This window comes from Bombus vosnesenskii, unplaced genomic scaffold (genome assembly GCF_011952255.1).
Source record: "Bombus vosnesenskii isolate JDL3184/JDL3185 unplaced genomic scaffold, Bvos_JDL3184-5_v1.1 scf7180000016275, whole genome shotgun sequence".
Lineage (NCBI taxonomy): Eukaryota > Metazoa > Arthropoda > Insecta > Hymenoptera > Apidae > Bombus > Bombus vosnesenskii.
Window position 1 is genome coordinate 9,693 of NW_022884344.1, and position 72,089 is coordinate 81,781.

The window sequence follows — 72,089 nt, forward strand, 5'->3', positions numbered from 1 at the left end:
CGTTGCCACGTCGCCGAGTGCCGCCACATCTTTATCTCCATCGTCAGTCCATCGGATTTGAAGTATGCCGGTCGTGACAAGATCACCGGTGATGTATCATTTTCGTGATTTCTTGTGTCTCTACGTCACACTAGCGGTTATTCGAAATCTGTTTGTAGTCGATCAGGAAATTGGACTCTCCTACCCGAGCGTATGACGTATTTGTTTGTTATGTTTTCGTTACTCGCTTCGTTCGATTTGAACTCCAAGCGGTATTATTATGTCGCGATTTTCGCCGCTTTGCTGTTCAATGTTTTGTGGTCGAGTGCCGCCACATATTGAAAGATAAACGTTAGTTTTCTGAGAAGTTTCTAAAACATTCCTCTGTCTCCCTTAGTTCCCTCGATTCAATATTTTCTTTTTCCTATAGCGTTCCGTTACTTTTCTTTTCCTTCTGATATTCCACTATTTCGTTTGTCTTTATTGTTGTCGAAGCCTAAGAACTATTTCTATGAGGCGCGATAAGCTGCAATCGACGGCGATCGCGGCTGAAAAATCGATTTCCTTCGCCGCGTTACAAGATGCGCACGGTGAAACGCAACCTGTGGCCAAGGAGTTTCGTCTTATCTGATCCCAGATGGACGTATCGTCGGCGATTGTGAGACGTAGCGCGATTGCCCGAGGACGTGCGCGTTCCGTGGCGTTCAAGAAGCGTAGTACCCGGTTTATATAGACAGGCTCGCTGAAAGGACAAGGCAATTAATCTTAACGACACTGGCGTTGCGCATGGCTGCCACCCGGCTATGTGACGCTAATTAATCTAATATGCTATTGATATTATAATTAGGTGCACGGTCCTTTCTTCCTCATTCACAAGTCCTTTCGTTCCCGCGTCTCCCTTTCTCATTTCTGAAATCGCTTTGCGGCTACTAGCCGCTGGCTGATTTATTAGCGGACCGCTTGCGCTGCTATGCTCGAGAGCCAACAGGAAAACGAGGAACGAACCGTGGGTCGTTGACAGTTTTCGAAGGACCTCGCTGTATTTTATCGGATCGATTGTCGTTACCGTCTGAATGAATTACGAGCGCACGGCATTCAAGAAACTACTCGATGAAATTAAGCTTCTCGAGGAATTCAAGGGCCTCCGATGTAAATTCAGACTACAGGAATAAATAAATATTTCAACTAATGAATCCTTATTATTTAGTCAACTTGCATTTGTAATATTCGTGTGTACGATGATGTGCAGGTAAATAAAATTCGTTACAAGGATTTGATTGAAATTCTAAAATTTTTACAATTGAGTCATATCGAATCTTTATTAGTTAATCGACTTATTACTCGTGTAATATTTATGCGTATCAGTGATTCAGTTTGAGAGTAAATAAAATTGGTTGCAGGAACTTGGTTGGAATTCTAAAATTTAAAAGATTCTAGTCGCGTTTAATTTTTGTTATTTAAATAGTTTGCATTTTAAGTATCTGTATATACCATGACGTGATTGAGATTGAAGATAAATGAAATTGCTTACAGAATCTTGATTAAAATAATGGAAGACGCAGATCTTATCCACGAAAGATTTAAATCTTAACGTTTACGTGTGTGCATTTTAATAAAAATAACTTGAATATATGACAACACGACATACATATAAGACAAAATTCTCTCTGAAATGGAAATATAATAATAACAACAACAACAACACAGGGAAGCTTCAACTGGTTTAAAACAAATTTATGCTTCAATAATAAAGTTTGTTTATTGCACGATATATCACGATAAATCATTCTCATCAAATCTATACGTTCCTTTTTATGAAATTTTTTTTTAATACAAATCCAATTCTATAAACAATTCGCGTTCGATCATTTTTTGCTAATGATTAAATATTTTCGTCGTGTTTCTCCAATTTCCAATATCTTTTACGCTAAATTCTTCTATTTTCGTCTGAAACCTATGAAAGCGTACATTGAGCAAACAATTGAAATTATATTCGAATGTTTCTCATACTGTGTTTATTACTTCTGCTTGTTAAGTTTGTTAACTTCGATTAAATTTAATTGCAATATTTGTCGCAGTATTTGTAAATTAAAATGTAAATATTAAACAGCTCGCAAAAACAAGATACTGTACATATCTCGATTGTCACGGTAGAGCTGCAAGGAATCTATTGTTGTAACTCGAGAGGAAAGTTGTTATAACTTTGAGAGAATGTGCTTCTTTCGCCGAACCAAAGGGAAATGTCTTGAAATTCACAACAGAAGGTAATTACGTAAATTTGTACGATAATTGTTTTCACTTGGTAAATTTCAATCCACTGCACCGATGCAAGAAACAGGAAGAAAATACGATATCAACAGAATTCTACTTTGTTATCTGATAAACAGTGTTGTTCAAAAGACACAGTTTTCAAAATGTTCTCTTATTTTCGATGGATGGCATATTGTTTCGTGTTTACGAAGATTATTTTATATATAAAACGCAAAAATTTCTTGTTTTTTTAATATGATGACGATGATATATGACATATGATGGAAACATAGCATAACATTGATACAATTATTCACATATATGACATATAATTGAAATATTATATGCATTGAGCCAGACAACAGTGCTTATTATTTTTTAAAGACAAACCCGTGTAAATGAAATATCGAATTTCACGCTCATTTCTTTCTACTTTTCTATAACTTCGCTTGAATAATTCCTAGTATCGTAAAAAATGCCTAAGACCACACTATACATAAATAACGCTATCACGGTCGTAATTTGTAAAATCGTTCCTGCATATTAATATCGTTATATAATCGTATAACTTGTTATCGTAAAAATTTGCAAAGGTATCGAAGTAGTTACACGTTACGAAAGAAATTCCGTAACAATTTATTCCACCGGTATGCGGATAAGATAGTTTGATTATAGTGCAGGCGGGGTTGCCGATCATAGTGTTATTAAGAGTGGAGGCCATTGATTTATTATCATAATTTCTCAACCGAAATTCAAAGTATTTCATTTTCGTGCAGTCATCGCGGTTGTTATCCTGCAACTGTACTCACGTACTTGAATCTAAGTGGTTGATTTATGTGCCCTCCGCATTCTGCACTTCGGATCGTGAATCAGAAAGAACCAGTGATTTAGTCTCGTCGATTTATCTGTTTATTTATGTACCTTTATCAATGATCTATGGAAAACGCGTATATACCTATTATCCGCCGTCTACTACTTGCTACACGTATCAATCTGTTAACTATTAAAATCGCGTATATTCTATGTACGTACATGTGTCTTGAAAAATAATAATCATTTCTACTGCGATCAAATTATTTTTACGATATCCTTTTATGTATTTTTTTCGTTCTTGTCGTTATTGATTCTGCACGAACAATATGTATTACGATAACAAGTAGATTTGTAGTGATTTTTCACATTCATTATTGCGCTAAGTATCATGGAAAATAATATATTCGACCGATAGAAAATTTCCATTTTACATAAATTTGATTCCAATGGTTCTACTAGACATTTTTGTACTAGACAATATCTTTATTGCTTTGTTCGTGAATTACGAGAGGTTCCGCTTGTTTGATACATTTTGTCAGTATCTCTATCCTAAACCTAATAATTACCATATTACTTATCCGCTTTCTATTTGCGATTTATACAAAATAGCCATCTTCTGTTAGCTACATTGCAGCATAATATTTTTGTATATTATTGAAATTGAATTCAGACATTTTATACATCGATATTCTAACACGAGTATAACATGATTAGATAATTTACGTTTATGTCGCAACGAAGTAGCGTAGTAGCATCGGTCTCGAATTGAAAAGTAAATGTATTCGATTTAGAATTCGTAGTAATAATAGAAATTTGAAGAGCAATTAATAATTCCTTTTAAAACGTTGATATTGTATGATAATATTATAAAGAAAAGAAATTCGCATTTTAAAAAACGCACGAGGTGAGACATTAATATGAAACGTTTTTAAATTCTCTATTTCCAATGTAGTGTGTTCAAGTAAATATCATTTAAGTATTTTAAACAATACCTAAAATTGCAAAATATTGATAAAATATGATGGCACGAATTTTACTTCCAAACTATTTAGTACTCTTATTTCTGTACGAACCATCTCGTTAGCAATTTACATAAAGTCAAACATTTATATCGAGCAAATGGAGAAGTAATTATATCCAAGTACCAAAATATGAAATGTCGAACCTAATATTTTTGAAACAAATCGTAAATTAACAAGAGAACGGGAGAGAGAGAGAAAGATATATAGTTTAATTTGAAACTTTATAATCTAACAATATAACTTCTACTATATATAATTTCTAATAATTCGTTTAATTCATTGATAGCAATTGCCTGTCTACTTCATGACGACGTATTTAATATCGTGCACAAATCTATTTAAAATCTGGTAGAAATATACGCGCTAATTTATATAAAGGAATTTTAAATGTAAAAAAGTCTTGAAAATTTGAATTTGGGATGGACTTTCCATTTTTATTGCGATTCCTATAAATTTCAATGACGGAAGTATTGATCAATGTGCTTACCCGCATCCGCTGTAAAGTTCTCGACGTTGCTTGTCGCAAGTGAAAGAGAAAAAGTAGAGGCCAGGATAATTATAAATTCTGAATGCGGCTGTCAGATAATTAATACGCAGTGAGTAACGAGTACCTTAGGTATGGCGACAACCCGTTCAGATGCTCCCGTATAATTTACTGTCTTACGTATTCGCTCGGGGGAACGGATGTCAGGCGCACACCTATACAACCGCAGCAGACATGATAAAAGCAAATGTGACAACTTAAAGTGCATAACCATCGAGACCATAAACTGATAGTGCTTGGAAATTGAATTAATCTCCGAGGAGCAATTAAATTCCTCGTCAAATTATGCCGCGAAGATTAAAAAATGGAGAAATCGTTTTAAAGACCTTAGAAGAATAATAATAAGAAAATGAGATTAATAATAAGAAAATGCTACACATACGTCTTATTAATATAACTGTCGTCTGAAGCAAAACCGACGCAACTGGAAATATGTACGTCATCTCACATAATAAGAATAGAAACATAAAGTAGTTCTCGTGTTCGATGAAAGCAAGTTTGTAATCTTCCGAGCGATGCCGAGTAGCGTATGTCGAAACAAGAGCAAATTACGTTCAAGTTTGGGAGAATGAGAGCGTGTCTTCACTTTCGATTCACCAAAAATCATTCGGCAAAATTTAGCCTGCAATGTTGTGTTAGAGACGTGGTACGTCGATCGGGCCAAACATAAACACGTGTCAGAGACGTAGTACGTGGATCGGGCCAAACATAAACAATACGTGCGAGAGACATGCTACGTCGATGTTATTCATTTACTATTTACTTCAAGATAATAAATCTTTCCGATTCAATGATCAATTGGTAGTAATTATTTATCAAACATGTCACAAAATAAAATTAGTTGTACCTTACACGTGTATTTATATATCAAAAGACATGTGCGATTTGCACAACTTGGAGCGCTCAGCCAAACCGTGAAACGGCTCGACGCGTGACCGACCATGTTGTTACTTGTGGCACGCGCTATTGGAACCTAAATCGTAAGGCAAGGGATTAGGTACGTTGTTGCCGTAGAAACGAGTCCTTTTCTTGGCAACACCGCCGAAATAAAGATTCTATACCTGCGAGCAAGAACCAATGCTTTCTAAATATTTACACTTTGACGCGTGTCATGTTCTTTCGTAGAGTACAACGATCTGCCGTATCTATTTTTTCATTTATTACCAAGTTTAAAAACAAAACGTATTATTTTCAGCAGAAGAACCATAAAACCTCGTTAGACATTAATTAACCTATTTCGCGTGCACGAGAAGCTATTAATAACGGCTACAAATCGAAATAACCGTAACGAATCTGAGGTTTACGAGGAAATAATGGTACTTTCGTGTAAAAGTGTAAACGATTAGCAAGAATCTATCTTCAAAATTTCAGTCGAATCGGAGGAAGTTTTCGGTAAATCTTCCGATAATTTCCTAATAATTTGTCAGGTTTACCCAAGCTTCAGCAAGCAAACCATAATACCAGCGAACGGGTGTGTATGCTCGGCAATGTATGTCAACAATAAATCAATGGATCGGTCGGAGCGCGTCGATTCTGAAAAGAGCGATCGTCAGATTTAAGGACACACTTTATTTTCCGCAAATAAGCAAACGGCACATCCATTTCTCCTCCAAACAGAAGCGTCGCGCGAGTAATTTGCCCGTGCAAACAGGAAGGTCCATCTGGATAGGTAGAACGCACACTCGGCCGAGGGAAAATGACAAGTGGAACTCTCGTGAATGCCGCGTAACGGCCACGTTTGGCGGCGAAAGCGCACCCTTGCACGCTTTCCGAAACGTCATTGTGGCCGGGTACACGGCTACGTTCGAGTCTGGCGCGTTCATACTGGCAAGAGCGTTTTACGGCGCTTGCTGGCTGTTCGAAAACCGGGGCCAGTTGCTCGACGAGCACGCCAACCGCAGGCCACGTTATTAGTAAATAAAGACGCGAGGAAATTCTATTTGCGGACAAAACATCACGGCAGCGATGTGTACAGAACCCTCGACCATCGGGCTTTGCGCGCTCTTCCTAATGCACTCGAGGAAACGTCGCAACTCTCGGCGAACTTTCCTGGCTCCTTTAAACGGCAGCCTCAAACAGAACTTAGTAACCGTTCGTCTTAGCTGTTTCTGGAATAGCTTGACGTGTCTATCACGCCACGTGAGACCTTTGTACCACCTGCTGCGATCTAAACAGACCCTACGTCCGAGTTTTCTTTTCTCTTTGTCTCTCTCAATGGCTAATTACCCATTGAAGGGAACCCTACTTTTGTTCGTCGACGGAATGTCGAAATAGAAGAGGATCGTGACCCTTCCGTTGCTTTTAAGTTGCTTTAACAGGTATTCAACGAGCCTGTCAGACGACAAACTGATTTACTGTATTTTTTGTCACTTTTTCAGTAGAAATCTCATTACGTAAGTACATCTCGTGTTCGATTTTTGGGGAAAAGTAATTAACTCTATGTGTTTATTTGTTGTAGGAAGATGACATAAATAATAGTAACTTTTAATCGCATTTTCTTCTGCTTTCCAATTTATACAGTTGACACGTAACGATTCACAGCTGTGACAACAGCAAAACAGAATTTAAGGAACGAGCTAAATAGATTTCAGCACACAAATAGTTATTTCCATAAGTTTGTTTATTACAAGTGGACGATATAAAAAGTAGCAAATCCTAATAACAAATTCTAATAGCAAATTCCAATAGCATTTTCAATAACACATTTTTCTGATTTCTAATGTATACAGTCGATCAGTATGATTTCTGGGCGAACCAAACGTACTATACTTTACAGCTGTGACAGCAGCAAAACAAAATTCATGAAACAAATTAAATGTATGTAGATGAGCCTGTGTTGTATTTTAAAAATTTGTATTTCGACTTATTTTAAAGAGTTATATAAAATATCATAAATCTATTGAAAAAATATGCTTCAATTGTAATAATGTACGTGAGAAACCTAAGACTAATATAAATGAATCAACGTTTATTTAGCTGCAAATATCATGCTTATATAAAATGCAAATTCAAATAAGTTTACCGTAGGCGAAGTTAATATAGAGGTGGTATCAAGCATAGAGTTATGGAAACAAAGTTGTGCGGAATTAACTTACGATATGCTACAGTACGTCATGTAATTACAGCATAGAATAAGCAACACCTCGCGAACTGTACACATTCAATCAATATAATGGTGGAAACTAAAGTTAAACAGCAGTTATGTGTATAATTGAAATTACTCAGGATATTAACCTTGACAACGTATACATATATATTAAAGTCATTGAAATTTGTGAGGCGTATTATGTTCTATGTAATTATCGATAATTGTTGAAGATAACTTGAATAAAAGAACAATAAAATGAAAAACTTTAATAACACTTTGACACAAAAGTGGAAATATCGTGAGAAATTGATTTTCAATAATTAAGTCAAAGAATCATATCTTTCTATCGGGCTCGTATCAATATCGCGTTATAAATGTTATTCAGCTATTTTGATAAGTTGCACGCTAATCACAGTATAAATACTTTTGAATATCTTTCGAAGCATATTTCCGCATAGGTATCCTAACCTACCCATTTCTGGGTAATTATTATTTTATTCGCACCATAATTGTACTCCTTCGGTGAACTTTGAACAATTAGAGAAAGGAATGCTGAGTTTTATGTCATGGAAAAAGTTCTCTGATAGAACTAAGTCCTGTACCCCCATAGTTATTAGATGTCTGAGGTTTCTGGGATTTTCTTTTATCAAACTTATCGCCTTTTCTACGTCTACTCCAGCTAAACATGCTTTCTTATATACAGCTTGGCACGCCATAAAGACGTCCATGCTGGCACCAGCTGACGCGAGCAAACAACCTAGAGATCTACTTATGCAATACTCCCATTCATCAACGAGGTACTGCGGGAACAACATCGCGGCAATCAGTTCCTCGGCATTTTTATACGGTGTTCCGTAATAGTTAAAGTATCCTAGAAAATAAACATTTATAGGATTTGAAGTCCAGTATGTCTTCTTCGAATTAATCTTCATACCAAAGAAATGTTGTACGGCCTTCGCATAATTAGTTAGGTCCATTAGTACCGACCCACGGAAACACGCTATTCCGTCATCTCCGAAAAACATGTCCATAACCGGGTACTCCCCCATGACGATTTTTGAAGTGTACCACGTTACCACCATGTTAACGAGACATCCAATAATGTTGGCAAACATTGATCCAGACGGGATTCCATGGTCTTTCTTAAATCGTCTACCGTCGGAATTCTGGATTGGAGTATTTATAAAATACTTTATGCACTTTTTCAGGCATATCCGATCTCTTTTCGTTAAGTTAAATTTCTCCATTATTACGTAAAAAACGTCACGTATCAACCACGCCGGTACAGTTGCGTCAAAGGATGTATAATCGATCATTAATATCTTAGTCTGACCGTATTTACAGTTGAGCTGGGCTATCTGGCCGTTGAGCCACATCATTCCACATCCGTAACCGGTATTCCTGCAACACTTCTGATCAATGAATTGTTGAGTCAGTGGAACGGCAAATCTAGCCTCTTGTAATATGATGCATAGTGGTATGGCCCAAACAGGCCTAACTTTATTATCGCCCAGTTTTCCAATATAGCTTTTAGCGAAGAGGTACACTATGAGGGAAGAGTACAAATTTCCCATTGCCGACCCGTCTCCACACGTCAGAGAGGTATCCTAGCTCGCGTTCTATAACGTCCCTCTTCTTCCAACCTGGTCTTGTTTTAATGTATGGTAGTGCAGCTGACGTATGCTGGGGCACCGCATTGGCGGCTTCAGACATTGAAAGAGGGTCTATCTTGTCGTCAACTATTAACACAGTCCGATCTTGTCCAACGCTTTATAGTAGATCGGAGTGGAAAGTCTCCGAACTGTCTTACCGGCGAAGTTACCCACATTGCGCCAAATATAATTTGGCGTGATCAACGACCTGCGCTTCGACTTAAGCACCTGGTCAGCAAGCATGCCACATCCTCCTTTCACCATGGCTTTATAGATCTTAAACGACAATCGAGGCGGCTCGTATCTGGAAGGAAATCCAGATCCCGCGGCAGTGTGACTCCACTCTTGGGTTTCCAGGAAGCATCAACGTCACTTATGTACTGGTAGTCGAACCTTGTTATGCTATGCAATGTCATTCTTACTATTTCGAATAACTTTTTTAAATTAATTCGAAGGTCAACGTGTCACATATGGTCCAACTTCTCTTTTCGTCAGCTTTAAGGTATTGTAAAGAAAATACATAATTCTGTCTAAGACACGACAGTGACCTAAAAGAAATATGATTTTAAGGCATTTTCCCTCTTCGAATGAAACAACCTCTCTCTCTCTCTCTCTCTCTGAAATTTTTTATTACGTCAAAATAAACGAAAGTATTGAAGATTCTAAATGGTCGAGTTAGAAGAAACATCGCGCTTAAGGGGATTATTCAATTTCCGAAGAGCGATGAAATATATTACATGAAATTAAATTCTCATTAAGCGTGTTAAATAGCCAATTTTCTCGTTGCCGGTTAAATAAGTCTTGAAGGTAGAAATGAAGGGCGTTCTGAAACAAAATGAATTTCCCGTTATGCCAGTTGTCGGCTGGCAGGATCTCGATTTCCCACCTCGTTTTTCATCGTCATCGGGCACCGAAACTTAAGCAAAAATCTCCACCGTTGCAATCCTCGTATAACGAGAAGAATGAAGAGCTCGTTAATACGCGTCTTCGGCAGTTAGTTATCTTAAACGGTGTCAGACGCGTTCAGGTCGGCAGTTGGCGATAAATTCTCGGTGGTTTTAATTTGCCAGTGAATTCTCGCTAGAAAACGAGGTGTGCACGGACAGGGAAGAAGGAAAAGAGGGTGAAACGAAGGCAGGTGTAAGGAGGGGAGGGAGATGGAAGGGAAGCTGGAACACCGACGTATTAAAACGGCCAGGTATAGACCCAGTAAATTATATCTTTCTCGAGAGTAGAGGCTCGCGTCGTTTAAAAAAAAGGCCGGGAAAAAGTTTCGGGTAGAAATGTATAGCCACTTGAGATTACTTTTCTTTCCTTGGCGAAGTTCCGCTGACAGGAACGAGAGTCGTTATGTTTCCAAGCGAAGAATGTCTTTATGAATTTGTATGGTCTGCAGAGAATTCGATTCTCTCATTGCACTTGTTTCGATCAAATATTTCAATATACCAATAACCATGTTTACAATGGTTTTTTAAGTCAATTTTATTATCATCTATCTTATTTAACCCCGTACTTTGGCGAGTCAGACTTACGATGAAGATTTTGGCACAAACATAAATATCGCCAGTCTGACTCGCGACCAGATTCTTGGGCCAAACGTAAACATAACAAGCCGAGCTCGCGGACTGTTTTTTTGCCCGTTACGATCGTCACTGAATGCTAGTTTTTACATTTCGGTTCGTATTGCGACTGTTTACAAGCATCAGTCTGGTCTGTTTAGCGCGCGTCGATGTCTATCGATTGGGCCCGAGTTTTGTCGAACTAAATGGCACGGGAAGGGGTTTAACTCTTCATTTGTCTTCAAAAGATACAAGCTAGGAGTTAATTTGCGCAGCAAGAAAAAGCTATTTTGCTTTAACCGGAGAAGACGAGGTACGCGTTCAGACGACGAATATTATTGTCAATATTTAAGTTATTCAACATTATATTGACAATATATATATATATATATTGATCGTCTAGACGACTTCTTACGTACGATAATGTTGAAAACCTTAAATATTGACAATAATATTGATCGTCTGAGCGCTCCTTTATCGTCTCATTTGCACAATGGCATTCTTATTTGGAAATTGGATATTCTTTTAAATGTCGTTTTATTTGTTACAAACGAATTATATTCGTCGGAATGGAAAAGAACTTGGTTGAAATTTATCTGCTTTTATTAATTGTCAATTTCTGTGGACATTTTGTGTAGGCACAAAGGGACGAAAATATGATCCTTCGCTATCGTTCGTTGTTTGTGAAGACGAATATAAAACACTACGATGAAAATTACCTGTTGGCGCTTATAAACCTACTTAAATCTATTTAACTTGTAGATAAAGTAATCCATATACGGGCACCTCGTTTACGTTTAATTTCAAGAGCAACAAACCTAAATGTAGAAGTTAACAAGGCGAAGAAGCGTGGAAGAAAACTGAATTGTCAAAAAATTCGACACATATTGCACGTAATATTTAAGTATGATCTACAACATAAACACGATAAGATATGCAAGCGAATTTTTAATAGCGAATTAAACATTAATATTTTCCGAAACGCTTCCTTTACGAAGTCTAGAAAACATAACGAGTAGCACAAGTAACATGCTACGTCGCGAACACATCGTCATTTGAGTCGCACTAATTCCAGTACACGAATCACGATTCTATTATCATACGTCTTTTTGTTGCCTTGGGTTGTGTAACAACTCGCCACGCAATTAGTGTCAAAGCTTGAGGCATTTATTATCGGTGAAACAGCAGTGTGCACATACGTGTGCGGTTAGTACACGTGCAACATTCATGCGCTGTTGGTGCGCACATACATCAACGAAAGGCGTAAATAGATGAATCTCGGACCTGCAGTTAACTTAGTCTCACGACTTTTCTTGGGACTTCCGTGTCGTCGAATCGGATTTATAGCTTTCATAATGGCCACTAAACGCTTATGCTGTTTCGTAATGCACTAGAGCGTGCCACTGGTACATTCTTCGTTACTAATGTCGTAATGACGACTGATTTCAAGGTAGGCACGAGTTCGTGCGATTCTGTCTGAGGATTGCCTGCTGGCTCGTCAGCCACTAATCGCAAAAAATGACTGGAACAATCGGAATGTGATCTACCAACGTGCTTGCGTTCGCACCGCCCAATGCCATTATATTATCTTTCCATTTATTTTTGCTCCTCACGAAGCAACAAAGTCAGTGGTTTGTAAAGTGGTAGAATAACGAAGGCAATAGATATAAAAAAGAACGATCAGTTGTGCGTGAAAGATTTTAGTTAGTGTTTCAATTGGAAACGTGTATCTTTTATTATGTTTATTTTGGTTTACCGCTATTTCATTGCTTACTTATTGCACATTTTATTGTTGTAGATGACATTTATGTCTCTGATATATCAACTTACACATATGTACTTGAAATATTTTAGTAATGATATTAAATAAGAATAACAGCAATAGAATTATATGGTAACGATGTAAGAGGGAGCTACCTTTTTTTATTGAGCAAGCAATAATTGTAAATTTTGTTCAGCAGAAGCTTCCTTTCTATATTTTGTTGGCAGCATCCGTATAGCCCAAGGAATGCTTTTAAGTTCTATCTTTTCAAAGAAAAATAATTAGACGGAAATACGTGCAGACTGAAATATTAAAGAGCCGTTTTCACAAAATACGACGCTGTGATAAAAAATTAGTGCAATTATTTTTCCATCACCATCCATCAGGACAAACGAAAGTCTGCAAAATCAGAAGCTTAGAGAGATAACGTAATTTTACAAAATGAATTTATACTGACTGAGAGCAACGACTAAATATAACACAGAACACTGTTGCCAACATGGTAAAACATTTTTAGTATAAAGCTTACTAAAATTCACAGTGTATCAATTTTAAATTGTCATTTATCCACCACTATATCCACATTATTCACAACATGGCCATATGTTTTAATTGTTGCCTTTTATCAGCTCGAACTTCGTACACGGTGTATGCGGTGTACACACCAAAAAATCACCGATGAACGCGACGAACGAAAAACATTGGATCTTGAAATATTAAAAGCAAACATGTTTTCGGTCTATCTGTCTGAATTACACGGTCAACTTCATCCCCCTCAGTGTTACTAAACGCATTCATGTTTGCTTGTCGCGATACGATAAACAAATTTCTCGCCGGTGGTTGCACAACGTTGTCCGATCTTCTATGTTGCATCCGCGTAACCAGCTTAAAAAAAGCGGATTCATAGCACGGTCGAGTGCGCTAGAAAAATGCCATGCAAATTTTCAATTTTGCGCCTGATCAGCCTGGCACAAAAGAAAAGTCAATGGTTCTACGATATTGCGGCAAACTGGGCTTTGTGAGGGACAAATTCGGCTGATGGCTCGTAGCTCGCGGCAAACTAACCACCAGGGTCTCCAAGAATAAATTACAAATATTGGGCTCGAACGAAGGTTCCTGGTGTTTTCAAGATGTTGCATGATATTCGTTTACATATTTGGACATAGACTTATTCAACAATTTATTCATATGCCATGTGATACGTCGTGTGACGTAGATTATTTTTTATTTTTCCTTATTCTAATATAAACAATGAGATTTACAATTTGTCTATGAAAACATTTCATAAATCTTTTTAGCGGATAATATTTTCAATTCGCGTTAGGAATTAGCATTAGGATCATCGTTAACGAATGTACTCTATAAGCTGTACACTGTTCATGTACGTATCATATTTGCTGTTTGCACAGCGTTACTACGTCTGCGCGATTAAAAAAGCAAACATGGAAAATGTAGCTAATGTTCTCCTGTCTTTACTCATAAACACACGTAAAAATTCACGCAATCACAAACCGCGGAGAAGGACGCGTTGAAATGTCACCTTTCAGGATGCTTATGTAACGTCAATTCACATCAGAGACCAGGCCACACACCGCGGACAGGATGACACCTAGATGTCTGCACATCCTTGGCGCGTATCCTCAATAGTCTTAAGTACCCACCAGGGGTCTTGGAATTTTCATAGTTAAGGTCCTTCGGACCAAGCGAATATCTCTTGTCTTAGATTTCCTTTTACCGTTTATTGTTTACTACGGGTTAACACGGAAAGTTGGTTTTCCTCACGTCTGGTATGTTCCGTCAGCAACTTTCTCGCTAGGGCGGCTAAAACCCTTCTTGGTCCACCAACCGTCTTGTTATCCAATCGCAGACGGTGTTTACTGCTCTCACTTCCTTAACCAAAATTGTCATCAACAAATCCGATAGTCCCGTGTCCTTAGACACACTCACCCCTAGCTTTCCTCAGACACAGTATTGTCAGTAAAGCTTCACTTATTCCGCATCCTTAGAATAGTCAACATATCTTTACCGGTCTCTACCCTTATAACAGTCGCGTACTTAACGTATCAGTGTAACTAAGTTTTACATAACGTGGTTGGAATGAATTGTGATTTATGTTAATTCAGTGTGTATTTCGTTGTGATTGCTGAATTCGTAATAAAGTTTAACTAAAACAAAATTAATAGTTATGTTACGACTCAGCTATTTTATTTCATTATCCAACCCTCAAGTTTACGTGACACTTACGTCGTACGTTTTATTTTCAACCGTTGGAGGTCAAGAGGTACGAACTGTTGTTTCGAAATATATTATATATATTCCAGTAATGTTCGGACACTCTTTAAAAAGGAATTTAAATCTCTTTTAAAATCGAACCAAACGACTCGAGCTTTTTTGAGAAGTTAGAAGTTTATCAGGTGAAAATTATAAAATAATTTTTGACAAAATTGCGATTAGTCGGAATCGCGGAGGAAAGAGTAAAGATCGTTTTCTACAACTCTTCCTATCTGGGCCTGTAATGAAAATTTGTACGACACATTTTGAAGATTTATGTTACTAGTGTGCATGCTAAAAATTTGATGGAATTCGGTTAAAAATGGCAAAAGTCGCAGTTTTTCACGATTTTCTGAAATTGAATCTAAAATTTAAAGATTCTTGAACCTTCGAATGCCCGTTGCTTGCTTCCGCATCAATCGATTTCGATAAAATTTGAAGTTCAATTTAATAAATTATTTATTTTCGCGTACAGTCTCTTTCCGACGTATTTCCTCACCAATCACACGATAAGATATAATAGCACTTGCAATGATATTTGTAAAAAAAATCACCGACGTTGGTGTTCCTACTTAATGGTGGCTAATTATAATGATCACACTTTAATTGTATATCTGATGGAATGTTTGGAATTTAACAAAATAACGCCAGATCTACGTGGCTGCGCTTCATCTGATAGATTCGACGCGGCCCATAAATATTAACACTACATTTATACTTATCGTCGAAACGTCGATAATCCATCGATAGTGATTAACAGTACATACGTCCAGTCTGGAAGCGGATACGGTGTAATGAACCATAACGCTTCGGTGAAGATAGGGGAGAGCGATTGAGGGGTTTCATCGAAAAAATATCGCCGTGAAAATGCGGCTTGACCTATTGGAGACGAAGGGTCGAAGATCATCATAATCGTATATTTATAAGTATCGTAACCAACGGAAATTTTTTATTCGCCCCGTGTCTTGGATAGTCATACAACTCGATTATAACGCACTAGGATCTTTGCATATTTAGAATCGCCACTGATTCATAAATTGTACATGGCCTACTTTTATATTCGATCTACGAATTTTAAATAATTTCTTGCTGCTAGATTCCATCTATATTAATAAACGCAAAAATGGCAACAAATAGCTATTTCTTTGGAGATTTTATTTTCCAAGAAAGTCCTGCAAATTTATTGGTTAGGCCAATACTATCGTAAATCTAAGAATCTGGAAGACTAACGTCACTGTAAAACGCCTATCAATTAAGTGGCGAAAATTTCAAAACGAAAGGAAACATCACAATATTCCAGGCAAGCTCAGAACGATTCTAAATAAAAAGGACGAAATAGAATGTCTCTTATAGTTTCTGAAAGACACAAACCTTTCCCAAATAATCTAACCGTAGAAAATATTCACTACAACTTATACGTGCTATAGGTATATTAATATCTTTGTAATATATAATTATATATATACACACACACTAATACCATGTAGATATTGTACATATATATGACCAAACAGCGAAAGTATTATAAACAGCATATTAGCCTAATATAATATTTCATTTGCTTATTTATGAGTTTATTTTGAGGTTTATTATCCGTTAACATAATATATAAATAACATAATAATAAAGTTACTAGCGACCAGCAAAATCGATTCATATTTCGTGGTTACATGTTTCCAAGATTAGATGATATTCAGTTACATGGAACCTAGTAGGCTTATCCGTTTAATAAAAAGTGTATCGCGTTATGAACGTTTTCAGAGACGTTCAGGATAGACTTCATGTCGGCTTTAATGTTGCGGCTATGTATTCCTTTCAAATGAAAATTTACTACAGTCCAGTAAAATGTATTACATGGTTGTTGGTGATGCACAAGATTCAGTATTCTGCAAGCGGTTGTTTTCTTAATGAGTGATCATGCATTAGTCTAGAATGGTCGGTATGAATGCGGGTTCTAACATTGTGTAAGCCTATGAGATACGATTTTAAACAACTATAGTCGCTAATAATTCTCAAAGGTAGATTTATAAATAAATTAATTGAATTTTTAAAAAGCGTTGTCAATATATATATATTTTATACATCGTATGTATTATACTTACGGAGAAGGTTGGTACAATTACAAGATTTGTATAAGGTAGTTCATGGTATATACACCATCGTTAAAAAATATGCAAACATTTGCACATAGTGAAATAACGCTACACGAACAAATATTAGGTCAAGCTATAGTGAAATATTCTATGAATTATATGCGCGAATATCCCTTTCACGAATGATTAATCTTTAAAACCCGCTATGTACTTGTTTCTGACAAGGCACATTTCAATTAAAGAATAAGTCGAACTACCATGATTTTATTCTTTACAAGTATCATAGGTACGTATTATTAAAACGCAGCGCGTATAAGCTAGATTTTAGCTGGAAGCGATATAGCGAGGTCGTAAATCAAAATGTTAAACGGTGACATCGATTGATCCAGCCGCAGTCATGGCCGTACGCATCCGTGAACAGAGTTGCCAGGAAATTCTTTGCCATCGACCTACTTCAAAGAATAAAATAGTTCCGATTGTGAGCTGACGTCGTACGATCCTGAACAAGGCTCGAGCTCGGCTTCTCTATTTCTCCTGAAGTGTTTCGACTTACACGTTTTGATTATCACACACGTAAACTTTAATACCTGACCGATTTTACGATCTCGTATCGCTTTCAGCTAACTATACGTACATAGTGACGCGACTAAATGAATTTTTCAAGGCTAACATGCAATATTTAAAAGTAGTATTTTGTAATTGTCAAAGCTCGCGAAATTATTTCGTCGTTTGACAGGCACCTTCGGATATTTCAATTTTTAAATACGTAATACGTTAAGGTATGTGTGAATTTTCTAAACTCGCAGCAATGCTTCAAACATTAATGCAATTATTGGTATTTCAATAGTAGATATGTATGAGTATATACATTGTTGATAGTAAAATGCATTATTACTGTTTTCACTTTAGTAAATATTTATATTTATAGTCTAGCGATCTTATAAAATGAGAGTAGCTGCTGCTCCGATTTAATTAATTCATCATTAATCTGCATATATTGTCAAGGTCAAGGTATTAATACACAGGAAAATAATAGATTGATTCAGAAATGGTGACACGGAAATTCTAATTCTAATTCATATTTGTTACATTGTAATAAAGGTCGATCAACTTAAAATATATTAACGTTCTAAATTTTACTTTTCTTTAAATAACATTACAATTTTCCGTTAAGTATATCTACTGTAGTTTCATTCAGTGGTAGGATTCAGCCGGTTTGCACCGGTTCTGTAGATCCGTTTCCTAAAAGTTTCGTACTTTCGCCGAACCGGTTGTTAAAATGATACTTGTAATCGTATTTACCTGGCTGTTTCATAAAATTTTCATTATAAGTTTGTTGTTTTCATTTCTGTAGTTGCCGCTGAGGTTGCGACTTGGTGATACCACTACACTTTGGCGTCTAACTACATATATGAAATAATAAACTATTTTTTCGTCGGTAGCGCGTCGAACCGGTTGTTAAAGTATTTAAATCCCGCCACTGGTTTTATTCGCTGTTGCCTATGCAAAGATAGAGTCAGAAGCTAATACGATGTCAATTAGACGTTACGAGGGAGGTAGTCGTTCCCTTATTTAGAAGTACAGTTAGTATTTGCAATTCCTTCCTCCTTTTCCTCCGCATTTCATACGGCAATTCCACGTTTTTATATCGTTAAACGCAGACGTGGTCTATATTTGACACTTCAGAGGTGTAATTTCTCTTTTCCTTATATATATACGATTAATTAATTGGAAATGTAACTTGGAGTGTTTTCTGAAGAAGGAACTGTTTCCAATTTTTTCGGACTTCATCGTCACGCGGCAAGATTCGCCATTAGAGTGTTCTAACGGTTTTTGTAGTGAGTCATGCTTTATGACTATAATACGCCAGAGATTCGATTCTATACGCGCTACATAATTTAGCTCTTCCTTGCAGCAGTGGCGGAAAAACTTCGATTTAGTTACACTGATCGAAAGTTGCTTCTTTATTGACAGCGATAAATTTATAATCGACACTCGATGACTACACGTTTATTTCGAAGATTATTTAATTACGACATAAGAGTATATTAAAAGTATAAAGGCATAAAAGCATATCTTGTAGGAAATCTAGGACTAGTTAATATTGTTCTTATAAATTATAGGCTTGCTATATATAAATAACAATTGAAATTCTCGGTAATATATTTGACGATACAATACCCATAATGGAAACAGGCTCGTAAATAGCACAAGCATTGACAAAGAGCGTTCTTCAAACCAAGCAAAGTTTAAGGAAGAAGCGAGTAGAAGTTTGCGGAATTTACAAAGTTCTCAAGGATTTGCAGTTTACTTTGAATTGAAATACATACAACTTTCGTCCTACTTCCCTCCTTTTAAATTCTAAAGAATCGTAGTTAATATATCATACTTACGTTATCGTCTTCGGCAAATTTGAGATAACGTAATTTGTAAACATAACTTGTGGCGCAATTTGCAGAGAAATTGCGGATTCAAAATTACGATTACGACCATACGTATATTACATTTATTGAAATATCTTACATTTAATATTTCGAAATATATTATCACAATTCCACGTACTGAGAATCATTTCGCTCGAAGATTAATGAAACTGAGAACCACAGAAACTATAGAACTGGCCAAGGAAATTGTGCAGTGAAGTAGAATCGAGTGTAATTATTTTTCTATAATTTACATTTATTTAAATATCTTACATTTAGTATTGCGAAATGAATTTTCGCGATTCCACACACTGAATTATTTCGCCCGTAGAATGATCAAATTAAGAAATATACAAACTCTACTGTTGCCCAAGGAAACTGTGCAGTGAAGTATAATCGAGTGTAATTATTTTTCTATAATTTACATTTACCTAAATATACTACATTTAATATCTCGATACATGTTTTCGCAATTCCGCGTATTGAGAGTTATTTCACACGAAGATTAATGAAAGTAAGAAACACACAAACTGTAGACCTGTCTAGGCGAATGGACTACGGTTTTTTATGTAATGTACAGAGAGTTGAAAGTAAAAAGACACAAAGAACGCACATAATAGCCACGTATGAAATATCCAAAGTATAGTACTCTTTGTAATATCTAACAGGTAGAACAATATTCTACTTAGATCTCATTGTTTCAATAGTATCTACGAGAATATGAAGTTGCGTAACAATCCGCAGTCTATTAATAAAACTAAGAAACATAGAAACTGCAGAACTGTCCAAACTGTCCAAGTGTATGTATTTATTTAACACCTGATTTACAAGAAAGTACATAGATAACAATTACAAGAGCTTCACTGGCACACCACCTATCCGGGTGTACCTCACAACACTTCAGTATGTGTACTTCCGAAAGAAGTATCCAAGTGTATGTAACTTTATAGTGACTAGTGCATTAGAATAGAGTGTAATTATTTTTCGATAGATCACGTTTATGTAAATATCTTAGATTCCATATCACGAAATATATTTTCACAATTCCACCTGCTGAGAATTATTTCATACGGAGATTGATGAAACTAAAGAACACACAAACTGTACAATTGCCTAGGGAAATTATGCAGTGACGTAGAGTGCAGTGTAATTATTTTTCGATAAATTAGCGAGGGCCATTTAATGCGTCCCGTATTCCAATTATCGATCTGCCGTGATTTTAATATGAAAGGATGCGTACCATGCGATGAATGGAACACGCTTGGCTGTTCTACGTTTACGTAACCCTTGTAACGCTGTTCGATTCATTCATATGCTAATGGAAATTAATGCGTTCTGTTCCTAATGCTCACGCACTTCTCTGCTGAGTACGTACATCATCGATGTTTCGATGTTTCTCGACCTACATACATATAGTCTTTGGGCTAAGTCGAAGTCGTAGGTTTGACAGGTGTAAACGCAGTGCATCATCCTGTCGAATGTGCGACGCGATGCGATTTCCAGAATTTGCTAGATGAGAGCTTCGAGTTTTGGTATTTGAATATTAATGCGTGTTATGCAAACTCGCGCGCCGCTGCTGCGTGCTTCACATACGCTTTTATGAAATATTAATGAAGCTTGTCTACGTGTCCTGTTTGTTTGTCTTCCAAGTGCGTCTCTGTATTTTCGCACTTTTATGCGGAAATTGTGTACACGAGCTTGCAAGAAACACGATTGCTATTGCGAGCCGTTTAAATAGAAAGTTTTATCAGAGGATTCCGCTCGACCATCTTCCTTATTGTGTTCATACAAATTTTCTTCCAGTCAATTTCACAGGGTTTAGTTTGATCTGCTTTTCTCTGCCAGGTAGTTGAATTAATTTCGTCACTAAGACTTAATCGTTAACACGTGCGTTTGTAAATCGTTTCACTTCACACTATCAACGCTATCGAAAGGAATCATTCGTATGATTAAAGATGTGACGTAAGCGACGATTAAATTAAAGAAAAAAAAATTGAAATTACGCAAACATGACGAAGCCCGGTAACAAATAGCAGAATGCGATCAGGTTTACATGACAGCGGCTGTCATAGTGTTAATTAGCTTTCAAACAGAATCAACTGCGACGATAAGTCACCAACACACCGTTTACTTTTTGCTACCGTATAAATTCTCTTCATCGTTTGCATACTTTGAAACGTATTCGAATAGCAGCAGTTTTTGTGAATAAGTGTATTTGACTGGCTATTGAGCGCACAATAAATCAAAACTCTAACGAGTATGCTGTATATCATCGTCTTAACAATTCAAGATTCCGACTCAAAAATAGCTTTCTTCGATTTTTTTACGATCTTGCTGTAAACTTTACCAACATCACACCTGGCTGTTTGTGCGTTTCGAAAAGGACACTCGATATACAAAAGAAGAAGACACTCGATAAAAAAGAAGTCGAAAATATAGAATAAAATTTTTTTTTTTAATTTTTCCATCGAGACAACGATCTACAGTGAAATCCGTTATAACGAGAAGTGATAAAGTGCACGCGTACCGAGCGAAAATTCAAAGTCGATTTTCTCGAAAACAAAGCCTTAAACGAAAAATTTTTATTCTATATTTTGGACTTCTTTTTACGCGTAGAATCACCCCCTTTCCGCTTGTACCACCAGTTACCAACCACCCTGTATATACACGTGTACCGCTTGAAACGAATATTCATATTTATGCGTAATTACATGAGCAAAGGTTTTGTTCGTGTACTTGAAATTGATACACATTGCGGTAGAATGTATAATAAATCGGCCGCGTTCAAACGCTCTCTTTTTCCGCGATTCTCACAAACTTATGGATAATAACAGTTGCTTCCAGAAACTGTTTGTATTTACCACGATAAATCCAATTTTAGATGTACCTTTGAAACAAGGGTTACCGAAGATTCCTACCGTACTTCGCATAAATCTCAATTTCTGCTGGAATTCAACATCGATAGTAACCGACACAGTGGATCGTATAAGCTGCGGGTTCCTACTCACTTCGGTTGTCAATTGCTATTGATCAAATACTCTTCTTCTCAAGCCTTTCCGACATTTGCTCGAGTTCTCGGTTCTTCTTCTGTCAGAAAATTCGATATCGTATCCGTCGCTACTTTTTGTTTGTCTTTAAACGCTCAGTTCGTCTTCCCTTGTTTAATGAACAATCTGCAGTCTCAAAAAGTTCCTCCACGGTATTGACTTTTGAAGTTTTCTTTCAAACTGTAATATTTCTTTTAGAGTTCCGTTAGATCAGATCAAGGATTCCAAGGATTTGTGAAATTATCCTTTCCCTCCGCGAGTTTAAATATATGTTTAATATACGTACATATTTATATTTGTAGAGTAGCGGATAATATTTATTTAACATTGATATGTTTTCATAATTTTATTCTCTTCTCACTCATTTTAAACTGTCCATGTTTTACACGCGCTTTCGCTTGCTTTCACTTTATTGACTCTGTTATAATTGCAGCAAGTAGAATTCAAATAAATTTCCACTGATGTCAAATAAATACCTTGTTTTATACGCATTTTCGCTTACTTTCAATTTATCCACTCTGTTGGCCAATTAATTAGCGTAATTAGGCTAAATAGTATTCAAATACGCATTGATATCAAACAAATTTCTTTCGACATAAATGTGACAAAATTAATGATATTCTTATCGTATATTCTTCCTCCTAACTTGTAATTTTACGTTTACACAGATAAAATCGACCCATGTGTATCAAGCGAGCAACTACTTTATGATAATGCCAAGTGCTACGACGACTAAACCGATAATAAAATGTACTTTACGAACAAGTTTTTGTAACGTAGAGTAAACTCGGCTTAGTGCGCGATACTGCTTATTCCTAGGAGCTTTTTCATTCGTTCGAGACAGGAGGTAGCTAGATCTAGCTTAGTTACACAAAAAAGCTAATAGACAGTGTTGGCCTTCCAGTTCATGCTACAGAAAACAAATTAGTCAGTCGAAGTTAGTATGATGGAATGAGAGAGAGTGTTTTTGTTCCAGCAGAGTGTTATTCGTGCTAATCGTGTACGATGACTGTTTTTATGTTATACACGCCCTGAAAGGCAAATAGAGCATTAAAAATAGTCGTAACTGATGACATCTCAACAGGATTTCATTTTACAATTACGGTATATATTACTTTGTTTGTAAAAAGTAACTTAGTTTCTTATCTGTTGAACATCTAGACCTGTTTCTATTCTTCAACTATTTCAGACAATCTGAAAGTGGTTATGAAAAATAACTTTCTCATATCTTAGGTACGCGATTGTATCTCATTCTATTGACTATCGAGAAAACGTGTTATTATTTGATAACAACACATTTCCAGCGTTCCTCGAAGAAGAGTATGCGCTACGCAAACATTGGCATTCTCGAGAAATATTCACTGCGTTCAGTTTATCTGCGATATTTCTGGAATCTTGTGGAAGATTTCTAACGTGATTAGGATGGATATACAATTGTTTTTGGAAGCTTAAGATGCGGGTATAGCCAAGATCATTCATGTAGGCTCTAATGACAGTGATTTCGGAAGACAGACGAATATTATGCTTGTCAACTTCTTCTTCAGTAATACGATGCAGTAATACAATCAGAAAACACACGTTGCGTTGGGAAGAATAATACGTTTCGCCTTGGAGATTAGAGAACCAACCTCCAGAGCATGTTGATCAATATTGACATTTGTGTGCGAATCGCTAAGCTTGTCTACGTTTTCTTTGCTCTTTAAATATAAACACACACGGCCGTGAGAAATTCTTGACACGAACCTGATGTTCTTCGGCTCGATCATTTGTCCTATTGCCACTGTATACTTTAAATGAAGTTGGTACATCCAAATGCGAATTTTTACAAAATAAACGACATTCGTTTGTCCACGTTTGCCCCATCAAACTTCGTTTACCCACCTTTTAAAGGAAAAATCATTAGGTCTTCTTTAAATTTGGCAATAATTTTTCTTTTTGTTTGAAGGGTGGACAAACGAAAGTTCTGGGTAAACAAACGCGGAAAAATCGTGGACAAACGAGGACAAATCGTGGACAAACGAACGCCGTTTGGTTTTAGTAAAAAATTCGCATTTGGGGCTGCCAACCTCACCCAGCCTGAATCGCTGTAACTTCCATAGAGTCAAGAACAATAGCCTGTTCTCTAGTGGGAAATCGCGTCTGTTGCGCTACCTGAGCATATGACATTGTGAATGAGGTTTTTCTGTATCGTTGAACATATGACGAACGAAATACCAACTTTATAAACTCTTTGGAAACGGAAACACTAGCCACGATCGAATATCACGAGTATCGCCACGTTTGATCCAGATGAACTCTCTACTTCCATTGCAAATGTTAGAAAGATAAAAGCAAGTTCGCGGCAATTCTCATATAGTTGTTATTCATTTTGAATTGCGCGCCGAATATAGTCTACTGTTTTTGCTTTCTTCATCTTCTTGTTCTGGACGTCCCGTGCAGTTATGGAGAGTTCGATGCAAGCGCGCACATCTGCCTAAGCACCCGTTACCTTTTTGTGCAATAAAGAAATATCGGTAAATCTTCACGGAAAGAGAGTCACTTGCAATTTCGACGATCTTTTGATGTATTGTCAAGGTCATCAGTCTTGCGTCACCAAAATGTATCAAGCATATTCTATTGGAATGCGAGACACTACAGATCTCAAGGCGAGTGTGTACAATAGAACCAGCCACTGTTTTGACGACAATTTTCTAATTCACCAAAGTTACTTTATTTTAATCATGCTAATCAACTTGATTCTAAATTGATCCTAATTGACACTAATGCGAAAAAGTAGTAACGTGAAGTTAAGTTAGCCTTTGAAGCTACCGTTAGCTTTTGGAAGAAAGCCCTTGGCGACTGTTTCAAGCACCTTAAGAACCAAACTCTTGTTCGAAAATTTGTTCGAAAATTAAGACCAGTTTTATGAAAAAAGAATACACATTTGTTATTTGGTTGGTTAACAAGTTGCTGAAGTGCAACGTTGCTCGTGTGCAACATCAAGCGTGAAGAGGTTAATTACACCACTACTCAAGCTCAACCAGAATCGAGAAATATTGCAATTAACTTTTTTTTAGGAAAAAAAGCAGTTTCTTCAACTTCTCGACGATGCTGAACCGCTGATTAATTATCTTCCCCCATCTTGGTTAATTTTAGCGGGCTCGCGCAGTTTCCAGCAATTCTAACCACATTCGACTTGCGGAGAAGTTGCGAAACACGCGTGCAGCTTTAACCAACGACTGCCAGGAAATGGATCGAGTATTGGTACCGCGTTTTTCTGTATTATCTTCCCTCTCAAAAGAAGAACAGAGATAAACCGACGAATAAGAGAAGGATGATAGGATAGATTGAAAGACACAGAGTTTAAAAGGCCTTTTACGAGCATCGATCGAGTAAAAAGCCGATCTACCACTATTACGCTCCATCGAAACTTAATCGGTGTTCCTCTGCTCGATCAATGAATGCAAATCGGTCTTACATTTTCTCTTTGTCTTCTGCATTTTCCTTTTTCCGGGTTCTTTGCTTTGGACAGCTTACAACTTTATCAAATATATTTTTTCGTTGGCGAATGAGTTATCATTTTACAAAGAATAGTTTGATGTCGTCGACAACTATATTGGACTCAGATGCAAATGTCAAGTAAACTTTGAAATGTATTTAACAGAATATATCACTGTTTTTGTTTATGAGATAATATCGATACCATTGTTTAAAACGTTAACTCTTGGGAATTGAGATATCAGTGGCAAGCAATCTCCAAAAACAAACTATTTATTTAACAAAACATATTATTGTGTTTATTCATAAGAATATTGTTTATAAGATTGACTGTTTGCTGCTATTAATGATATTTGCCTGGCAACAAACACGTACATGAAAAACAGTTTGTTTCTTATACACAACATTTTAACTATTCTGATAATTTTGTACTTTTTATTAGACGTTATACACATTATTAACAGAGACACGGAGTTTAAATTACTTTATTCCATATCTCTCTCTTATATATTGCTACACTTTACTTTTACGTGTACGTATCAAACTGTTCAAATGGTGTTCGATATTTTATACGACATTTATCGCTTATTTCTTATCTACAACGAAATGCATCGAGTATATTGCTTAAGATCTAAGTGCAAATAAATAAATAGAAAATAGAAAACCTAAAGTAATTGAGGTTTATAGCCTAATAGAATTGATCAGAAAATATAAAGCTCGTAAAATGTTCGCGTTATAAAATATTACGCTAAAATATTCTTAGAAGTACATACTTTATCGATATCTTCCTTCTTTTTCTTATTTTTTTTTTTTACAACCGATATAGTTGAAGTTCAAAGATTTACTTACTTTTGAAAAATTTACCATGGAATGTGAAATTCTTTAGAAGCTGATATATTCGTTTATCTTTTTTAACGATAATCGTAATTTATACTTTTACTAGATGGCAGATCGACGTGTTGCAGATATTCTTTAGAAAGCTGCTTTTACACAGCTCATTAATCCTGTGCCCGGCCGTAAAGGTCTTGTACACCTAGGTACTCGTGTTCCCAGAAAGCTTGTTTACCGCGGATTCTTATCTGCGAAGGAAACGCAGGGTTTAACGGAGCATGTATAACGTTTTTCCTCAATACGTCCGACGTTTCTTTCTCAGCCAGCCCTGTGTAATCCATACTAAGCCTTCGTGTAGCAGTTCTATGTAATGGTATATTGGGAAAATATTCCAGGAATGTTAAACGCGCGATTAAAAGTTCAAAGGAGAATGTACTTTACCTCTACACCTGCCCAAACAGGTAAAAGCTTTAAATTTTAAAAATTCCTTGAAGATGTCATTTATGTTGTGTACGAAAAATTCATTCGAACTGATTTTACTTTGGACGATGTTGAATGTCGTTGGGTGACGATTTGGGAGATCATCTCTGACGAGTACAATGGTTCTCCGTAGAATTCGATCGCAAAAAGACTTATAAATCTTCCGCACGAAATAATCAATTTGCGAGTTAGTGATTTCTGTTCGAACGAGTAAAAACGTTGTTTATAAATGAATCGTATCGTTAATTATATTGCATAAACAATCTTTTTTTTCTTTATATATATCGTGCATTTTCTCGCTCGGTCTTATCCGAATGAAAACTCTCGTTATTTTATCATCGCATGATCAGCGCCATCATCCTTCTAAAACTTTTGATCGATGAAATCAAGTTGATGAAACTCAGCCGTGCGAACACAGTGTTATGTCCTGCGAACACAGTCCTTCCCGTACTTTATCGAGTCAGACTCGCGATGAAGGTTTTGGCCCAAACATAAATATCGCGAGTCTGACTCGCGACCAGATTCTTGGGCCAAACGTAAACATAACAAGCCGAGCTCGCGGACTGTTTTTTTGCCCGTTACGATCGTCACTGAATGCTAGTTTTTACACTTCGGTTCGTATTGCAACTGTTTACCAGCATCAGTCTGGTCTGTTTAGCGCGCGCCGATGTCTACCGATTGGGCCCGAGTTTTGTCGAACTAAATGGCACGAGAAGGGGATAAACTCTTCATTTGTCTTCAAAAGATACAAGCTAGGAGTTAATTTGCGCAGCAAGAAAAAGCTATTTTGCTTTAACCGGAGAAGACGAGGTACGCGTTCAGACGACGAATATTATTGTCAATATTTAAGTTATTCAACATTATATTGACAATATATATATATATATATATATTGATCGTCTAGACGACTTCTTACGTACGATAATGTTGAAAACCTTAAATATTGACAATAATATTGATCGTCTGAGCGCTCCTTTATCGTCTCATTTGCACAATGGCATTCTTATTTGGAAATTGGATATTCTTTTAAACGTCGTTTTATTTCTGTTACAAACGAATTATATTCGTCGGAATGGAAAAGAACATAGTTGAAATTTATCTGCTTTTATTAATTGTCAATTTCTGTGGACATTTTGTGTAGGCACAAAGGGACGAAAATATGATCTTTCGCTATCGTTCGTTGTTTATGAAGACGAATATAAAACACTACGATGAAAATTACCTGAATCACTGAATGTTAGTTTCTACATTTCGGTTCGTATTGCAACTGTTTACGAGCATCAGTCTGGTCTGTTTAGTGCGCGTCGATGTCTACCGATTGGGCCCGAGTTTTGTCGAACTAAGTGGCACGGGAAGGGGTTAAACAAGATGAAGTGACTTCTAGTCGCTGAAGCAGCGACAGCCGATTCTTCTATTTCTTGTTGAACGACCTGGTCATTTCCGACTATAGTTTCCCTAATGTAAACGGGATTTTACGAAGCACTGTAACAAAATCTGTGCAACGAAATCTTCAATTGCCGCAGTCAATCGTAACTACTATTTCTGGTTGACCAATCTGGTCATTTCAATTGTAACTGCCTAATGCAAACGTTTTAATGTAATACGAAAGTCTATGACAGTATTTCCTCGCGAAGTTAACTTGCTAAATGGAAAATATCAGTTAACTCGTCACTCAATTGTCAATCTCAGGAAATAATTTCAAATTCTTTCAAGAACTTCATAATTCATATCTTATCTTTATCTTCCGCGTGTCATTTAATCTTCATCAAAGACAATTTACGTCAGTTTTACCATCGCGAGGATTAAAATCTAAGCGAAATTGATCTGCCTTTACTGACTTGTAATTCCACGATTATATTAGTTTCTCGTTACAAGAAAACTTTAACAATTAATTTAATAAAAATACATGGTAAAACACGAATCACTGCGCGGTTAATAATTGTCATCGCTACCACGTTACATGAATGGCAGAGTTTCCACTTATTCGCTCTTTTCCTCGTGTCGCGCATTGTCGCGCATTTGTACGAAATTTAAAAGCGCGAAAATGCACGGGAAGCGTATGCAATCTACAAAAGTATACAAAGTGCCTAATGTATACTAATCGTTATAGTATCTAAGGGACGAAACAAATTTCTGTTGCAATTCTATTTTTTGAATTACGTTCACGCAAGACTAAGTTCGCAAATTTGCGTTCATGATTCTACTCATAATTCTCGAATTTTTCGTATTTGATGCGAAAGCGGAACGTATAGTCTCGCTGTTGCTACACGTGATATTCGTACTGCGTGGGCGAATACAACGGCGACACGGAATTTGCACATTGCACATACGATGAATTCGTCGTTTGACACTCGGCCTGCAATCTGCTGGCGACACTGTCCGTAATTACGTTATATGTCCTCGGCTTACAATAACGATCGTTGATGCGTGGGTTCGACCAACGACCAAGCGTAACGGTAAAGAGATTCATGTCGAATACGTTTCACTTAGCTCCTATTCGTTTCCTCGATCGTCCTCCTGGTGCAGCGTTCCTAACGCAAAGTTACGCTCTTCCGCTACCATCTCTCGTTACTGCGCGGCTTTACGGACGCCATTGTGTCGACTTCAACCAACGAAGCGTCGTAAACTATGGATTTGTGTCTCAGCTATGTCGTATTAGATCACGATCGAATAGTCACCTGCTGTTTTCCGATAGCAACGTATTAGAAACTAAAATTTTCATGTTTCGAAGGAAATTAAATTCGCTGTGTTTTTTTTGAGCCAGTTGCGTTCCTTTTACGTTAGAAAGTATCTCAACTTTGAACAATTTATGGAAAAATCGTTGTTATAAAGAATATATAATATGTATATGTGGAGGGGATAGAAAATCTGCAGGTTATTCCAAGCTAGTAATTCTAAGAATTACTTAATTCTAATTCTAAGTATTCTAAGTAATTCTAAGAATTCTAAGAAACTATGACGTAAGGAAGATACTAAAAATCCCAACAGTGGAAGATACTCAGAAGTTGGAAGATGCTTCAAAACGCATCAACATAGGATGTAAAACCGCACGAATCAACTTATCAAGAGTTGTTACTCAAGTTTACTTGAAAGGCTCTGATACGACCGTTCGCGGAGAGACGCGGTCGCTAGGAAAACGCGTCAGCGAGAGGCGTAAATTCTCGCTACGATTCTGTTAATCGACGCCGCGAAATAGTCGTTCCCCTGTTTCGATTAAGATAACAGAGGTGGTTCAATGAATGTAACACTGCATTAACAGGTTAACATAAAATAATCTATTTGATAATAATATGATGAACACGCAACAAATTGTTTTACAATGAATATGGTAAATATATTACAGAAAGTTGACTCGACTTTACGATATCTCTCAATGAATTCGTTAGACTATACGATTTTGATTTTGCTCGTCAGACCTCTCGATGTGTAACGTTTGACTCGTCAGAAGGGACTGATTGACTTTCGATCATTTCTTTGTCTTCTTTGGAAGACGACCCCCACTATGCTCGGGTCACGCCACCGCTCGCGCCTATGATCACGTATGCCGCCTTCTTGTGTGGGAAACGTAACGGACAAAAATCGACGTTTCTAGAGCTCGCTGCTTGGCGACAACTATGCACTCATCTATACATTGTATATGATCCGTCGGACAGATAAGACGATCTGCCTGCGACACTGTAGGACCGCGAGCGACGGTTAGAAAATACAGACTGTGGTAAGCCTCGTGGCGTAACAGGCTCAAAACACCCTTTAGATTTACTTGCATCTAATAATTGAATAATTGCTTTGATACAACGTTAACTTTTAGTCTAGTGATTATTGATAAATGTATTATAGGATCTTTTTATATTTATTTAGAATGGATTAAATAGGAAACGATGGTTATTTAACGTGAACTAAATACAGTAATGTGCTGTAACTAAGGCAATTAAATAGTTAATTTACCTCTCGTCACCACGGTTCTAACGCTCTTTCACACGGACCACCCTCCTCGACAACGCTGACAGCACTCTTTGACAGCACTGACAACACTCTTTGACTTTTCAACTAACTACTGACTGTATTAATTCATCTTTCTCCCTTATGTATCCCTTTGTCCTTTCTCATAACCCCACCACGTACGTGTTCCGCAACCGTCCGTGGTTATGGTCACGTAGGCCTTTTTTTCGCGGAACTATTCGACTGAAGGGACGACGATACATTGATAGGCCTGCCGGTATTTAGGCTTTCTGGCAACATTGTTTATGGTTAATCCGATATTTCTTAGGCCATTTGTCCACGATACTACAATATCGAGATCCGCAAGTTATTTTAAACGACTACCATAAGATAAATGTAAGAGACTGTAAGTATACAATTAGGAACATTTGATAAAGAACGTCTATAAAAGAGGAAGAAAAGAATTGGATGCATCGTTTCTTGTTTCAATTTTGTATTGTATATCTTCCCTAAATTCAGATTAGAGCAAAATTGAAATATAAAATTTGTCGGATCGTAGGAGGATCAGAGGTGAATTATTATTGTTTGATCAGACATGATCGATGTCGTCTGTTTCCAGATCTTGCACATACGTTGCATGGGCGATCGAGTTGTAGCGAAGCTTTTTCCTTTTTATAGCATTTTTCTATCTATTGTAGTTATCGACGTCGAACATGTGTTATGAACCCATTAACGTGTAATGTGTTACGTAAAATTAATGATAAAAAAGGAGTAGCTGAGCAATAACTTAACTTGACCGTGCTTTTCTAATTTTGTAGGCTTTTATTCACGAAAATGATTAAGTGTAATATTACAATGAAGTAGCGAAGTTAAAATAGTTGCTCAAATCACGGCCAAACTGTATACAGGACACAAAAGTTAAGACTAAAGACTAAAACTAGTCTTGTGGTCGAATGCTTGCAGTTTTTATATGTTGCGTTTGTAAGTGTTGAGGGGCAAGGGGATTGTCCTACGTAAGTGTAATGTTGGGCCATGTGCAAAGGTCACGTCAAAACCTAACGGTTCACTGTCAGTGGAATGGCGTGGATTTGGGTATGGTCATTGTCATAAATGCTTAGTTAGTAATTATATTATTTCTAAATTTTTTCTTAGCAGTTGTCTATCATTACTCGTTTTACAAAGTATATTAGAATCAATCTTGAAACTCATGATAATGTAGTATTATTGAAAACTCAAGCTACAGATATTTAAAATAGTCAAGAAATATTTCAAAAAGACTTTTACTTAAAATACTCGATTTACTCGATTTAAAATAATCGCGTACGAGATTAGAGAATTTAGAACAGAGATAGAAAGATTTTATCTTTCAACTTGAAAATTGAAATATTCTGCACGATTCAAGTACAATATCAAATGGCAATTTTTAAACAATTAATCTGTTGTTCAGATAATTTGCATGAGATACAAAAAATAATATACTTACGTATAAATCCGGTCGAAAACGAAGCAGTCTTCCAATAAAGAAACGTCAGTGTAAATACAGCATATGTAGTGTAAGTTTCACATTGACACAGTACAGTGATCTTGCATGCGAAAAATGAATGCACTACACGAAAACAATAAATTAAATCGACTTGTTCGAGCAAAATATGATTTCACAAACGATCTCACTGAAGAAATTCGATAGCACATAAATAAAAAACGTAATTGTAAACACAGCAAAGGATTAATATAATCAACGATTTTACGTATTCGATTTCGCGTCAGTCGTCAGCGATGCACGACAATTCAGTTCTATAGCGACTGAAACTCGTGGTCAGAAATTCGGCAAAGAACAATAAACACGAGCCCGACTCGTATTACGTACGTCGTTCGAACTAAACGTAAACAAGACGAGCGTAGCTCTTCGTTCAGTTGTTCTCGATATTTCCTTTAGTTGCGTGTTATTCTTCGTTACGTGCGCACGTGTTATAATTCCCTAAAACTATTAAGCAACCCTTATACCTATCGTGTCAGTGAAAAGAAAATCTAATATCGATGATAGCAGTGTGAAGTGTGTTATTATTGCGGACAGTGATTCGGCAGATCCTTCTGATAATAATAGTGATGGTAAGTATATTGTGTTTCGTTGTTTCAAAAAATATCACACATTCGAAGATTATTAATTTTCTACGAGTTTTCTCAAAACGTTATTAATTTAAACTAAGTATTAATTTACAAATACAAATTAATTTACTGATACATTATGAACTTCCAAATAATACGCCATTTTTGTTCACTGATGAATCGATTATAACACATAATCGATTATTTCACAGTTCCTTTCGTTGCGCCGAAATATACATGCCATAAAACGCATAATCGAGACAGAAGATATTGTAAAATATATTTCGAAACATCTGAGAACGTGCATGTACTGTAAATTTTAACCCTAAACGCTCCGACTTTTAATTGTGAATATCGACCGGTAACTCTAACTTATTCTCATCATACTTCGACTTGCAAATTTTTAAGTGTCAGATTTTAAATGCTACAATGACGTGCAAATAGTAATATTAAAGTCATTCAAAACAATCTTTATTCATCTCAGAAGTAATATAATTTTGATTACAATATTTATATTAGTCATAATTGAGTAATGTGTGGAATTTTTTAAAACATTCATTGGGATTCAAACCGGGTTTGCGTTTACAGGTCTCACAGTACTCACTGAGGATTTTTTATTTGTAAACAATTACCGACCCAATATACACAATAACGACCCACAATAACGACCCAAAAATACATTTGGAGTAAAGCGCCGCACATTGGTGGTACTTCAGAGGTATACTTGGAGTAGAGCGCCGCACATCGGTGGTGCTTGAGAGATACATTTGGAGCGTTAGGGGTTAGATTGACAGGTATAGTGATTTTATTACTTATTTTTTATATTGTTTATTACTTATATAAGTTATATTACTTATTTCACGTGGAATATCAATGAATTACGAAAGCAATAGATTAAATCGATTACTTTCTCCAGTAAAGTATGATTTTATAAACAATCTCGGTGAAGAAATTGAATAGCGCGTAAATAGCGGAAATATTCTGTTACGATCGAGATTGTCGTAACAGCTGTGTTATGAACGTGTTCGAATGGCAATAGGAAAATGGACGCGTGTATCCGTTTTCCCTTTAGGTACGTAGCTTCGTATCACAGTCATCAAGGTATTACAGCGTTCTTGAAATAACAGTGTAAGATCTATCTAAAGTGGTGGAACCGTCACACGCTTTTCATCGTGACCGATGATACTGGTTCGCTTAACGACGATCATTGTGTTACTTTAGGCTCGAGATGGGAGGATATCTAAATTGGAGGTTTAAGGAATAAACTTCGAAGAAAAATGTAGACGGCTTGCCAGAGAATTTTTTTTGCGGCTAATAATATATCTACATGTACGGACACTAGCGGGCTATATTATGGGCTGTTTTTTCCTGTACTGATATGCTTTAAGAGCGTATTTCAGAACTGATGGTTCGTAGAAATCTATGTTTTTTTTAAAGTAAGCATTTATTAATAGAATTACCTTAAATAATTAATATTTTGAATATAAGATTGAATAGAAATGTGGATTGAAACGAGAAGAAAATTCTTGTCCAAGATAAAGTGAAATAGAATATATTTTGAGATTATCTGCTTTATAAATAATTTACGAATACATAACCTCATAGCGAGAAATCTTTTTCATTTATTTATTTCAATCATTATTTCATTATTTTGCTATGTACTCGACGTTTAAAATTTCTCGGAAAAAGATAGTTTAAATCGATTTAGAACGATCAGTGAAAATAATGAAAGTAATGAAAATATACCTATATTTCTTTTTGCAAAAATCAAATCATCTCATTCTCGCGTAGAAACACATTCGGGTAACATGTTCGTGAATAGTCCACGACATTTTTCAATTAAATATTTTTATCCCTAAAATATTGACGAAAGTAATAGATATGTACCTGCATTGTTACGCTTGCAAAAGATGTAATACCGAATTGCAAGACTTACTTAGATCAGCCTGTATAATCGAATAAAAGTTTACACACGTTTCTAAATAAAATTTCAGTAATGTTTCCAAGAAGGGAAAAGATTTGAATACACTTGTATCGTATTGGACACAGTAGCAAAGTCGAGGTGTACTGGCTGTTTCCCTTTAGCCATATAACATTCGCACCACTGTTATCACCGTATTACAGGTTTTACGAAATAACAGCTCAAGACTCGCGTAATGCACGTGAACATCGGTAAGTTTTCACTCCCACTCGATGTCCCGAGGTAACTTAACGGTAATCGTTTTACATTTTCAGGCCCAACGGCCGACGAACGATTCAAGGAGAACTAGTATTTCATTGATAACTCACCCCGTGTCCCGACCTTTACGACCACCACACTGTACGTACACTGTTGCACGCGCATACCCGCTAGGCAACGTCCAATGATTTGTGTATCGACAGTCGTCAGTATTAATGCCATTTGTGTGCAATTATGTTAGTTATTATGTCAAACAACCTACCTTTTGCGGCTCGTTTCAACACGTTTTCAGCATTACGGCATTGCGACTTGAAAACGACGCCAGATACCCGATGAAATAGCTCACGGCCAACAACACGATTGCGTTGGTGGGTAGATCAAATTATAAATTAGAACGCGCGGAATCTATTAAGGAAGCGTTCGATGAGCATTTCGAAGCGATTTATATTCAGAAAAGTTACGAAGCGATAGATAGAATCTCTTTCATGCTGTAATTCCTTCTACGTGTATTAATTAATGAAATTATGGTAATGCTTCACGATTTCACCGGTATCTTCGATTTCTTTTTTAAGCTGCTACATATGAAAGAGTATTTTAAAGAGATAAAATATCGTTGAAAAAAATTCTTAGAATAGTTTTTTTTTTGGATACCTTTTTACCTTTACCTTTTTAAATAGTCCTATGCAATATATTGTAATTTGAAAAAAAATCGGAGATACCGATCAAATTCTGAAATATCACCGAAATTATTTATATTTTGATAATGGTAGTTTTCTCTTTAGATTTCTTATAAATACACTATCTACGCAAGTTTGTATTTTTATGAACTGTATTTCAAAAATAGAATTTAATATTTATTTTTGCATTCTATGTGCATTCTGTGCATATGTGCAAAAGTAAATTGCGAGTAAATAACTTAAAGGTTTAATTTATTTTAGGGTTCCAGATCGGAATTAGAAGTTTGATTTCCTTTTTCTAAATCGCAACCATTACTTCCACATCTTAAAACAAGAAGACACGATGTTTCCTTTTCCATTTTGAGAATTGATCTTCATAAATTAGAGACAAAGGTAAATAAAGTTTTTGAATCATCGCTATACCTTTAAGGACCGTAAAAAGAAATATGCTTCACAAAATAGTATTATTTAAGAATACATGTAACCACTAAAATGTTAGTTAAATCTTAATTGTTAAGGAATCGTAACTCATGGAATTTGGTATTGAAACAGCGGTTTATAGCTTCTTGTTTAGGGCATTTATCATTATTAATCCACCTTTAAAAAATATTTACGTTTTCACAAATTATAAGAAATATTCAACGTTAGAAGAATTTTCTAATTGGCACGATAATTGTCACGACAGAAAAATTTAATACTGCTATCGCTATCAAAATACAGTTTAATTGGCAATTAAGCATTCTTGTTTACAAAACCGATATACGCATACGATACGCGAGAAGTATACGCGAAATCATGCTTAATAGTGATTTATGGAACGCTAGTTGCCCGCCCGCACCCTCTTTCTTTTTATAACAATTTATGTTTATTACCCTCATATTTATTATTATTTATTGTTTGAACATTCTTCAGATGTTGTTGAAGTCCATGGAATTCGACTCAGTGGGGACACACCTTAACATTACATCGTATCCAATAATCGAATATCATCATCGACAGCGATACACTGGTATTTATACCATTCACGTTTCCATTTCATCATCACTTAATTATTGGAGTTACTTGATCGTGCTTGCCATACCGGTTGAAATAGTATTGAGAAGTAACGCTAGATAACGCGCCTCTATTGATTTGTCAGTTGGGATAATGGATTTCAATGCATAACACAGAATCCCATGGAACGCGAGCGTGTGGTTGCCAGCCACAGATTAATACGGCTATCGCGGAACGACAGGTATTCCATATGTATCTGGTATTTCGTAAATGTTAATATAACTTGATCGTATCCCGATGCGAATGTAAATGCACCGGACATGGTGCAGTCTCTTAACCCTTAAATGCATACTGTCTCTATTTGGCATATTTAAATGGCCTTTGTTATATAGGTAACGTGTAATACTTATTGCATGGTGTTTTCGAATGTATTTATTACTATTTTTATACTATTAATATGTTCATAATGCAGCAAGAAATTTAAAAAGTAATAGTTAAAAATTATTTTTGTATGACTTTGCAATATTGGCAATTTTCTATATTTTATATTTAAGAAGAGTCATGCATTTAAGGGTTCAAATTTCGCATAAAATGACAATTTACCAAAAGATCGGTCATTTTATGATACAATTTCGTGTGATTGCGATATAAAGGAACGAAGTTTTCGATGAATTCGTCGTTCATTCCAACAAGTTAAAGAGGAAGCGAACGGGGTAACGTATGTCTGGGGAATTACGTTATAACGAGATTAATAGTTAACGGCTTTCTGATCACAAAACATTTGATTTGTATTACAAATGCGAGTTACACGATCGGAATGTCGATTCCATGAAGTTGTTTCATTCTTGTCAACGAAGGGTTGGACTGAGTATCCGTTTTCGCTGTAACGCGGAACAGGAAGGCAACATTCTAATTATAGTATTAAATATCCTGAGATATGTAAAACGCTTTCGCATATCGCTCGAGTATCGTATCAAATTATATCTCACAATTACTGTATTAACGGTAATTAATTGTCTATGGCGGTTATACGTTTAATGGGGTACGTGACCATCGTCTACGTCTTATTCTCATCCACTCGTGTGCAGGTTTTGCGTTATAAACGCATTAAAGTCTATTGAAATTATTGAATGAAGTAAGTTAACGTACCATAAGGAACAAGGAAGGAACGTAATTCAAAGCTTGCACATTGATCATTCACCTCCGTGTTTCATCACAACTATTCTTCAGGAGACATATTTGTTACTTTTCGGCTTTTCGTCGCGTTTTTAGTACATCGTATTTTGTTCTGAAAATTCCAATTCATTTCTACAGTCTTTTCCGGCCCACCTGTAGAATCACAAATACAGCCGGGGATAAAGATAAGTAAGTAGGTAGTGGAAGTAGGTGTTAATGAAGTTTAATCGGATTAGTACTAGTGTTATATACTTCAGCTTTATTTTTGTTGCAGATTATTTGGCAAATAATTGAAATTGTGAGCGGTTTATTTAGCAAATAATACATGCAATAGCGGTTTATTCAGCAAATAATACATGCAATAGCGGTTTATGCAGAAAATAATAAGCGATACACGAGATATAATTAACAAGGAAAACAAGGCCAATACAACCTAGAACTTATGCGTAACGTGTGACAGTAATATGCTGTTGAAGAACATGCTCGGCCACCCAACTGGTTATGAAAAAGGAAATGACCAACTCAACGAAATACACCTTACATCAGCGTTCGACTTCTTACCGCTATTATACTATTTGTCATAAACTATTTATTTACCGTAGAAACTACTTATTATACATATATGCGTATATCTATTACGCGTACGATGGCTGAAATTTTCTTTAGAGAAATTAATATTTTTGTGTAAACAAGTCGTATTTCACTTAGCCTCATCGATATCTATTTCTATTTTGTCTCCGACTGTACGCCATCCAGCCATGAAAGACACCTAATTGTCGATATCTCAGCTCTCTCGCCGATTTCAATGATCGTGGAAGAGAATATTTATAGAATTTGAATAGAATTTGAGTAGAATAGTTGTAGAAATTAACGTTTTGAACTACTTTTTCCTGTACACACAACCGCTGCTCGGCCTTAGTTTTCGAAATGTTGCAAAAAGCAATTGACGCTGCATTGAATTCTGACAAAATATATATAACAATACGTATGAAATATAAATATAATATGGATAAAATATCATCTATCCCGCGTTTAAAAGAAGATACGCTACTAATGTGTCTATCTGTGACGATGAGTAACACAACCACAAGCATGGCCGTCACGTTTGCCGCCTCGTTCAAGCTTCGTCTATACAAACTACAAACAAAGGATAAGAATTAGGTTTGAGTTAGGCTTAGGGTTCTCAGACGATTCCCTTAATTCGAGGATAGCACGATGTTACATTACCCCTTCTGACACTTTACAGCTACGTGGCTTGTCTGAGACGTGACATGAATTTCTTCTTACTTCTGTGCGTCGTGTCGACAACATTGACCCTCTCCCTGCACTTGTCTACAGTATGAGACCCGATGTCAGTGATCCACTAACTATACTATATTATCTACTACTACAGAGATTTTTTTCTTTAATTCCCTTAATCTGGTGACACTGGTTAGACGTTAGACAGTAAGACAATATTGAGGTATACGCTGGCACGGATGCACAGCTATAAACAGATCTCGCTGTAGTGGTACCGACAGTTTCTTGCGAATATTTCGAAAACTAAGGCCGAGCGGCGGTTGTAGAGAACAATGTTGTTCAGAAAGTTAATTTCCACGAGGTATTAACAAATCATCGAAATTGGTGAGGTGGGTGTAAGTAAGGTTGGCATTTATGAAACAATTAGTCTAGGATATAGAGCATCAAAAACCTGGATCTTTCCGCCTGAGACCTTTTTAGATTATGTACGATATCCTAAATTGAAAGCTTCTGTAAATTATTGACTGTAACTACGTCTGCATTTCGATCGTTCCTAAAAGGACAAATGCATATAGAATGCTATCCAGTATATTAACCATATTAGTAGAGAAGCCACGTATACCAGATCATCGCACGCAACGCACACGTAGCGTGATAACGAATGATCGGTGGAGTTTGATCGTTTGGACAGCAAATGAGCATGGGAATCCCAGATCTCTAGAGAAAATCCCCTGGACATTTGCTGATGCCTTAAAAATTAGAACAAATTCTGGAAAATTCGGACTGATGACAACCTCAGGTGGGCGAGATATTGATATCTAACAAATCAAAATTTCGTATTCCCAAGTTGGTTTTCAATTTCATGCAAACAGCCTAGGTTTATAGCTCTTAGATTATATATAGACAACTATCCGTAGAGGACTAATAGAATACGCTTTCAAAAAAATATACTTTTATATAGAAATACAGATGTAAAATATAACTACACACACATACATACATATATATACCGATTTAATATAAACAGTAGGGTAAATAAATACCAACTAAGAAAGAAACGTTACGTAAACAATAATAGTAGCAATACTTTACAACGATTAAGAGATCAATGTAAAAATATAACATGATATGTTGCAAGAAATTAAAAAAAGGAGATCAACAACCTGCCTGTAATAATAGGTAGGCCACGAGCTTAGTACAAAATAAGTACGAAATAAAAAATTAATTATTCGCGAGTCGACAACGATCGTAGAGAACATAGGAACATCGTGGGTGAGCTGAAGCAAATAGCGAAGTTCATGGTTCGCACCCGTGCAGTAGAATCCGATATGACGCACCGTGGAAACCCGATGATGCGGTACCGGAGGAATTAATCCGGGCATGGTCGGAGCGGTAACTATGCCGCGTGTGCGGCATACCGGTATCCCTCGCTGAGAGCGACTCCTCGTGTCGTGACTATTCTCGCCCACACGTTTATAAATCCCCTCGCGGTCGATTCTCCATCCCCACAGCCGTTTTCTCTTCCCTTCACTAGACCTATGCGATACCAAGCTCGGACCCTACCTTGCCTTGCCTCTCGTTCTGCTTCTCGTTTCGCTGCCTCCTCTTCCTCAACCTCTCTTCTTCCCTCAGTTCGCTGCATCTCTTGCGTCGAGCATTCATCCTAGTTAGAGCATACCACTAGGCCCATTATATCTCAACTGATTTGAATTTAACGGTTGCCAGACACCGGCATTGTGCGTACGCCCGTCTCATACCTCCCGCTACTCGCTTCGGCATTCTATCATCTCTTTCTCTCTCTTTCTTTCTCTACCTATCTTTCCTCGTCTTCTCCTCTTCTCGCAACGCGAATCTCTACTGTTCGCACCCATCTTCCTACGACCACCCAATACAGTGATCGAGCAGATAATTGCTAAGCATATAATTTACCCTATTTGACTTGGGGTGGTTTTCGATGCCCGGCAGATAATCGTTTTCTTCTTTTTACACACTTTTGTAAGGTTTACACTCGCTTAAGTTTATCGTTACATGCTATTTAACAAGCGTGCTTATGAACGCACCAAAGAGGTTGTTAGTGCTATTATTAGTACTGTTATTAACTGTACCTTTAATTTGTTTGCTGTTCCATCCTATTTATTCTTTTTACGTAAATTTATAAGTAGGTTTTTAAGTTTATCGTAGCATGGCTGCTATTATTAGTTACTGTTATTAATTGTAACTTGTATCTGTTTGCTGTACCATCCTATTTGTTCTTCTTGCTTACTTTTATAAGTACATCTTCGAGTCTATCGTTGTACGTTATTTATCGTAGCGTAGATAGTTACTATAACTTAAATAACTTGTAATTTAAATTTATTTGTTACTTCGTTTTATTCGTTGCCCTGTTGTTCATTGTAACTTAACTCTCTCGAAGGTCTGTCAGGTTGTCACAATTTCTAGCATTATCGAGCCTTATTGAAACATAGAATCTCGCCGTAAATATGATTACGTATGTCATTTTAAAAATTATATTTAATTTGTTCCTTTCTTTTCAAATTTAGATGCATTATTAACCGCATTGCAGTTCTTGAACCTTTTATGTCCCGAGAAAAGAGCCCTTTTAATACTTCAAGAGAATCATTGAAAGGAGAAATCAGAAATACTGATGTAATTAAAATTTATATAGCAAATTTAGGAATTTTTCTAACGGTAGACAAATATGATCCGGTCGAAAATGAGACAAAACACACAGCACAGTTAATAGAAAAATACTTCTTGAAAAAGTTAGATTTGTTTCTTATTCCGTTTTATCTATCGTGTACACTTAATCATCGAGAACTGAACTTGTTATTTCGATCGTTCGTATACTCATTCTTTTACTTTGCAGATGCTGTATCTTTGTTTGTAAGAGATTCTCATACATGGCTGCTGTCTTGAAACTCAATGTTAGTCAGGCTTTACTTGCAACTAAAACGGGTTTGCTACACTCTTGTACGTCGTCTCCTATTTAAGACTGACATAGAAGAAGAGAAACGTCATACTAGATCTATTGATCCGTTTCTGAACTTTCTATTCTCTGTAATGACAGCGTATGAAGAACAAACCGTGTACATGATCGCACGTGTGTACAGTATTGCAATAATTTACGATATACCCGGAAGCGGGTGGTCGCTGCATGAATAAATAAGTCGAAAATGTGGAATAAAATCTCCTTCGCGTATTCGTTTGCCGGATAGATTGAAATTAAAATCCATGAAATAGAGTGAACCATTCTGATGTTCTCATGCAGGATTATTTCCAAAATTATTCATTATTTTAAAGATATATTTCAAGAGAGACGTCATACGGTGAACGTGCTTGCATTGATTTGTATTAAATCTCTAATTTAGTCTGATATTTAGTTTTATAGACGAGGTAAATCATAAAATTTCAAACTGATTCTTGTGCTTCTTAATACGAAAATATCTTACTTGTTATTAATTACATGCATGTGAATATACATATTTTGGTACATTCAGAATGTTATACATAAAAAGATAAAGCGAATACCTCTAATTATATACAATTAGCATTTTTCGAAAATAAATGTGCAGGATAAAATATACAAGACAAAGACGAATATACAAAATTCAAATCATTTGGTAAAGGAAAATTACTCTTCAAATTTTCTTTTAGGGGATTGTATCTATCTATTGAAAAAACTAAATTTAATTTTTATCTGCCCTTTAATGATAACGCGTTGAATGTATATCATATTTAAGTTTCTGAATATTGTAATTAATATTTTTTATCTAAAGAGTGTTACACTATTAACAGTAATGTAAAATCGTGTCACGGTTTTTCCTTCTTCACGCACAATAACAGTCCAAAGTATTATCTACAATTGTTGCAGAACCACGCGTGCATTAGAGTATGAACGTGAGAAAAAAGCAAACGTTCGGAAAAATATTGCTCCGTTTGTGTATTTCCATTTCGCGTCCGCCTACGTTCAATTGACTAGAGTAAAAATCGTACTTCCGATTGCTAGCGAATAATTGCAACTCCATTTCCTGCATATAAAATATTCTTTGTATTCAGAGAACAGAGAAGTAACGTTTTCGTCGCGTTTTTGTGTGGATTCTCCAAGAGCAAGCGTGTTCCAAGCATCATTTTATGGAAATTCAAGCGTGAAAGCAGTCTCAGACTAATTTGCTGGAGTGAACGTTACGAAGCCGAAAGAAAATCTAGCGAGGTGTAAATCTGTTGCAATTTCAATCATTTTTTGCTCACAGTAAAACAGTATTTTCGCTCTACGAACAATTTACTTGTCTCTGCTTGTTCGTCATTACATGCACGTATTGATTCCTGCAACTTCACCAGTCCTGCTTACTGGAATATTCCGAAATAGCTCGGTTTCCACCATTCTCTTCCTTCCTCTTCGAAAGACCTGGATGCTGACCCTATATCGAACCAACATGAACAAAAGAATTACATCCTGTACTTTAGGTTACTGAACTCTCCTCCATTCTATTACGGACAGCAAGGGACGATACTTGAAGAGGGTCCCCCTGGTGGACAGCACTAAATTACGTACACATTTCGAATGCTTAACATAATTTGTCTCGGGTTCGTTGTACTTAAGCATTAAAAATATAATCGGTCAGTTGAACGATACATGCTGGCTCTCATCGATATTAAGACACTATTTAAAGGCGAATAACCTTTTTCAACCTGAAACAAACGACTTGAGGTTTTCTGAGAAGTTAGAAGTTTATTAGGTGACGTATGAAATAATTTTTGAAGAAATTACGAATAGTCGGATTCGCGGAGGAAAAAGTAAAGCTCGCTTTTCACGACTCTTGTTATCTGAGCCTGTAATGAAAATTTGTACGACACATTTATGTTACTTGTATGCGAGCTAAAGATTTGATCGAAATCGGTCGACAGGGGAACGAGTGACGAGTCATCGAAAGATGTAAGAATCTTTAAAGTTCAGACTGAAAATTGTGAAAAACTGTGATTTTCGCCACTTTTAACCGTCTGTAGCTCATAGCGACGTTAATAGATTTCCATGAAATTTAATTAGCTCACTGCGGACTTTTATGCATTTTTGCGAAATTTCAAGGTACAGAAGTGCGCACAATACACGTTTTTTTTTATTTAAAATTTCACATTCACAATTTGTCCAATTTGGACATTTGGTAGAATTGTTTATCTGTTTGATTATCATGTGGGTGGTTACCCCCAATGGGGTACCATCTTCGTGTTTGTTAAAATATATCCTTTGTGAAACACAATACACGTGGCATACAAAACTGTACAAAATGTTCAAAGCAAAGTATCAATTACGATATTTAGACACGATGAAACAAATCTTTATCTCTTTAACTGTATTCATAAAAATTTGCATTTGCATAAACATCCGCAGCCTATTAATTAGATTCCTTAACACCTCTTCGAACATTTCAAATCCTTCGTATCCTTGAAACTCTTAAAGAAATCATAAATAAATTTGAGTTATTTGAAACACAAACGGAATTGGAAATTTCTGTTCCACGATCCTCGAACGGAGTTACAAGGACCTCGTCTTAATTTTCTGTGCATGTGGGTACCGTGCATGTTAATTACAGTCGACTTACTCGAAATTCAGGGCCGCGCCTCTTATTTAGCGTTGGCGACAAGCTCATCTGCTTGCTCATTTTCGTGCCATGCTACTTTCCTTACAGGTTGCTTGGAAATTAGATCAATCAAGTTTCTCCTTTCTATCATGAAAATTCATTAAATCTAATCCAGTACTTGCTCTGCTCCTATTATACACCGAAGAATATAAATTGGAGGTCGAATATAATAGATTTCACATTATTATTGCTAATAAAAGATGTTACATTAATTCTAAATTTTCACAGGAGTCGCTAATTTTAATCACCCAACGATATTAATGTCCTTTACGAATTCTTCGCATCAGCTGCTTAACATCAAATTCGTAGCTACCTTTAAGTTCGGTCTTTCGTAACGTTCACCGTCAGAAGAATCACCTGTTCTTTATTAATTTAACGAGCAGCTTATAGCAGCGCGCTTAATTATCATAATGTGTCTGTACCAGCGTCGGAATCGATGTTACGATCATTTTTATACCTCGCTTTAACAGGATAAAATTCTATTGGCTGGAATTATGGAAAGTCATAACGACGTGACAGTGCTGCATATGATTATTACGTATAATTCAATGCAACGAGTTGTATAATACGCTCGCGTTATTCCCGATACGTGAAATACGTCATGTAGCTTAAATCCTCTGGGATGTTCTTTCTACAATGGAAAGAGAATATGCTTCTACAAATGTAACGTGAATTACGTATTTCTTTTTTCTTTCACAAATATAAATTATTAACGTAAAATACGAATTCTCCGTTTGATTGGAAGCTTTTAGATATTACTAATACCGCAAGGTATTAGATATTACGAACGGAATAGCGAGCCAACCCTATACGGCTGTTGGATAGAGAACTAGAAACATAATTAGACCAATTAGTCAGTCAAAGGAATGCAGGTCTGATTGCTCGTTATTGTTAATTCTGATAAATCCACTATAATATATATACAGTATATATATATATATAAAAAAGGGAATCACGCGTAACAGTACATTTTACATATTTCCTTAAAACTGAAGATATTTTTTAACATTAAAAAACTATAGGCTGAAAGTGACAGAAAAATCATAGCGTAGTTAATCTGCTCGTATGCGTGTGCCAAAACTTCCGTAATTTTGGTAGCAAGGTCGCGATCACGCGGCTTAACGCGACGTTTCCACGTGACCACGATTCAACCCTTTCTAGGTGTTACGTGTGGACTAAATCCGTACGCAATTACGTAAATGTGTACGCATCCATATACACGATAATATTCAGGACATAAATGCATACGCGACACTATACGATACATTGTGAATTAGATAACAGATTATGTTACAGACTAATTTACATAAGCGATATTTCTTTCTTGTCAGGTATGGAAACAGTGATTGGTAATATTTTTTTAAAGTATTTTTTAAAAGCATCGTCAAAATTTTCACTCAATTATTATTCATCGCTTGTAGCATTACGTTAATCACGTGTTTACCGAATCTTCAAACGAAGTGAATTGATCAGGGGCGTTTATTTTATTGCCTGAAATGACAGATTATTCGCGTTGTTTTTCAAACATTGTGATACTCGAGTCGATTCTGTCGCGTCAGAAGAATGGATGGATTATTAATTTTGAAATTCATTCTCATGACGGACGTGGCATGTGAACTCGCGATATCGTAGGTTCGGCTTGTCGGATTATCATAATACCGTATATCGCAACGTGCCGCTTCCTAAATAAACATTTACGAGCAACGGCGTTCGCATAATGTATTCGCACGTGATCCCCATGCAAGCATACCACCACGTACAACCTACTGGTTTGTTTATCGATTAGATCGGAACTTGAAGCGCATGTTACTGCAATCTACGAGTCTATAATTTCGCGAGATCATTCTCAGCGTAACTCGAAACAGTCATCTAGAAAGAAATGTTCATACTACTTCGATGAGAAAGTCAGAAAAATGTTGATACGAATATATAACGTTTGAAAAGAAAACGTGTGTTTACAATTCGCACGAATGTTTGCATGTTTACAGTCTTTCAGATGTTCAATGTCTTCTTAGCTTTTTGTGCTTTGTTGTTGTATGTTTTCGTCTTTCTACGATGCACGATAACTTTATTGTTTCTCGAACACGACGAGTGCGATGAGAAAAAAATAGAAAAAAAAGAATGTTACGGTGTTTTATGTCCGATAAGATAAAATATTATTTTATTATTTTTTTATTATTTTTTCTCCAATGTTTGTAAGGAACGAAGATAATTTTGAAATTTTTTAATGCAAACGTTATTAAAATTTTAATAACGTTTTGTTAAAACAACGTACAAAGGTACGTAGTTAATTAAAAACGAAATTTTCTACGTGAAAACGCATAGAAGCATTCAATCCTCGCGTCTCGAATAATCCATTTAGTCAAACGTTGGAAAAATTACCATTTTTCGACATTGTTTAAGTAGCTAGTTACCTGTTACGTAGAATGTGTTTTATACGTATATTTGGTAAAATTACCAACTGCACAGACTACATTACTTAATTTTATTGCAATTTCAACATATTCAGGACAGAATTTTAAAAGCAAACATTTTATACATTTGAGCCATAAAAGTTGAAAGTTATCACTAATAAAAAGTTATTTTATAGAGTGCAATTTTTTAGCAACGAACGAAATGTTCTACAATTAACGTTTCCTGCAAATTTTATTTGCACGTTGATGAGTGCTATACACCGATGGAAGCAAATAGTACTTTCATTAAGTAAAAAAGCAAGATTATTTCAGAGGAAGATAGCTCGTGTCTTTACTTTCCATGAAATAATAACTTGACAAACTTATTTCCTAACATATTTAATCAAATGCCACGACTTTGTTATCGCCATCAGATGGAGATCTCATTATTATCATCATTTATGTTGAGAGCAAACGATGCAGCAACAGTCTGCTGATTTAACTCTATTCTGCTCTTTCGCTCGTTTCAAACCCAATTTCTTTCTTGTTAATCAAGCGCACAAAATATCTCAAGTAGAGAAAATTCCGGTTCCTATGCACGACGTCTGGTTCCAGTTTTTTGTTAAATTATCACATCAACAAGCAACATGCAACTTGCAAGTCCTTGTTGATTGCTCAAATCAGAAATATATATATTGAAAGATATTAAATGCTTAGTGAGATCAGACCAGATTTCTAAACTAGAAAGTGCGACACTCGGCAACGTTGTTTTCGAGAAAATTGTTGCAACGCGGAAGATCTTCATCGCTGGATGAGCTTTTACCGAGTATCACTGGCGCACGGAACGTTTCGCATGAAAACGCAGGTGAACGCAAACTACGTTCAACAAGCGATGCTGAACGATGGCTTTTAAGGAATCTTACTTTGGTCATCATCGCTTACTCTCACGATAGCTTCGCAAGAGACCACCGTGGTGTTATTAAACGTTCATAAATGCCTAAAGGCAGCAGTCCTCAGCTATGAGTATTCTCGTAAATTGTTCAATCGCCATAGAAAAGATATTGCTTAATGTTGGCCTGCAGACGTGCTGCACACTTTGTATCCAGTCCGGCCGCACTAACTCACTACTTTGAGCGTTTATGAGAATTCGCGTTATAGATAAGACGATGCCGTTTCGATTATTCTGTCGCCATACCTTTCATTATGCCTTCCGGGCATTTCTTAGTCTCTTAGGCTCGAGAAATTTATGCTCCGACATTCTTTGAGCATCATACTCCGGCTCACGAAAGTGTTTGAAAACTTACCGTGGAAAATTTTTCCACATACATTATTACGTGCATTATACAAAACTTTTTGAAGTTTCGTTATTATCGTAACGGGACACGAGAACCACGAGACTGCGGATTTTTATGCACGTTTGGAATATTTAAGATCGCAAAAATCTACACAGTGCATATGATATATAAAAGCATTTCAAGCAGAACATTTATCACGATATTTAGCGAACGAAATAAACGAAGGAAGAGAAGGAAGAAGTTATGTTCGTAAAAATGTAAAATTACGTAAAAGTCCGCAGTGTAATCATGGCTGTAATGGCAAAATTTGAATCGAATCTGAAAATGATTATGTATATACAAGTTTGAAAGCGTTTATTGCAAACATACACTTGATAGAAAATTAGTACACGGGACGCATTGTTGCCTTGAACATATAATTAATGCTAAATGTGTTCCTATCAAATATCGAGGTTTATAAATATAACAGCGGTAATTGATTGTTTAAATAATTTTTGTGAAATGTATGTTTGCAGTAAACATCTCTTATGTACGTACGTATTTGGATTTGTTTCAAACTTTACCAATATGATCATGATAATTGTACCGTACATATGTGTCATATCGTATGTTTATAAACTATTTTATATAAAATGTATAGTGGGCATATTCAAAATAAGTGTCCAGAAGTGCTGGAATATTTTCGAGAGCCTATACAAGTACCTGATACGTTGAAAATCGTCGAAAATCTATCTATCTGTTTGTTTGAGTAAAAATTAAATGTTTATTTCAGACAATTAATGAAAGGTATGTAAATTGTTGTGCGCAAATTAAAAATAAAAATATTTGAAGGCACGCTTTTTATTGTTTACTGCCAATAAATATGATATGACCGTGTGAAAAAGGAATATTAATATAAAATTTCCGCCGAATTGCAAGTAACATTTTTAACATTCGACTAAATGGATTATCCGTGATGCGAGGATTAAATATTTCCGCGAGCTTTCACATAGGAAATTTCTGTTTTAATTAACTCCGATGCATTTGTACGTCGTGTCACGAAAACATTGAAATTCGCTCATTTAACAAGTCATGTCTGTAATATTTTCTGTAATAACTGTTCGTCACATGAAATTTAATAGAAAAATTAATTTTTACTTGTAGGTACTTGTAAGTACAAATTTATAAATCTGAAAGAAATTCAATAGTCGAGATTCCACTTCCTACGATTCGAATACTACTACTCATAACGTACAATGGTTCGTTCATTGTACTTGCGATGTATTTGATCTTCGCCAGTTGTTTTCGAGCCTCAAAATAATTATTTGCAAATTTCGAGAAGCTACCTACAAGTAGGTACTTCGATATTAGAACGAATCCATACTTTCACAGGCCCAGGCTGCCATAAAGAAAGCTACTATTTTATTTGCGAATAATTTTTTAATAAAATAAGGCAAATATGTCTATATGTATAATTTTTATTACCAATGATTAGAATCTTTCCAATTATATGTAAAATATGGCATCGACCAAATGACTTCCTCCGACTACTTTACGACTGCTTACCGATGTATCTGCTCAAACGTGTCCAGCATCTCGAATGTACCGCTTCTTTTTGATGTTTCTTATTTTCGATTTTACTTATAAAGGGTTCGAGTCTAACTGGCCAATGTTTGAACCTACCTGCCACGTACTTAAGCTCGTCGCCAATTTTCCGTTCATAATATGTACACTTTGCACATTCTTATGCAAATTCGTATTTTTATGAACCTAACTGCGGTAGAAGTCCGTTTATGCGAAGCTATCTGGTGACAAGTTCGTTCGTATAACCGGGTCGTTCATATAATAGCGGTCCATCTGTTTCTTCCTGTCACCTATGATCTTGCGTTCAGTTAATTGAAGTTCCTGTTCATATAAGAGGATTCTACGAAGCATTCCCTCTGAAAGACCTAATAATGTTGCCTACTGCGAAACATGAGAGTGTATCATGTAACGCGTGCCTCTGCTATTTACATCTTACCTATTGTTAGACGTTCCTATTATAAGTGGATTGACGCTCGGTGGCTGTTCACATAATAGGAGCTCAGATAAAGTTCAGTCAATCAGACACTACTACAATTTCCTTCATATAAATGCAGTTCGTACAAAATAGAGTTCATATAAACGAAGTTCCACTACAAATAAACTACACTAAATAAACTAGAAGCTAACAAATGAAATTTTAAGTAGAAATTTGTTTGATCCGCTGAATATTAAAACAAGTGCAGCGGAAGCTCGGTTATCCGAATTCATTTGGGGCAAGAGTGTTGAGATGAGAGAATTTTCAGATAATAGAACGGTTACTTTCTTGATATCTTCATATATGTATTTCAAAGAATTGCAATATTACCAATATAAATAATGAAATGAAATATGATTCGATTAAAGATTTATGGGCAGATCATTTTAGCTGCTTAGTCACGCAATCTTTTTAGCAGATTTAATTCGACGAAGTTAACTGTATTGCAACTCTACTTCTAAGGCTTCAAATACTATAAACCATTGAGAAATATTCATTTTTCGATTCATCATTCGAAGCACGTAACGTTAGTAGCATAGTCAAACGAAGAAGATTCATCGCATTGAAACCATTCTATCACTTTGGCGTTATCACAACCACCGATTCCTAGTATTCTATGCAATGCAGTAAGAGTTTCTCCTACATCTGTCGCAATATTATCTTCCACTTATTTTAAGTATAATAAATTGCCTTTCTGTATCGTGTTTCCACTGTAGTTCACAATTTGTCCAGTGCCATACATTTGACGTCCACCCAAACAACATATGCCACCATATAACAGCAATTCTTTCAATTGAATTGCAATTGTATCGCCTTTCCGCCAGTAATATCGTCGATCGTTAACAAAGACTCCTCCGGAGAATCGAACTTCCAACATGTGAAACGTAATAAAACGATAGTAAAAAATTCGGATAACCGAGGTTCTAACTTACTGTACTTTGGATATTTTTCGTATCTCCGCACATGATGCGCACTTCGTGCACGTTTGTAACTTGTAAGTGCATAAAAATGCACAGTCTAGCTGTGTAACGTTGACAAAGACGTAGCACATCCTCCACCTGTGTCGCCGTATTATCTTTGCGATTTACGACTGTACACATTACACGAACTAAATATCTCTGGTAAGCCTAAGACGCGAACGTCTTGAGAGGATTAAAGCGTCGTCGCTAAGACGGTAGACATCAAGACTACGACGTTCGTATCACCGCGGTAGGTTGAACGCAAGACGGTGTTGCGAAGTGTTGAGAGCGTTGCACCCCATCACGAGGGCAAGAGCTTTCGGGCGTTTGCACTAAACGCGGCCGTTCCGCCTCGTAACGATTATCGGCTTAGTTAATGTGTCCTCAAGAATGCTTGAATATCTCTGTGAATCCAGGGTTATACCTGTGGATGCAGCCAACGTGCTTCCTTCGGCCGCAGTCTTATCCAGCGACCGCTTATGTTTCAAGCCCAGTCACTCGGTTCCATCGTTTTACCAACGCGATGAGCCGCTCATTCCCGCGAGCGCTCGTTTCCAAGACGGTCGTCAGTGCGCCACGTAACGATTATTTTAAACAACCCGCCGACCAGAGAATACAAAGTGGGTTCTTACGTAAATGCATATCCCTTTGCCGACCTATTCCCTCTGCTTTCCGCTACCTATCCACTGGTATTTACGTCGTTTTCTTTTCTTTCTTCCTTTTGGATTGCTCCGATTGTCCTTCCCTTTTTCTACCTCCTTTTCCCCTCACCTTTTATCGCTTCTCTTTCAGCTTTCGATCCGTCGATCCTTCTTTATTTACACTAGCGTTTCGTTTGATTTTTGTTTGGCTATCGTCGTTTACTTTACACCACGGCTTGTGTTTCATTTCTTCTTTTTTTAATTTTTCTTTTTAGTTTGTTATGATGCGGTTGCTTCCTATATATCTTTTTACATTTTGTTTTTGTCAATTCTTTGTTTAAACATACAAACGGCCTTTTGTTGCTACGCTGTGATATTTCATCCTATATTTTCTTTCCTTTCTCTCTTTTTGTCCGTTTAATACCTTTCTTTATTTGGTTCCCTCTAGTTCCGTTATTTTGTCTCTTCTTATTTGTTTGTTGTTACCGACGTTGACTGCTGTTGGTCATTGGCCAAACGTTCTCTTTCCTATCCTGAATACATCACGCCGGTCTGTGTTGTTTTACACAGTTAGATCGCGGAGGGAAATAGTTGTTCCGCCTACGAGGTAGAAAAGAGGTTGAACACGAACTCCGGTCTTCCAATATAACATCTGGCTCGTTAAAAAATAGTTAAATTGTTCGATATTCCTGTGATCCAGTCCTCTCTCGAAAGAAAACCGGTCGACTTTGTTTGCTTGTGAAAATAATTCGCTTGATTCTCGGAGTAAAGCTTTTCGCTTTTTGAGGCAACGAAGTTCAGGTTTTAAGGGTTTTGGATATCCCAAATTAAAATATTCAGATTCTTTATTGATATTTGAAAAGCCGACAGAAAAAGTAAAAAGTAGATGCAGTGAGAAGTTCTGAATAAAAAAGAAGGAATAGAGTTGGAGACAAATTAGATTGAAAAATAGAATAACAGGTATTGATTATTGATAGACGTCTGTCACGTTTATAGAAGCTACCAAACCTTCCCAAATCAGTTTTGTAGCGTTTCAGGACAAAATAAAACGCTTTAGGTATTTTAGATTTTACGTATTATCTTAAGTATTTTTTCTTTACTTTTGTCGTTCATTATATGTTACAAGTAACAATTTTGTCGAGTCACGTAATTGCATTTTATTTAAATATTTTATCAAACTTGAATGCGCTTTTTGAATTAAATACACATTCTGTACGACTAAATGACAGATATTCATCAATTTTCGTATTTTTATGTTTGCTCTTTCAAAATACGTACATATTATAATTACTCGGAAAAGGAGTTGCGATGTAATTTGAGAATTATAATTCCTATATATTTTACACAATTAAATTACAATTATCCGTCCAGGACCATATTTTAATTTCTGGTTTTCTAAAATACGTTTATATTATGTAAGAGAAGAGAATTTTGCACAGTGTAATTTAATAATTACATTTCCTATTTTATTTTAAATATGAAGCACGTTAAATTAACGTAATAATTACATACGGAAAAAATGTTGTGCACATAAAACCAAGATAAAATATAGGAACATTTATTAAATTTCTTTAAGCGAGGGGAACATGCCAGTTTCTGTGAATACTAAAATTCTGCCAACACGTGCTTTTGTTCCATTGCCTGATAGTAGACATTAATAGCAGTAATGTAGATATATTTTGTAACTTTTAACAACGTAATAAGACAATCTCAGTTTCATTATTTAAATAACGATATGGTTAATATCCGTAAAACGTGATGCTCATTGGTCAATGAATATGATGATGAAAATGATCTATATTTACAGCAATATTCTAGCATTTGGTTTCTTGACAGTATGAAACTTTTAGAAGTAGTATTATGGGAATAATTTTTCAAAATATCAGCAAGCTTTTATTTATTTATTTTTTCTGTATTTGTCCTCATATTTTTGTTGTTATTTCTGTATTCAGAGGTAGGATCACATTAGCTATTATCTTATTCCTTGGATAAATCGTTCTGAACCGGAAAACCTTTATTGCGCTTTCTTACATGGACTAGGGATAAAAAAACAAAAGAACGTCTTAAATCTATCGATTAAATCTATTGATTGTATCTAGAACTATCTTCTAGTTACTATTTATTGTACATCTTGCATATGGATGGCGAGCGCGAACTCACGTTGTCATTTTCAACAATTTTCTCTATTACTGCTATTATATACATGTAGGAATGTTTATTATAAATTAATAGAAAAGACAGTATGATAAACACAATATTTTTACACTCTCACAAAATTGAATATAATATCGCGCTTCACGAATTCGCTTATCATTATTTCTACGTCACAGCAACACGATGAACTTCTCTCAACCACGATTAATTCAACTCTGACAGCATTACCACGCTCATTTTTCCCTTAACAAACCTTGGTAACGCTCACAACACTCCTTGACAACATTAACATATCTTGACAACATTTATGAACAATCAGCCATGTCTTTCCCTAACGTCACACCATCCCACATACAGAAGGTATATTCAATTTTTTATAAGCAATAAGCATCGATAATTGTGTTACATACGATAATATTTGGTAATTGGTCGTAACTCGATCTCAATGATTTTTGAGTATGTTGGCGGAGGCAGAACTCTGAACAACTTTTCTCTATACGTGTAACAGTCGTCCGGTCTTGATTTCCAAGATTTTCGTAAAATACTGCCGGTACCATTACAGTAAAGTCTGTCTACAATTAATTGAAGAAAATCTTGTAAGTATCAAGAAACAAATTTTTCAGGAGAAAAAGAAAATTCTTGCATTAACGTAATTCAAATCTACGAAAAAGAAAAGTGTAGAAAGCACTGTATGTATTACCCTTTACAGTTAGTTGTAAAAAAAAGCTCAACGGTGCACTCATTTAGATAAATGGCACAGATAAGAGCCAAGAGACTGTGAATTAATGTTTACTGCCATTTATATCTTTCAACTTCAATTTCATTTAAAATTGTACATTCATAGTTATAACTTTATGTAAATTCTTATATTATCCGATTAATCAATTTCTCAATTTTTCTTAACATAAGAATTTACATAACGTTAGACGAACAAAAGAAATAACAACGAATGTACAGTTTTAAATGAAATTTTCAAACCGGACATTTGACCCTGTATTAGTGTTAATAATTATTTAGGAAGGAAAACACAATTGCACATAAATACTATACTGGAGTGGCTGGTAAATATTACACTCACTGCCACGTAGGATACTTCCCAATAAAAAATTGTAGTTTCCCAATTTTGGCACTTTTGGTGTTTCCCACGAGCGCTCTGCAATTACGCGTTCGTAGTGGCGCGTGTGTCAGTATTGGTTACCACTAGTCTGAATCAAAATTTGTTGCCAATGCCTCTGCAAAATCCGAGATTTCGATTGATCCTCGCCTGACAGTATCTTTGATCCACGCGTAATCCAGTGACAGCATTCACACACTAGTCGGTTCGCTCAAGTCAAATGAAAGTCTCTCGACCGATGTCTGACTTGACATAATCCGACCGTAGCGTGATCGCTTGGGATCGCTGGTCTGAATGAAACTTAAGCTCGATCGAAATTTCCGAACACTTAAATCGTATGGAAAAATATAGCTGTTAGCGATCGCTGGCAGCAAGCCGACAAATAAGCAGAAGCGAAGAAGAGAATTTCCAAGTACGAGTTTCCACCCTGTTAAAGACGATAGGGGAGAGCTGCGAGTGATTCACAGTTAGACGCAATTACACGATTGGCTAGATCACATAAATAGACAGTCGGTTCTGCGGCGGATAATTGAAATCCAGATGCTCCCGGTGGGCGCGATTTTATGGGATTTCTGAGTAGAGCGAACTCGTAAAAACACCCACGTGACAAAACAAAGTGAACGAACGGGAACCGTGGCCAGCGCTATGCAAATAAAATCGAGCAAGCGCGAAACAGTAAATTCCAGCGGACGCTTTAAATCGTCTAATACTATGTTTCCAGCCGAGGGCGGAATCGAAGGCTCTGCTGCGGTACCGTTACGGGAATAATTTCGCGGGATCACTCAACCACGGCGGTTACGGTTTCTTGTATCATCGATTTTCAGCGGATCGCCTTTCGGCAGTTGTGCCCTGAAATCTCACCGGATCGAACTTAGGCGAATGCGGTAACAGAGTCGGTAGCTAATGCCAGGATACGTTTACGTTCGTTTAAAATACACCGTGATTAGATGTTTCCTTCGAACGAATATGGTAGCCGTGTAACCTCGTTTCGTATGTAGGTAGTGGAACACGGTGTGCTGTGTTCCTACAAATCAAAATGATTGACTTGCGTTATTAAGCAACCGATTCGAAAATTGAAGGAAGAGTGTTTGTAGAAAACGCTGTAAGTGGCAAGAGACATGCTTCTCACGACGAAAAGAAAACTGAAACGTTAATGTAGTCCAAATTCATGAAAAAGAAAGGCGTATTTCTGGAGAAACCATTTTGGAGAAGGCTGGAAACCATAGCGGTTTAAGTCGATTCACTGCTATTTCCCATAAGAGAGTGGTGCGCGTTTATTGGTACAAAAGGTTCATTACTTTTTCAAAGCAAGGAATCGTATTGAGGCAGAGAATAAAGTTTTTTATTTTTTTTATTTGATAGACTTTTTACAATCAATTCTCATTGAGAATTACAAGTAAATTATTTTGGCGTGGTACTGTAACTTGGATTATAAGAGTTTATAGTATGTTTGATTCTAGTTGAATCTAATGCTTAAATCTAAAGGGTATTGTCTTTTTAGTCTGCGGATCTGATCCATCGTGTCAAGTGATTGGGTAACTAATGGGTTTTGATGATTGTTAACTCTTATATTATATCTACTACTGAATTTTGATGTTTCTTCTTTAACTGTGGATATCTTAAGGTATCTTAAGGTAATGTATTGTTTCGTTGGTAACATACCAAGGTGCATCTATTAAGGATCTTAGAGTTTTTGATTGGAATCGTTGGAGAATTTCTATTTTGGAATTACTCGCTGTTCCCCATAGTTGGATCTATAGGTCCAAACAGGTTCTAATATGGCTTTTGTGGAGAAACCTGTGTGTCACCTCTCAGTTGTAGATAAAATTCAATGTTCCATTCGTTTAGACAGATGGCATAGACAAAGAATTGCCATTTATATTTTTCTGTATAGGAACAACTTTATGATACTATCTTCTAGGATTATTAATAATTATTTAGGAAAGGAAATGTTGAAGTAATTTATGAAGTAAATATGTGTAATTTATACAATCGGAGACAGAGGTATAATAAGTGAAGCAGTAAAAGGTACGACATTTTCGTTCCATGTGGCTTGTTTACTCAAAAATATATATCGGGTTAGCGTTAGTCTTAGGGGCGCGTTGCATATCTTCATTAGGACAAGCCATCGTAGTTGTTCGATGGAGATTATATTTACAATTATATGTACAAGTGTTGCTTTAACAGGGTTTAACAATCAATCGTGATTATTAGACACTCTTAAAGTAAAGACAATGTTCTTAGGTTCAAACGAATCCACGGTCAACGGGATAACTCTTTGTACAATTGAATATATTTTGAAACTCAAAGTGGCGTTACCTGTGACGCACGGTATCTTTCTGACTGACTGACCTGACGTTGTGAGTAAACTCTCCAAGGAGATCATAAGAATAAAAGACTGACACGATCGCATTTGTCGATTGCGTATTGACCAGGGTTATCAACAAAATTCCAGGCACCGTTACTAGACAGACCCGCGTAGAGCCGTCATTGCTCCTGCCCCGGGGCTCGTTTGTTAATACAGCGTGTGTCCCTCGATATTGGTACTTCTACTGTTAAGTAAAAACGTTCATCCCGTGACAGTGGCTACGTTCAGCGACCAGTTGCGTCACCTCGACCCTAAGCCCTCTGTCACAAACCTCGGGCAAACATAATCAGATCGTTCTAAGTTCTATTATTTAAGTACAGCTATAATAAATAGTTTAGACCAAAATATTGGGGTTTGTTGAAGTGGTCACCACTTCTAAGAAAACTCTACATCTGATCTTTTTAGTTTTCTCAAGCACTGAAGCCATCGACAGCGTATAGACAATAGACTAGGACGAAGACAGACCATAAACAGTAGACAGACGACGTTGGCTTCGGGCTTTTCAGTTGTAGGGTAACACTGCTAGCGTGCGGATCTGGACCAGCTCAAATTATATTTCTACTTGTAATTACACTTCTGTACTAAAATATATTTTCTACCTTACAATTTATCCACGGGTTTCTCTGTTTATACATCTAATAACCTCCAACAGGAAATTTACTTATTCTCATTGCTATGTAGAACATTTCAAGCAGTCTTCAATTGTTTCTTTGTCATTTTGTATTGCTGCGAGATAACCATTCAAAGTATGTAATTTTAATTTATACAAACTATTTATAGGTGTTTGGAAAAGAATTAAAAATTTCACGCAAACTACCAGTAGATATACGTCATCTCATAACGCGATGTTTCCGAGAGTTCAGTTGAAAACAGCGAGAAAATATTTATTAAATTTTAATCAGTTGTAAAAAGTACGGGTTGTAAATTTTCACGTGGTTTATGAAAACCAAGGATTTCGTTACGTATACAACCTAACAACGATCTAATACATCCTGTTAACAAATTTTGTGATCTGTTAGATAGGAGATTCTTTTTGTTTCAATATAAATTCAATTTTAATATTCATGAATCTACGATAAAAAAAAAAATATGTTAAAAGTTCATATCTATTTGACCTTGTTTTTTAGTTGTAGCGAATTTTGTTCTCTACAAGAGGCGTTTAAACTGACCTTCTTACGTCTGAACCCAAGTCTGGGGACGTTTTGTCATTGGATTTTTACTTATGGGGTTATTTCTCTTCTCCTATTTTCTTCTTTTATTGACAGTAAGGTCATGTTGCTGAAAAAAGCTGAAATTTTCGCACCACGTGCGATCGCTCAAATAGATGACCGTGTCTATATCCAATGCCAATATCATTTTGTAATACGTGCTTATCGAGAACGTATGACATGCACATTTAATAATGCAACTCGTCGTTCTTTTTATTTAACAACTTTATCTTACCGCACGTTTGTGGCGCGTATCGAGTTTTACTATCGACGTTACCGTAAATTCTCTTATTGTGCGGTTAAATTCATTCCTGTTACCTGAGACATTTACAACACAATCTCACTACGCGCGTATTTATGCGTTAAGATCTTGCGTTTGTCTGGTTTTAGTTATGAATTATCGAAATTCTATAAAGTGTATTAAATTACATTTTACGTTTGATTTGCATTTGTGCTCGTATAAACGAATCGTTGATCTCTTAGGCAATTCGATACCGAAAAACATTGTGGAATCATGTATCTGACCAAAGAAAGGACAACTTCCTGCAAAGTTTCCCATTTCGCCCGTAACAGATTTTTCTCAGTCCAAAGTATCGTATTTATTCGATATAATGTACGTTCGGCGTAATGATGGTTTTAAAACAGCTGTAATTCTTTGAATCCTCGTAATACCTTTCTTTTCTTCTAATTATTACAATGTTGACAATGTCAGAATATTATTTTTAATATATTGGCCACGATTATAGACAAATTCGTTGTTTTTGTATTTCATGCATTGCGTCTCACGAGTAACGAGTAACCATGGCTGAATAATAATAGTAATCAAGCTGCAGCTACGCTTAATAAGTCGTAAAATTGCGTGGAAAAATTAATCGATGATTTCTCAACCATTGTATTTATTAGAACCCGTAAATTAATATTATAAAATTGATAATCGTAAAAACCAACATTGGCTTAAACGAGGCATTGACAAAAAGAAAAAAAAGATGATCTAAATCTAATATCCCAGAAAACTGAGTAATTCACTGCCTGAAATGGATTTTAGTATAAAATATGTACAAGATTAACGGCAATAATTGATTTTATTATATTATCTGGATTTCACTCGGAAGAAATGAATTTTCACTTTGATACGTTCAATAAATCTGATTGGAGCAAATTAACGCTATAAACTCACATTCAGAGAATATGTGGTTTAGTTCGTTTTTGCCTTCGTTGTTTAAGCTACGAAATATATTCTGGAAAAACGAACGATTTCACGTTTGTTACAATTAGCTGCGAATTATGAGACGATTAATTACAAGGCTATTCTATTAACACTTTGCGCTCGGAATTTTATTTCAATTTCGTCAGCAACAGCTCCCAACGCTTTTAAGTGTTTTATTTGAAATTTACTTTAACTAAAAAATAAAACAATTTACTTAAATACCAGTTTTATTCACAATATTGTTGTATCTTTTAATTTTTAAGTGTCTGATATATATTGAAACAATTTCCAGGGTCCAATCCTGCTTTTCCTTCGCACGTTTCACAAAAAAAGGTGGAACTGAAAAAATGTCGAGTGGGTCTCGACAAAGGAGTTCCTGAGATAAAAACTGATGTCGAGTCGCACTCCACATAGGAGTGCCAAGTGTTAACGTTCGATTCTAAAAAAAAAAAACAAAAAAATGTAAACCATTGTGGTTGTTATCGTTTTATCATTCGGTATTTCTCTATTACATTCTCCTTATTTCTAAGTTACTGCTTGTAACCGCAAGTAAATAGGTAAAATTTCCTCGATCTAACTAACGTCACTCCACTGTCGTCAACAGTACAGCAAACTTTAATGGGTTAAGCGGTGGAAACATATAATTGATCAGCATCTGGTTACATCACACCGAACGCCAATTTAGTCGCAAGATCGAACGGGTTGCTAGCGTTAGACAATAGGTTTCCTCGCGGCTTCTAGTTTTATAATCTCGCCGCAAACGGATCTCCAGAGAGGCGCATCCACTTCCTGGTTGCTTTACAGAACGAGAGTCGACGTTGGCGCTCATTATTTAGTCTTCGATGTTACGCAGAACGATGATTTATACGTGGCTCGCGTACAATGCAAATCGTTATTCTCATTGTTCAAACAACTCGTCGTACTGGGCAAATAATCAACAATTTGGCGAGATCAAAGGAATTTACCATTCGTAAAGATATTTGTTTAAATAGCTTTGTTCAATGTATCGCCATTCAAAGTTGTTGAATCGTTCGGCGCACACGATGGTGGAAATTTAGTTAAGGATGGCTTAAATTTGTTTCAAATTGAAAAATATTTTGAATGTGGAAATAACATTTTTGAGAGGAAGAAGAAAGATTGGAATACGTTTGTGCGGAAACGTTGGTGTATTTCGATGCTTGGTCCATTGATAAATATTGACTAAATTATAGGATTTTACCAACTGTATGCAAAATTAAATATTTTGCACTCGAAATACAGACGGAAATAAATTACTTGTATGCTCGGACAAAATTTTAGTTGTTTTCATGATCGTGTGTTGATAGATATTAGTATAGTAATGCATGATAAAATCTAGCACACAATGAACAATATTTATAATCGAACAAAAGAAATAAAAGAGTCCTATGTTACTCTTAGTATAATGAATTTGTCTGGATATATATAACTTAGCATTGTTTTTAATTTAATTTAATTTAATTTAGCATAGAATGTTTTGTATGTATAATACCTTTGAATTATGTCACACACCTAATAAGATGACTCAGAATTTCCCGGAAAAACTACGAACCTGTAAAGTAAAGTAAAAAGCAACTTCTGTTTCCAGAGGCTGTTAAAACTTGAAAAAGGCTGAACAAAATGAAATTGAGAAACACAATTTCCCGGTATATCGTGTTTTAGTTTTTATGTTTAGGGCGAAATAAATAATCGAAAATCGAACACTTTTTTCCACCAAACGCGAATAAATTTAGGGAAGAATGACACCAGGTACGCATCTGCAAGGTTCGCGATAATCCGAATTACAAGCGTTACAAAAAAAAAAAAAAAAAAATGTACGTTACATAAAAACGTTGCATAAAAACGTGACATAAAAACGTGACATAAAAACGTTGCAAATTTTGGCGAATCTTTTTATATACATGGGTTAGATATCTGTTGTATATAAATATTGTTAAAAAGAAAGAAAAATAGTTTAACGATGTGAACTGGCCACGTTATCTTCCTGCTTGGCATTTATTCCAGCAGAAGTTAAAAAATGTAAATTTTAGACGAGAGGCTTTTTCAACTTTACAAGGAAATCTTCGTGAGTCATTTCAACGAAATTATAAGGCTGAGTTAACGCAAGATATGCCACTATACGCGAAAGCAGTACAATCTTCTACTCGTAGCCTCGCAAAACAACTGAAGATAAGCCAGTGTTGTAAAAGCAAGGTTTGATAGCGGTATAAGTAATAATTTTGCTCTCTGACGCAAAACCGCTGCAACTATAAATATACTATTTTACCTGATAAAAATAGCAACATGACGTAAACCGTCTGTTGGATAAAAGCAACTTTCAGTTATTTTCAGTTGATGAGCCACCATCAACGACGTCAAGCGACGATTTCGAAGAAATTACAAGACCCCGATTTTTGTTTTCCAAATCTTCCCTTCCGCAACAGGTGCGCAAAGTAATAGAAACGATCGATCGTATCGTCAGTGGTAACATTTGCTACGGAAAATCAGATACGAACAGCGGCAAGATAGCTAGGTGGTTAGAAGTGGGGAAATTTGGTGACGCGTTTACAACGCACGATGCCCAGAAGCACCTCGTTAGCCTTTGGCCGTCGTATTTACTCCCTGCCGTCGTAATCCGAGTCTTGAGTAGGAATAGAGAGGGCAGGCAAGAATAAAGAGAAAACAGAGAGAAAGAAAGAGAGAGGAACAAGGAGAAGGAACCTTGGCCATGACGACCAGTTAACCGTTGTTTTGTTCTAAATGGAAATCTTGATTGTGCCTTTGTTTCCAGCTTTTTCTCTTCAGCTTTTCCGGCAACTCCCCATCCACCGATGCTTTCTCCTTTCCTTTCTCTGCCTCTCTATTTCCTTTTATTTCTCCGCGACCCTGCGGCTCTGCGACAAACGTTCTATCCTCTATATATTCTCTCGTTCCGCACAAGTTCTCAACCTTCTCGTTATCGCATACCGTACGGAATTAACGCTAGCATAATCAGACCGATCAAACCGATCAAAGCGATGAATTTGTGAATTTTCGTAATAATTCTATGGGTTTGCAAGGGTGTATTTTTGGGATTTTGCGTATCTTCTATTCTGTGTTCTTGAGGATGAGTCTAACGCCTGGATCAGGAGATTACTTTTCAGTGGTTTGACTGGAAATCGGTCGATGTCTGTATTATTCCAGTCCTTTCTGAAAATAGTAGATTGACAATTGGTTTGTCACAGGTGAAATTCGAGCAGCCATATGATAAACCAAAATTTCGAGCGCCTTATCACGTGTGACCGTCCGGTCAGCATCCGTTCTCAGCCGTCTGGGTGGCATTCAGTCACTCTAACCGTTCTCCGAAATATATGATAAGTACGAGCAAAGTGTTCCCACTCCAACGAATAAAAGAATACAAATGCTCCCTTCAAAATCATCCAGTCAGTCTGAAAAAATTCTCAACTAGCCCAAGTATCAAAAGTGTATCATCGCGAACCGAAAATAATACTGTACAAATTGAGTAAAGATAAAAGAACTCGATCTCCTGTTCGGAAATTGACAAGTTTCTTGTTTTTATCTTCATTTTTGCACTACAGGTTCGTGCAAAAGAAAAAAGGAAAGTTGATCTAACAAGCCATCTAGACGATTCCAGTAACGCTGGAATGTTATGTTCTCGATGGTGCTACATCGAATTGAAAAAGTAGACTTTCGATCCAGTCGCTGCACTGGATTACTTGCACTGACTGAAATGACGACAGTCCTGGAATGAAAACACTGTTTACGTTATTCCAGTTGTGATCCATTTGGATCGGATCTGGAATCGGAAGTCGGAGTTGCAGTTGGAACTGGATTGGAATGCCGCTGGACCGATGTAAACTCAGTTTTATATTTTAATCCTTGCTAGTTCTAGTGTTACGTTTCTTTCGTAGTTAACTTCCTATTTAATTATCAAGTGCGATTTATAATAATGTATTTCTTCTTTTGTTTCTTCCTCCAAGCTTTGCAATTTGTTCAAGTAAGATAAATTGGCTTATTGGCGTAGATTTATATATCACGTAGACGTTTATCCTAATAGAAAAATGTCAGTTGCAATCGCGTTAGTGCAACTGTGTTAATTAAGCGTGGTGGAATTTGTGGTGATTTAATGCGCAGGTCAGAGAAGAAGGTCAACCGAGTGTCTTCTCCGTGATCTCCTCGGATGATCAGATCTGTAGCGGCACATGAGTTACAGTCAGTTGTCGATTAGTTATGAACCAGTTATCAACGAATTATCAGCGATCTAATTAACGAGTCATTAGCGATCCTATTTTAGCGAGTCGGTTAGTACGAACGTCTTTGCCAACATTATCTGTATACTAATTTATCATTTTAAATATATTCGACGGTTTCAACAACGAGTAATCTCGTTCATTAAACCTCATCGACCAACCATCCTCTACACATAAACCTCTAGAGATCTATAAGATTCTCTGGCTGTCGTATTGGGATGATTTTCCAGCCTGCAATAATGTGCCATAGAATCAGTTGGTCGCTACTTGTCTGCCTGTTTCACTGAGAAATTCTACAGCAACGTCTGAAAAGCTGTATTCCCTATCGCTGAATATATAAGAACTTCATGGCAATTACTCTATAGAATTAAACAATTTCAAGGACTTACTATTGTCTCAATCTACCGAGAGGCGAGTTATAAATTTCACTACTGAAACTTTGGCTTATATTAAAACCGTTGTATCTTCTGATTTCTCGTCTTTATTACGTTGTTAAATAGGCGATTAGCGAAGTTTTTATGTAGAACCTGCGTTATTCTTACGCCGGGAGAAATTGAAAAGTTACTACGATTTGAATTACTGCAATAAAACTTTGTTACTTTCAACGATCAAACAATTTCTGCTTTCGTATATCATCTTAACGCAATCTTTCGTCTTATCGTTATTAAATTTCTTTAATAAACTCCAGTCCAACGCGATACAGAATTTTTTACTCCAAAGGATAATCAACGATCTTAGAAAATTCTTGGAAGATTCGAAGAAAAATGACTGTAAAAGAAGCTTTCAAACGAAGAAGACATCATCTACACATCCTTCATCCGATGAGTCACTCTGTGCATGTAAGATTACGTAGAACGGTCTGGCTTTGTGACTAGAAAATTTCACGTCTATCCTCTGGCAAAGACCGAGTCTTATCGGAGATTCGCAGTGTCTTAACTTTCCATTAGATGAAAGGAGACACTAGGGAGAGAAGTACAAAAGCGAAGCTTAGAGGGGCAAGAAAAAGAAGAAGATCGATGGGGAAGGGGTTAACTGCTAACGACACGGTTTTCATCATGCACAGGAGAACGCTTAACCGGAGGATTTTTCTAGTTAGTCGTACGTGCTCAAGGGAGCGCCGCGGCGCCGTGAGTGGAGCACTAGAGGTTGCAACATCACCGAGTACCCGGAATATCCGAAGCTTGAGTACAGTAAGGTCCACTTCGTATATCCACGGTCTCCAACGGTGAAGTGACCCGCCAGACGCCCATCAGCGGCTCAGACGTAGACACGATGCAGTTAGCTTCTTCCACTTGTTCACTGTGCGTTACCTCGCCATCATCTTGTTCCTTCGTTGGCTCCTTTGCCTTCTTCTTCGCCCTTTCCCTCTCTTCCATCCACGTGCCATCCTACGTCTCGTCCCGCCATTATGGTTTTTCGTGTTCCTTCTCAACCCCTGCGCCTCCTATACGCGACACTCCGTCCCCGTATTTCCCAACTTTCTGTCTTCTCACGCTCTGCTCTCTTCGCAACGTGTTCTCTCCGCTCCGCTCCTCCCTGGTGCGAGCTCGCTCTGCTAGCGTTGCTTGTGAGCGCGTGAGAAACTCGAGAATTTCGTCGCGAATACGAGCAACAACAGCCACGAGAGAAAGCAGAAGACGCGAATAACAGGTCCCTTTTCGTTTGTTTATTTAAAGTCACATCCGCCTCTGAGGGTTATTAACCATTACCGTGATGTACAGTTGCATCTTAGGACGTAGCTTTACGAGTGGAAAAGGATCGAAAGGGTGTTTCGTCCTGCCGCAGGACTCATCGGCAAGACTACCTAGCAGGCCCGTGATTTAGAAATCGAAATCGGAATCGGAGAGGTCGTACTGGAAATTGTATTTATGAACACAATCATGCGAGTAGGTCTCGACACTCATATATACCGGAGCATAAGGGAAAATTGAGTCTTTTACGCCAGTCTTGAAAATTGAGTCTTTCACGGGGTGCCATGAGCATCTCAGAGACACGCTACTCGTCTCTGTCTATCTCGCAAGAACGAGAACTTTGTTATTCTTCGTTTTGATATTTCACGACTCAATTCTCGCACGGTTTTCCCCAGCGAGTGTCGAGATTTGTTTATATGACCGTGTTTCTGGGAAATTAGGTAGTCAAAGCGGTCGCTTGCGAGAAAGCTTGCGGCGACAGAATACCTACGGTAATTCATTTGGTTTGTACAATACTGTGTTATGCTAGTCTGCTATTGGACGATATCATAGATATGTAGAACACGTTGTTGCAATGGACATATTATTCCATCGTTCCACTGCAGCCAGATTTACTGAAGAAGATTCATGTCTTTTGGAAACTATAAGAGACGTTTCGCTATTTCCTCCGTATTCACGGTCGACTTACGGTTGTTTAGCGTGCCATGTTGTTCTCTTTCGTTTTCATATTCCTGGCAATCACATGGTTACGACGCTGCAGTTGGCGCTTGACTGATGCTGCCAGTATCGACGCATCTTTCAGCTATCTGACGAAGCTAACCGCAATATTGGCAAAACGTTGGCTCTTGCCAGGAAGTCTCAAACAGTATTAAACACGGCGGTATTAAACATAACAGTAACAACGTTAAGTGTGATAATCCAGACCGTGAAAACAGCATCAAGATCCTCTCTTAGCAATTAGGATGTATTTCACGGCGAATTATAGATCGAAGCAGGCTGATTTTGATACCATTGACATGTAAATTGTAACTGCGCACGAACAATAATATTTCACGAGGATAGATCGCGTATATAGATTCGCGAATGGCCAACTAGACGAATTTATTAGTACCGGAATATGAGTGTAGACCGACGCTAGACCGCGTCGTTACACGAGTGGAGATCAAGGTCGGGTGATAGAATAGAATGAATACAGGTCGTATCAGCCATCTGCAGCGTGTTGAGACTATATAGATGCAAGATTGCCAAGTAATGTTAACATAACTCCGAGCGAAATGAGTGGAAAACGATACTAACGCGTCTATGTTCATCTTTTGTCTAGATGTTTCTTTAGCACAAGGATTGATGTAAACGGCTCGATTTGCGCCGGTATATCAGTTTATTATAGCTCACCAGAGTAGTAGCTTCCTTTTTCAGTTGCACGTGTTTCTTGCTTTTATACGTTTTCTGATTTATAATTAAAGGAGTGGAAGAATGTTTGAGAATAATTTTAAGATTCAACATGTTGCTAAATAATAATTGCACAACGATTTTTCGGCTCGTGTACTTTGGAATAACAATATGCGATATGGACGTATATAATGTTTAAATGAAAGGTGGTATAGGTATATGATAATAAAATTATTTATAACTTATAAAAGATACTTGTCACATAAATCAGGTCAGACAAGATAAAACATAATTTATCCTAATCTTAGTTCTGTAAACGAAGCACAGTCTGCGGATATTTATGTAAGCATTTATACAACATGCCCAATTATGAAACAAATGTGTAGGTAGTATGCTAAATTATTCGAAATATATGGACACGTGTACACTTACGAAATACGTATTTTTGCATATAATCATTGTTAATAGGAAAAATTAATTTCTAATTTGTACATGTAACAAGTTGAAATCGGTGCCTGATGAAATTTATTATATTAAATAACAAAGACAAAATTCAAAATAATAAATGCATTTATTAACATTAAAATCGCGTATAAATTGCATGATATATAAAAATTGCAATCATATAAAAATTTAAGAGTCAGAATAGATCGAAAGAAATAATTATCCAATAGAAATCCGCAACGCTTATACATATTATACGACGTATATATCGAATTCCAATTTTTTGGAAAAAGTTATAAAAAAAAGTAGCGACTATACGAAGGTGCAACGTTGCAGTGGAAATTTATTGCAAATATGTTGCACGTACCTGGTGCACGTAATAGTATAAATTCAAACGTGTGAGTATTTACGAGATGAAAATACCTTCGAGTCTTTCTTCTTACATAGATTACTGCTGCAACATGTACCGTCGTATTCTCTGTACTCTCGTAAACCGTGTGACATTCTAAGGTTCATAGATATCGCCATTAAAAAGCTTTTTCGCGTATCTAAACGTAGTTGCTGTACTGGCTTATCGTAAGTACCGTGCGAGAACAACTACGTGTTATGGAGTTTGTTGTGGCGCGCGATTCCTCGCATTGTTTCATCTCACAGTGTTAATCGTTTCACGTAACAACATCGAAACTTTGAAACTGCTACGTTGCAGTGTGTCACTGCAGCCAACTACTCTTAGATGATGTGCTATGCAATGATCGAAACACCTTGTTTATTCGACCGTTCGCGGAGAGACGCGATCGCGAGATAGCACGTCAACGAGAGTTGTAAATTCTCGTTACGATTAATTAATCGACGCCACGAACTGATCGATCCTTTTATTTCTGTTATGATAATAGGGGTGGTTCAATTGAATATTCGCTGAATTAACAGGTATAAATTAAAGTTTATTCAAACAACTTATTGATTAGAGAGATATAAATTGATAAGGTATAATTGAGTTCCGATTGATAGCCAAAGTTACAGTGTGTGGTTTTTGTACAATTTGTCCAGTTTGGACATTTGGTAGAATTTTTTAGCTGTTTGATTATCATGTGGGTGGCTACCCCTAGCGGGATACCATCTTCGTGTTTGTTAGGTTGTGTCCTTTGCGAGGTCTGCTGGGTGTTTCCTTTTCAGTCTACTATCCATGTTTGAGGTTTTTTTTTAATTTATTTATTCACATTTTACAATTTGTCCAGTAGGACATTTGGTAAAATATTATAGCTTAGTGGTATAATAATATAACATGCGGATGGCTACCCCCAGTGGGATACCATCTTCGAATTTGATTGATTTATTTCTTTAGTGTGGTGAGTGTTTGTATGTTAGGTTATGTCCTTTGTGAAATCTGTTGGGTGTTTCCTTTTTAGTCTTCTTTTTATGTTTGTTGCGCCGACCGTTTCCACTGCCAGCCAGTTCGGGTGCGTTGCTATTCTTTCTCTGTACCTTCTTGCACTTCTGTTAATCTCCTCCTTAACCGTTGGTATTCCCAGGTCTTTCCGAATGTCCTCGTTTCTAACGTACCATGGCGCGTTTCCTATTGTTCTGAGTATTTTAGATTGCATTGCCTCTATTTTGGTTATATGGCTCATTGCTGCTGTTCCCCATAGTGCTATTCCGTATGTCCAGATTGGTTTTATGACCATTTTATATATTTTTAGCTTGTTTTCTATGCTTAGTTTGGAGCCATGTTTGAGGTGTTGATCGTTTCCGCAGCTAGCCGGTTTGGGACAGTGTGTAGTGCGCGACGTAAGCTGAGATGATGACGGTTGAAAAAATGCATAAAGACTCTCTTTCTGTGAAAATGATGCTGCGGAGGGAAGCTTGCGATGGGTGGGTCTAATGACACGAAAAGAGCTGATTTGTTGATGACAATTCTGGTTAGGAAGTGAGGGCAGTAGACGTTACTTCTGATTGGATAATAAGAAGGTTGGTGGACTAGGAAGGGTCTTAGCCGCCCTCGATAGAAAGTTGCTAGTGGGAAGCATCGTATGCGAGAAAACTAACTTTCCCGTAGTAAACGATAAACCTTTAGAAACGATTCAGTAAAGAGATGTTTGTTCGATCTGAAGGACCTTAGCTAGAAAATTCCTGAGATTTATGGTAGGTCCTTGAGACTATTGAGGTTATTGAGGTGAGTGGCCCGGTCCAGGTAGAGTGTCGCCAGACGTGACACACCTAATCATTGATATCAATTACAAGATAGCCTGCTTTCTTTCAAGCTTACGATATCGACTCAAAGACGCTCTGCTAATTAGGAAACTTTTATCTACTGTTAATTAGCGTGGTGTTTGGAAGAGATCAACTTAAAAGAATTTGTAAGCTGGGTATAATAAGTAGACTGCGAAACGTCGATGCGGTTGTCACGTAAAATTGATACTTGGATTGTAAGAGAAAAGAAGGCTGAGTCGTAACCCAACTATTCATTTTCTTTCATCGAGTTTTGTTATAAATTTAGCACTTACAATAATAGAATAACACTGAACCGGAGAAAGGGTGTCGTACAAGAACAGCAACTAGAACAAAAACAAGAACTGTCCGAGCTGGCTGAAGTCTTGGCTTATATGCGTTTTAGTTTGAGGATGTTGAGGGGCTCGGTGTAGCATATTTATTTTTTATTTATTAAAATTACAATCAATTCTCGTGTTGAGAATTTTCAGTAATTTTTCTGGCGTGGCGCAGTAACATGATTAATTATTTGTAATAAGTTAATACTTGTTATAGATAAGTATAATTTGTACGTAAGTATTGTAAATAAGTAAATGTTACTTAATTTAAATAACTAGTTGAATCTGTCGTTTAGGTCTAGTGGGTAGTGTCTTTTCAGCCTGCGAATCTGGTCCGTCGTATCAAGTAGTCCAGTGATTAGGGGGTTCCGGTGTTTGTTGACTCTTTTGCTATATCTGTCGTTATATTTTGCTATTTCCTCTTTGACTGTGGGTATCTTGAGGTCGCGGTGTATTGTTTCGTTGGTAACATACCAAGGTGCATCAATTAGGGATCTTAGCATTTTCGATTGGACGGTGTAGGATATGATGTGGAAAAGTGCCCGAAGGTCAGCGGTCGATATCCTATCTTTGATGTGGACTAAGGTGCGTCACAATCTTGGTGTAGGCTATGATGGTAAGATGATGATGTGTCCAAAGGAGTCCGATGCTCGGCGGTCGATGTCTTATCTCTGACGTAGGTTGAGATGTGATTGATGTCACACGGTGTTGGGAAATTGGAAATTGCAAAGAAGTAGAAAATGAACGTACTACGCAGAAATATAAAAGATATTCAAAGCGTTACAAGATTTTTTGATAAAAGAACTTGTTATGGGATTTAATAGCTGTTTGTGAATTTAGTAGTAACTTTTCATGCAGGCTCCAATTCTTTGGTTATGTTGAACGTATGAAATATTTCGCGATTCAATGATGAGTAAATTATTAACCCTTTGCACTCTGAATTTTATTTCAATTTCGTTACCAGCTGCTTCCAACGCTTTTAAATGTTTTATTTGAAATTTACTTTAACTAAAAAATAAGACAATTTAAATAAATAGAGGAAGAAACAGATTCATTTAAATACCAGTTTTATTCACACTATTGTTGTATTTTGTAAATATCTTGAAACAATTTCCAGGGTGCAATCCTGTTTTTTTTTTTCGCGCATCTCAGAAAGAATGTC

At 36.5% G+C, this 72,089-nt stretch overlaps 1 long non-coding RNA gene across 1 annotated transcript; it reads left to right on the forward strand.

Moving 5' to 3' along the window:
- Positions 1-33,176: 33,176 nt before the first annotated feature.
- On the forward strand, positions 33,177-37,669 carry LOC117242715. The gene is made up of 8 exons (XR_004495325.1): positions 33,177-33,339; positions 33,925-34,130; positions 34,253-34,408; positions 34,558-34,772; positions 35,331-35,508; positions 35,572-35,883; positions 36,454-36,585; positions 37,105-37,669. It is a non-coding gene; the product is annotated as an uncharacterized LOC117242715 (long non-coding RNA).
- Positions 37,670-72,089: the final 34,420 nt, after the last annotated feature.